The sequence below is a fragment of the Drosophila arizonae genome, chromosome 5 (assembly GCF_054131065.1).
Source record: "Drosophila arizonae isolate 15081-1271.41 chromosome 5, UAZ_ARI_1.0, whole genome shotgun sequence".
NCBI classification, from domain to species: Eukaryota; Metazoa; Arthropoda; class Insecta; order Diptera; family Drosophilidae; genus Drosophila; species Drosophila arizonae.
The window spans coordinates 26,505,680-26,577,768 of record NC_142925.1 but is presented as its reverse complement, the minus strand read 5'-3'; the positions used below and the strand labels follow the sequence as shown (position 1 = coordinate 26,577,768).

At 43.5% G+C, this 72,089-nt stretch overlaps 2 protein-coding genes and 1 long non-coding RNA gene across 4 annotated transcripts; 1 reads left to right on the top strand and 2 right to left on the bottom strand.

Moving 5' to 3' along the window:
* Positions 1–36,380: 36,380 nt before the first annotated feature.
* nvy (CBFA2/RUNX1 partner transcriptional co-repressor nervy) lies at positions 36,381–60,371 on the bottom strand. Of its 2 annotated transcripts, none has more exons than XM_018012383.2 (6): positions 59,093–60,371; positions 45,119–45,332; positions 37,423–38,879; positions 37,177–37,356; positions 36,964–37,089; positions 36,381–36,890 (listed from the first exon to the last, which is right to left on the bottom strand). In XM_018012383.2, exons 1-6 carry the CDS (start codon positions 59,093–59,095, stop codon positions 36,585–36,587), a joined length of 2,286 nt encoding a protein of 761 aa, XP_017867872.2. In that variant the 5' UTR covers positions 59,096–60,371; the 3' UTR covers positions 36,381–36,584. The 2 variants fall into 2 exon arrangements, with proteins under 2 accessions (XP_017867872.2, XP_089325680.1); XM_089469554.1 differs by lacking the exon at positions 59,093–60,371 and adding an exon at positions 45,575–45,640.
* Positions 46,845–47,913, top strand: LOC149268890 (uncharacterized). Its single transcript, XR_016270207.1, has 3 exons — positions 46,845–47,127; positions 47,290–47,356; positions 47,410–47,913. It is a non-coding gene; the product is annotated as an uncharacterized LOC149268890 (long non-coding RNA).
* Positions 60,372–64,184: 3,813 nt separating the features above from the next.
* On the bottom strand, positions 64,185–65,117 carry LOC108615061 (uncharacterized). Its single transcript, XM_018009296.2, has 2 exons — positions 64,858–65,117; positions 64,185–64,799 (listed from the first exon to the last, which is right to left on the bottom strand). The coding sequence occupies exons 1-2, from the start codon at positions 65,044–65,046 to the stop codon at positions 64,278–64,280; spliced, it is 711 nt and encodes a 236-aa protein (XP_017864785.1). The 5' UTR covers positions 65,047–65,117; the 3' UTR covers positions 64,185–64,277.
* Positions 65,118–72,089: the final 6,972 nt, after the last annotated feature.

The following is a 72,089-nucleotide window of genomic DNA, read 5'->3' as shown; positions in this document are numbered from 1 at the left end:
AGCGACAAAGTGAATGAGGGACAGAATGGCAGAATGATAAATTGACAGACTCACTGAAGATCAATACAACTGACTGACAGAGCGACGAAATGACAGAATGACAGAGCCACCGAACATCAATACAACTGACTGACATAGTGACGAAATGACAGAGTGAAAGAGCCAATGAACAACAGTACAACTTAATGATAGAGAGACGAAATGACAGAGTGACAGAGCCACTGAACAACAAGACGACTGACTGACAGAGTGACGAAATGACAGAGTGACCGAGCCACTGAACAACAGTATAGCTGACTCAAAGAGCGACGAAATGACAGAGTGAGCCACTGAACAAAAGGACGACTGACTGACAGAGCGACGAAATGACAGAATGACAGAGCCAATGAATAACAGTACAATTGACTGACAGAGCGACGAAATGACAGAGTGACAGAGCCAATGAATAACAGTACAACTGACTGACAGAGTGACGAAATGACAGAGTGACAAAGAGACAGAGTCACTGACGAGCAGTACAACTGACTGACATAGTGACGAAATGACAGAGTGACAGAGCCACTTAACAACAGTACAACTGACTGACAGAGCGACAAAGTGAATGAGGGACAGAATGGCAGAATGATAAATTGACAGACTCACTGAAGATCAATACAACTGACTGACAGAGCGACGAAATGACAGAATGACAGAGCCACCGAACATCAATACAACTGACTGACATAGTGACGAAATGACAGAGTGAAAGAGCCAATGAACAACAGTACAACTTAATGATAGAGCGACGAAATGACAGAGTGAGCCACTGAACAAAAGGACGACTGACTGACAGAGCGACGAAATGACAGAATGACAGAGCCACCGAACATCAATACAACTGGCTGACATAGTGGCGATATGACAGAATGACAGAGCCACTGAACATCAATACAACTGACTGACATAGTGACGAAATGACAGAGCGACGGAGCCACTGAACAATAGTACAACTGACTGACAGAGCGACGAAATGACAGAGTGACAGAGCCATTGAACAACAGTATAGCTGACTCAAAGAGCGACGAAATGACAGAGTGAGCCACTGAACAAAAGGACGACTGACTGACAGAGCGACGAAATGACAGAATGACAGAGCCAATGAATAACAGTACAATTGACTGACAGAGCGACGAAATGACAGAGTGACAGAGCCAATGAATAACAGTACAACTGACTGACAGAGTGACGAAATGACAGAGTGACAAAGAGACAGAGTCACTGACGAGCAGTACAACTGACTGACATAGTGACGAAATGACAGAGTGACAGAGCCACTTAACAACAGTACAACTGACTGACAGAGCGACAAAGTGAATGAGGGACAGAATGGCAGAATGATAAATTGACAGACTCACTGAAGATCAATACAACTGACTGACAGAGCGACGAAATGACAGAGTGACAGAGCCACCGAACATCAATACAACTGACTGACATAGTGACGAAATGACAGAGTGAAAGAGCCAATGAACAACAGTACAACTTAATGATAGAGAGACGAAATGACAGAGTGACAGAGCCACTGAACAACAAGACGACTGACTGACAGAGTGACGAAATGACAGAGTGACCGAGCCACTGAACAACAGGTCGACTGACTGACAGAGTGACGAAATGACAGAGTGACAAAGTGACAGAGTCACTGACGAGCAGTACAACTGACTGACATAGTGACGAAATGACAGAGTGACAGAGCCACTTAACAACAGTACAACTGACTGACAGAGCGACAAAGTGAATGAGGGACAAAATGGCAGAATGATAAAATGACAGACTCACTGAAGATCAATACAACTGACTGACAGAGCGACGAAATGACAGAGTGACAGAGCCACTGCACAACAGTAGAACTGACTGACATAGTGACGAAATGACAGAGTGACAAAGTGACAGAGTCACTGACGAACAGTACAACTGACTGACATAGTGACTAAATGACAGAGTGACGGAGCCACTGAACAACAGTACAACTGACTGACATAGTGACGAAATGACAGAGCGACGGAGCCACTGAACAATAGTACAACTGACTGACAGAGCGACGAAATGACAGAGTGACAGAGCCATTGAACAACAGTATAGCTGACTCAAAGAGCGACGAAATGACAGAGTGAGCCACTGAACAAAAGGACGACTGACTGACAGAGCGACGAAATGACAGAATGACAGAGCCAATGAATAACAGTACAATTGACTGACAGAGCGACGAAATGACAGAGTGACAGAGCCACTGAAGATCAATACAACTGACTGACAGAGCGACGAAATGACAGAGTGACAGAGCCACTGAACAACAGTAGAACTGACTGACATAGTGACGAAATGACAGAGTGACAAAGTGACCGAGTCACTGACGAACAGTACAACTGACTGACATAGTGACGAAATGACAGAGTGACAGAGCCATTGAACAACAGTATAGCTGACTCAAAGAGCGACGAAATGACAGAGTGAGCCACTGAACAAAAGGTCGACTGACTGACAGAGCGACGAAATGACAGAGTGACAGAGCCAATGAATAACAGTACAACTGACTGACAGAGCGACGAAATGACAGAGTGACAGAGCCACTGAACATCAATACAACTGACTGACAGAGTGACGAAATGACAGAGTGACAAAGCGACAGAGTCACTGACGAGCAGTACAACTGACTGACATAGTGACGAAATGACAGAGTGACAGAGCCACTGAACAACAGTACAACTGACTGACAGAGCGGCGAAATGAGAGACTGACAGTGCGACGAAATGACAGAATGACAGAGCCAATGAAAAACAGTACAACTGACTGACAGAGCGACGAAATGACAGAGTGACAGAGCCATTGAACAACAGTATAGCTGACTCAAAGAGCGACGAAATGACAGAGTGACAGAGCCACTGAACATCAATACAACTGACTGACATAGTGGCGAAATGACAGAATGACAGAGCCACTGAACATCAATACAACTGACTGACAGAGTGACGAAATGACAGAGTGACAAAGTGACAGAGTCACTGACGAACAGTACAACTGACTGACATAGTGACGAAATGACAGAGTGACGGAGCCACTGAACAACAATACAACTGACTGACAGAGCGACGAAATGACAGAGTGACAGAGCCATTGAACAACAGTATAGCTGACTCAAAGAGCGACGAAATGACAGAGTGACAGAGCTACTGAACATCAATACAACTGACTGACATAGTGGCGAAATGACAGAATGACAGAGCCACTGAACATCAATACAACTGACTGACATAGTGACGAAATGACAGAGTGACAGAGCCAATGAATAACAGTACAACTGACTGACAGAGCGACGAAATGACAGAGTGACAGAGCCATTGAACAACAGTATAGCTGACTGACAGAGCGACGAAATGACAGAGTGACAGAGCCACTGGACATCAATACAACTGACTGACATAGTGACGAAATGACAGAGTGACAAAGTGACAGAGCCACTGAACAAAAGGTCGACTGACTGACAGAGCGACGAAATGACAGAGTGACAGAGCCAATGAATAACAGTACAACTGACTGACAAAGCGACGAAATGACAGAGTGACAGAGCCACTGAACATCAATACAACTGACTGACAGAGTGACGAAATGACAGAGTGACAAAGTGACAGAGTCACTGACGAGCAGTACAACTGACTGACATAGTGACGAAATGACAGAGTGACAGAGCCACTTAACAACAGTACAACTGACTGACAGAGCGACAAAGTGAATGAGGGACAAAATGGCAGAATGATAAAATGACAGACTCACTGAAGATCAATACAACTGACTGACAGAGCGACGAAATGACAGAGTGACAGAGCCACTGCACAACAGTAGAACTGACTGACATAGTGACGAAATGACAGAGTGACAAAGTGACAGAGTCACTGACGAACAGTACAACTGACTGACATAGTGACTAAATGACAGAGTGACGGAGCCACTGAACAACAGTACAACTGACTGACATAGTGACGAAATGACAGAGCGACGGAGCCACTGAACAATAGTACAACTGACTGACAGAGCGACGAAATGACAGAGTGACAGAGCCATTGAACAACAGTATAGCTGACTCAAAGAGCGACGAAATGACAGAGTGAGCCACTGAACAAAAGGACGACTGACTGACAGAGCGACGAAATGACAGAATGACAGAGCCAATGAATAACAGTACAATTGACTGACAGAGCGACGAAATGACAGAGTGACAGAGCCACTGAAGATCAATACAACTGACTGACAGAGCGACGAAATGACAGAGTGACAGAGCCACTGAACAACAGTAGAACTGACTGACATAGTGACGAAATGACAGAGTGACAAAGTGACCGAGTCACTGACGAACAGTACAACTGACTGACATAGTGACGAAATGACAGAGTGACAGAGCCATTGAACAACAGTATAGCTGACTCAAAGAGCGACGAAATGACAGAGTGAGCCACTGAACAAAAGGTCGACTGACTGACAGAGCGACGAAATGACAGAGTGACAGAGCCAATGAATAACAGTACAACTGACTGACAGAGCGACGAAATGACAGAGTGACAGAGCCACTGAACATCAATACAACTGACTGACAGAGTGACGAAATGACAGAGTGACAGAGCCAATGAATAACAGTACAACTGACTGACAGAGTGACGAAATGACAGAGTGACAAAGAGACAGAGTCACTGACGAGCAGTACAACTGACTGACAGATCGATGAAATGACAGAGTGACAGAGCCATTGAACAACAGGACGACTGACTGACAGTGCGACGAAATGACAGAATGACAGAGCCAATGAATAACAGTACAACTGACTGACAGAGCGACGAAATGACAGAGTGACAGAGCCACTGAACATCAATACAACTGACTGACAGAGCGACGAAATGACAGAGTGACAGAGCCAATGAATAACAGTACAACTGACTGACAGAGTGACGAAATGACAGAGTGACAAAGAGACAGAGTCACTGACGAGCAGTACAACTGACTGACATAGTGACGAAATGGCAGAGTGACAGAGCCACTTAACAACAGTACAACTGACTGACAGAGCGACAAAGTGAATGAGGGACAGAATGGCAGAATGATAAATTGACAGACTCACTGAAGATCAATACAACTGACTGACAGAGCGACGAAATGACAGAATGACAGAGCCACCGAACATCAATACAACTGACTGACATAGTGACGAAATGACAGAGTGAAAGAGCCAATGAACAACAGTACAACTTAATGATAGAGAGACGAAATGACAGAGTGACAGAGCCACTGAACAACAAGACGACTGACTGACAGAGTGACGAAATGACAGAGTGACCGAGCCACTGAACAACAGTATAGCTGACTCAAAGAGCGACGAAATGACAGAGTGAGCCACTGAACAAAAGGACGACTGACTGACAGAGCGACGAAATGACAGAATGACAGAGCCACCGAACATCAATACAACTGGCTGACATAGTGGCGATATGACAGAATGACAGAGCCACTGAACATCAATACAACTGACTGACATAGTGACGAAATGACAGAGCGACGGAGCCACTGAACAATAGTACAACTGACTGACAGAGCGACGAAATGACAGAGTGACAGAGCCATTGAACAACAGTATAGCTGACTCAAAGAGCGACGAAATGACAGAGTGAGCCACTGAACAAAAGGACGACTGACTGACAGAGCGACGAAATGACAGAATGACAGAGCCAATGAATAACAGTACAATTGACTGACAGAGCGACGAAATGACAGAGTGACAGAGCCAATGAATAACAGTACAACTGACTGACAGAGTGACGAAATGACAGAGTGACAAAGAGACAGAGTCACTGACGAGCAGTACAACTGACTGACATAGTGACGAAATGACAGAGTGACAGAGCCACTTAACAACAGTACAACTGACTGACAGAGCGACAAAGTGAATGAGGGACAGAATGGCAGAATGATAAATTGACAGACTCACTGAAGATCAATACAACTGACTGACAGAGCGACGAAATGACAGAGTGACAGAGCCACCGAACATCAATACAACTGACTGACATAGTGACGAAATGACAGAGTGAAAGAGCCAATGAACAACAGTACAACTTAATGATAGAGAGACGAAATGACAGAGTGACAGAGCCACTGAACAACAAGACGACTGACTGACAGAGTGACGAAATGACAGAGTGACCGAGCCACTGAACAACAGGTCGACTGACTGACAGAGTGACGAAATGACAGAGTGACAAAGTGACAGAGTCACTGACGAGCAGTACAACTGACTGACATAGTGACGAAATGACAGAGTGACAGAGCCACTTAACAACAGTACAACTGACTGACAGAGCGACAAAGTGAATGAGGGACAAAATGGCAGAATGATAAAATGACAGACTCACTGAAGATCAATACAACTGACTGACAGAGCGACGAAATGACAGAGTGACAGAGCCACTGCACAACAGTAGAACTGACTGACATAGTGACGAAATGACAGAGTGACAAAGTGACAGAGTCACTGACGAACAGTACAACTGACTGACATAGTGACTAAATGACAGAGTGACGGAGCCACTGAACAACAGTACAACTGACTGACATAGTGACGAAATGACAGAGCGACGGAGCCACTGAACAATAGTACAACTGACTGACAGAGCGACGAAATGACAGAGTGACAGAGCCATTGAACAACAGTATAGCTGACTCAAAGAGCGACGAAATGACAGAGTGAGCCACTGAACAAAAGGACGACTGACTGACAGAGCGACGAAATGACAGAATGACAGAGCCAATGAATAACAGTACAATTGACTGACAGAGCGACGAAATGACAGAGTGACAGAGCCACTGAAGATCAATACAACTGACTGACAGAGCGACGAAATGACAGAGTGACAGAGCCACTGAACAACAGTAGAACTGACTGACATAGTGACGAAATGACAGAGTGACAAAGTGACCGAGTCACTGACGAACAGTACAACTGACTGACATAGTGACGAAATGACAGAGTGACAGAGCCATTGAACAACAGTATAGCTGACTCAAAGAGCGACGAAATGACAGAGTGAGCCACTGAACAAAAGGTCGACTGACTGACAGAGCGACGAAATGACAGAGTGACAGAGCCAATGAATAACAGTACAACTGACTGACAGAGCGACGAAATGACAGAGTGACAGAGCCACTGAACATCAATACAACTGACTGACAGAGTGACGAAATGACAGAGTGACAAAGCGACAGAGTCACTGACGAGCAGTACAACTGACTGACATAGTGACGAAATGACAGAGTGACAGAGCCACTGAACAACAGTACAACTGACTGACAGAGCGGCGAAATGAGAGACTGACAGTGCGACGAAATGACAGAATGACAGAGCCAATGAAAAACAGTACAACTGACTGACAGAGCGACGAAATGACAGAGTGACAGAGCCATTGAACAACAGTATAGCTGACTCAAAGAGCGACGAAATGACAGAGTGACAGAGCCACTGAACATCAATACAACTGACTGACATAGTGGCGAAATGACAGAATGACAGAGCCACTGAACATCAATACAACTGACTGACAGAGTGACGAAATGACAGAGTGACAAAGTGACAGAGTCACTGACGAACAGTACAACTGACTGACATAGTGACGAAATGACAGAGTGACGGAGCCACTGAACAACAATACAACTGACTGACAGAGCGACGAAATGACAGAGTGACAGAGCCATTGAACAACAGTATAGCTGACTCAAAGAGCGACGAAATGACAGAGTGACAGAGCTACTGAACATCAATACAACTGACTGACATAGTGGCGAAATGACAGAATGACAGAGCCACTGAACATCAATACAACTGACTGACATAGTGACGAAATGACAGAGTGACAGAGCCAATGAATAACAGTACAACTGACTGACAGAGCGACGAAATGACAGAGTGACAGAGCCATTGAACAACAGTATAGCTGACTGACAGAGCGACGAAATGACAGAGTGACAGAGCCACTGGACATCAATACAACTGACTGACATAGTGACGAAATGACAGAGTGACAAAGTGACAGAGCCACTGAACAAAAGGTCGACTGACTGACAGAGCGACGAAATGACAGAGTGACAGAGCCAATGAATAACAGTACAACTGACTGACAAAGCGACGAAATGACAGAGTGACAGAGCCACTGAACATCAATACAACTGACTGACAGAGTGACGAAATGACAGAGTGACAATGTGACAGAGTCACTGACGAGAAGTACAACTGACTGACATAGTGACGAAATGACAGAGTGACAGAGCCACTGAACAACAATACAACAGACTGACATAGTGACGAAATGACAAAGTGACAGAGCCAATGAAGAACAGTACAACTGACTGACAGAGCGACGAAATGACAGAGTGACAGAGCCAATGAAGAACAGTACAACTGACTGACAGAGCGACGAAATGACAGAGTGACAGAGCCACTGAACAACAATACAACAGACTGACATAGTGACGAAATGACAAAGTGACAGAGCCAATGAAGAACAGTACAACTGACTGACAGAGCGACGAAATGACAGAGTGACAGAGCCACTGAACCAAAAGTAGAACTGACTGAGAGAGTGACGAAATGACAGAGTGACAGAGCCACTGAACAACAATACAACAGACTGACATAGTGACGAAATGACAGAGTGACAGAGCCACTTAACAACAATACAACTGACTGACAGAGCGACGAAATGAGAGAGTGACAGACCCACTGAACATCTATAAAACTGACTGACATAGTGACGAAATGACAGAGTGACAGAGCCACTGAACCAAAAGTAGAACTGACTGACACAGCGACGAAATGACAGAGTGACAGAGCCACTGAACAACAGTAGAACTGACTGACAGAGCGACAAATTGACAGAGTGACAGAGCCACTGAACCAAAAGTAGAACTGACTGAGAGAGCGACGAAATGACAGAGTGACAGAGCCACTGAACATCAATACAACTGACTGACATAGTGACGAAATGACACAGTGACAGAGCCACTGAACAACAGTACAACTGACTGACAGAGCGACGAAATGACAGAGTGACAGAGCCACTGAACAACTGACTGATAGAGCGACGAAATGACAGAGTGACAGAGCCACTGAACAACAATACAACTGACTGACAGAGCGACGAAATGAGAGACTGGCAGTGCGACGAAATGACAGAGTGACAGAGCCAATGAAAACAAGTAAGAAAGCTCTAGTCGAGACTGCTCGACTACGAGATACCCTGAACCCTCTAATCTAATATTCATACATACAGATGCATCCACACGCACGCATAAGCCTGCGCTCTGCTAACTGCGCAGTAAGCAGCGACTGCGCTTGGGCTGCGCTGCAGTGTGGGCAATATTATGAGAATTTATTTGTTGAATAATTTCTTTTGTAAACATATGATCTTAATGAAACTTTCAGAGCGTAATCATATGGTAAATATGTGTGTACATTCCAAAGCACAAGTCTCTAGTACTTGAAATGCGTTTTTTACAAATTGGGGGAGAAGGGGGCGTGGTATCCAAAATCTGTAAATTACAAAATCGATTAACTTCAAATACAACACAAATTTGAAGACTCCAGGTCTAAAAATGTTCAAATTAGGCTAAAAAAACAAAATAAATTTTTCGATTATTCTCGATAAAAAAGTTATCGGACGATTTATCGAAAAAATAAAGCAAACTTGTACTGCGTATGGTACACACGAGTATGCATGACAAATTTCAGCTCTCTAGCTCTTATAACTTCGGAGATCGACGCACTCATACGGACGGACGGACGGACGGACGGGCGGACAGACGGACAGGGCTATATCGACTCAGCTCGTCGCGCTGATCAAGAATATATATACTTTGTGGGGTCTGCCACGCCTCCTTCTGCCCGTTTTCAATGGGTTCAGGGTATAAACAGTACAACTGACTGACAGAGCGACGAAATGACAGAGTGACAGAGCCACTAAACAACAATACAACTGACTGACAGTGCGACGAAATGACAGAGTGACAGAGCCACTGAACATCAATAAAACTGACTGACAGAGCGACGAAATGACAGAATGACAGAGCCAATGAAAAACAGTACAACTGACTGACAGAGCGACGAAATGAAGGAGTGACAGAGCCACTGAACAACAATACAACAGACTGACATAGTGACGAAATGAGAGACTGACAGTGCGACGAAATGACAGAGGGACAGAGCCACTGAACATCAATAAAACTGACTGACAGAGCGACGAAATGACAGAGTGACAGAGCCAATGAAGAACAGTACAACTGACTGACAGAGCGACGAAATGACAGAGTGACAGAGCCACTGAACAACAATACAACTGACTGACAAAGCGACGAAATGAGAGACTGACAGTGCGACGAAATGACAGAGTGACAGAGCCACTGAACAACAATAAAACTGATTGACAGAGCGACGAAATGACAGAGTGACAGAGCCAATGAAGAACAGTACAACTGACTGACAGAGCGACGAAATGACAGAGTGACAGAGCCAATGAAGAACAGTACAACAGACTGACAGAGCGACGAAATGACAGAGTGACAGAGCCACTGAACAACAATACAACAGACTGACATAGTGACGAAATGACAGAGTGACAGAGCCACTTAACAACAGTACAACTGACTGACAGAGCGACGAAATGAGAGAGTGACAGACCCACTGAACATCTATAAAACTGACTGATATAGTGACGAAATGACAGAGTGGCAGAGCCACTGAACCAAAAGTAGAACTGACTGACACAGCGACGAAATGACAGAGCGACGAATTGACAGAGTGACAGAGCCACTGAACAACAGTAGAACTGACTGACATAGTGACGAAATGACAGAGTGACAAAGTGACAGAGTCAGTGACGAACAGTACAACTGACTGACATAGTGACGAAATGACAGAGTGACGGAGCCACTGAACAACAGTACAACTGACTGACAGAGCGACGAAATGACAGAGTGACAGAGCCATTGAACAACAGTATAGCTGACTCAAAGAGCGACGAAATGACAGAGTGAGCCACTGAACAAAAGGTCGACGGACTGACAGAGCGACGAAATGACAGAGTGACAGAGCCAATGAATAACAGTACAACTGACTGACAGAGCGACGAAATGACAGAGTGACAGAGCCACTGAACATCAATACAACTGACTGACAGAGTGACGAAATGACAGAGTGACAAAGCGACAGAGTCACTGACGAGCAGTACAGCTGACTGACATAGTGACGAAATGACAGAGTGACAGAGCCACTGAACAACAGTACAACTGACTGACAGAGCGACGAAATGACAGAGCCACTGAACATCAATACAACTGACTGACAGAGTGACGAAATGACAGAGTGACAAAGCGACAGAGTCACTGACGAGCAGTACAACTGACTGACATAGTGAAGAAATGACAGAGGGACAGAGCCACTGAACATCAATAAAACTGACTGACAGAGCGACGAAATGACAGAGTGACAGAGCCAATGAAGAACAGTACAACTGACTGACAGAGCGACGAAATGACAGAGTGACAGAGCCACTGAACAACAATACAACAGACTGACATAGTGACGAAATGACAGAGTGACAGAGCCACTGAACAACAGGACGACTGACTGACAGAGTGACGAAATGACAGAGTGACAAAGTGACAGAGTCACTGACAAACAGTACAACTGCCTGACAGAGCGACGAAATGACAGAATGACAGAGCCAATGAAGAACAGGACTGATAGAGTGAGCGAGTGACAGAGCCACTGAACAACAATACAACTGACTGACATAGTGACGAAATGACCGAGTGACGGAATGGCAGAATGACCGAGTGACAGTGTCACTGACGAACAGTACAACTGACTGACAAAGCGACGATATGACAGAGCGACGAATTGACAGAGTGACCCACTCAATCATTATCAGTTATATATCAGTAAAACGAAGCTAGAATGCTAGCAGCAGCTGAGAAGAGTCCCAGGGGTCAACTAAAGCTCAAATGCAACGGGCTCAAAATTTGAGTGCGATCTTGGATTTGAGTGATAGTCGCCCTATATAAAGGGCAGCAGCTGAAGCATTTCTTCAGTCGTCCAGGCCCGTTGGGGATCAGCAGATCATGCAGTCCAGTAAAGTGAAGTGAAGTGAAGTGTATAACGGATCGATGGACCGACGGACCGACGGACCGACGGACCGACGGACCGACGGACCGACGGACCGACGGACCGACGGACCGACGGACCGACAGACCGACAGACCGACAGACCGACAGACCGACAGACCGACAGACAGACAGACAGAAGTGACTGAGCAGACTGACAGAGCCACGAAATGACAGAGTGAATGAGCCACTGAACAACAATACAACTGACAAAGCGACGAAATGACAGAGTGACAGAGCCACTGAACAACAGGACGACTGACTGACAGAGTGACGAAATGACAGAGTGACAGAGCCCCTGAACAACAGGACTGATAGAGTTAGCGAGTGACAGAGCCACTGAACAACAATACAACTGACTGACATAGTGACGAAATGACCGAGTGACGGAATGGCAGAATGACCGAGTGACAGAGTCACTGACGAACAGTACAACTGACTGACAAAGCGACGATATGACAGAGCGACGAATTGACAGAGTGACCCACTCAATCATTATCAGTTATATATCAGTAAAACGAAGCTAGAATGCTAGCAGCAGCTGAGAAGAGTCCCAGGGGTCAACTAAAGCTCAAATGCAGCGGGCTCAAAATTTGAGTGCGATCTTGGATTTGAGTGACAGTCGCCCTATATAAAGGGCAGCAGCTGAAGCATTTCTTCAGTCGTCCAGGCACGGTGGGGATCAGCAGATCATGCAGTCCAGTAAAGTGAAGTGAAGTGAAGTGTATAAGGGATCGACGGACCGACAGACCGACAGACCGAAAGACCGACAGACCGACAGAGGTGACTGAGCAACAAAACGACAGTGCCACTGAACTGACTGACAGAACGACGAAATGACAGAGTGAAAGAGCCACTGAACAACAGGACGACTGACAGAACGATGAAATGACAGAGTGACAGAGCCATTGAACAACAGTACAACTGACTGACATAGTGGCGAAATGACAGAGTGACAGGGCCACTGAACAACAGTACAACTGACTGACAGAGCGACGAAATGACAGAGTGACGGAGCCACTGAACAACAGGTCGACTGACTGACAGAGCGACAAAGTGACAGAGTGACAGAGCCACTGAACATCAATACAACTGACTGACATAGTGACGAAATGACAGAGTGACAGAGCCACTTAACAACAGTACAACTGACTGACAGAGCGACAAAGTGAATGAGGGACAGAATGGCAGAATGATAGAATGACAGACTCACTGAAGATCAATACAACTGACTGACAGAGCGACGAAATGACAGAGTGACAGAGCCACTGAACAACAGTAGAACTGACTGACATAGTGACGAAATGACAGAGTGACAGAGCCACTTAACAACAGTACAACTGACTGACAGAGCGACAAAGTGAATGAGGGACAGAATGGCAGAATGATAGAATGACAGACTCACTGAAGATCAATACAACTGACTGACAGAGCGACGAAATGACAGAGTGACAGAGCCACTGAACAACAGTAGAACTGACTGACATAGTGACGAAATGACAGAGTGACAAAGTGACAGAGTCAGTGACGAACAGTACAACTGACTGACATAGTGACGAAATGACAGAGTGACAGAGCCACTGAACAACAGTACAACTGACTGACAGAGCGACAAAGTGACAGAGTGACAGAGCCACTGAACATCAATACAACTGACTGACATAGTGGCGAAATGACAGAGTGACAGAGCCACTTAACAACAGTACAACTGACTGACAGAGCGACGAAATGACAGAGTGACAGAGCCATTGAACAACAGTATAGCTGACTCAAAGAGCGACGAAATGACAGAGTGAGCCACTGAACAAAAGGTCGACGGACTGACAGAGCGACGAAATGACAGAGTGACAGAGCCAATGAATAACAGTACAACTGACTGACAGAGCGACAAAGTGACAGAGTGACAGAGCCACTGAACATCAATACAACTGACTGACATAGTGGCGAAATGACAGAGTGACAGAGCCACTGAACAACAGTACAACTGACTGACAGAGCGACGAAATGACAGAGTGACGGAGCCACTGAACAACAGGTCGACTGACTGACAGAGCGACAAAGTGACAGAGTGACAGAGCCACTGAACATCAATACAACTGACTGACATAGTGACGAAATGACAGAGTGACAGAGCCACTTAACAACAGTACAACTGACTGACAGAGCGACAAAGTGAATGAGGGACAGAATGGCAGAATGATAGAATGACAGACTCACTGAAGATCAATACAACTGACTGACAGAGCGACGAAATGACAGAGTGACAGAGCCACTGAACAACAGTAGAACTGACTGACATAGTGACGAAATGACAGAGTGACAAAGTGACAGAGTCAGTGACGAACAGTACAACTGACTGACATAGTGACGAAATGACAGAGTGACGGAGCCACTGAACAACAGTACAACTGACTGACAGAGCGACGAAATGACAGAGTGACAGAGCCATTGAACAACAGTATAGCTGACTCAAAGAGCGACGAAATGACAGAGTGAGCCACTGAACAAAAGGTCGACGGACTGACAGAGCGACGAAATGACAGAGTGACAGAGCCAATGAATAACAGTACAACTGACTGACAGGGCGACGAAATGACAGAGTGACAGAGCCACTGAACATCAATACAACTGACTGACAGAGTGACGAAATGACAGAGTGACAAAGCGACAGAGTCACTGACGAGCAGTACAACTGACTGACATAGTGACGAAATGACAGAGTGACAGAGCCACTGAACATCAATACAACTGACTGACAGAGTGACGAAATGACAGAGTGACAAAGCGACAGAGTCACTGACGAGCAGTACAACTGACTGACATAGTGACGAAATGACAGAGTGACAAAGTGACAGAGTCACTGACGAACAGTACAACTGACTGACATAGTGACGAAATTACAGAGTGACGGAGCCACTGAACAACAGTACAACTGACTGACAGAGCGACGAAATGACAGAGTGACAGAGCCACTGAACATCAATACAACTGACTGACATAGTGGCGAAATGACAGAATGACAGAGCCACTGAACATCAATACAACTGACTGACAGAGTGACGAAATGACAGAGTGACAAAGTGACAGAGTCACTGACGAACAGTACAACTGACTGACATAGTGACGAAATGACAGAGCGACGGAGCCACTGAACAACAGTACAACTGACTGACAGAGCGACGAAATGACAGAGTGACAGAGCCATTGAACAACAGTATAGCTGACTCAAAGAGCGACGAAATGACAGAGTGAGCCACTGAACAAAAGGTCGACTAACTGACACAGTGACGAAATGACAGAGTGACAAAGTGACAGAGTCACTGACGAGCAGTACAACTGACTGACATAGTGACGAAATTACAGAGTGACAGAGCCACTTAACAACAAAACAACTGACTGACAGAGCGACAAAGTGAATGAGGGACAGAATGGCAGAATGATAGAATGACAGACTTACTGAAGATCAATACAACTGACTGACAGAGCGACGAAATGACAGAGTGATAGAGTCACTGACGAACAGTACAACTGACTGACAGAGCGGCGAAATGAGAGACTGACAGTGCGACGAAATGACAGAATGACAGAGCCAATGAAAAACAGTACAACTGACTGACAGAGCGACAAAGTGACAGAGTGACAGAGCCACTGAACATCAATACAACTGACTGACATAGTGGCGAAATGACAGAGTGACAGGGCCACTGAACAACAGTACAACTGACTGACAGAGCGACGAAATGACAGAGTGACGGAGCCACTGAACAACAGGTCGACTGACTGACAGAGCGACAAAGTGACAGAGTGACAGAGCCACTGAACATCAATACAACTGACTGACATAGTGGCGAAATGACAGAGTGACAGGGCCACTGAACAACAGTACAACTGACTGACAGAGCGACGAAATGACAGAGTGACGGAGCCACTGAACAACAGGTCGACTGACTGACAGAGCGACAAAGTGACAGAGTGACAGAGCCACTGAACATCAATACAACTGACTGACATAGTGGCGAAATGACAGAATGACAGAGCCACTGAACATCAATACAACTGACTGACAGAGTGACGAAATGACAGAGTGACAAAGTGACAGAGTCACTGACGAGCAGTACAACTGACTGACATAGTGACGAAATGACAGAGTGACAGAGCCACTTAACAACAGTACAACTGACTGACAGAGCGACAAAGTGAATGAGGGACAGAATGGCAGAATGATAGAATGACAGACTCACTGAAGATCAATACAACTGACTGACAGAGCGACGAAATGACAGAGTGACAGAGCCACTGAACAACAGTAGAACTGACTGACATAGTGACGAAATGACAGAGTGACAAAGTGACAGAGTCACTGACGAACAGTACAACTGACTGACATAGTGACGAAATGACAAAGTGACAGAGTCACTGACGAACAGTACAACTGACTGACAGAGCGACGAAATGACAGAGTGACAGAGCCATTGAACAACAGTATAGCTGACTCAAAGAGCGACGAAATGACAGAGTGAGCCACTGAACAAAAGGTCGACGGACTGACAGAGCGACGAAATGACAGAGTGACAGAGCCAATGAATAACAGTACAACTGACTGACAGAGCGACAAAGTGACAGAGTGACAGAGCCACTGAACATCAATACAACTGACTGACATAGTGGCGAAATGACAGAGTGACAGAGCCACTGAACAACAGTACAACTGACTGACATAGTGACGAAATGACAGAGTGACAGAGCCACTTAACAACAGTACAACTGACTGACAGAGCGACAAAGTGAATGAGGGACAGAATGGCAGAATGATAGAATGACAGACTCACTGAAGATCAATACAACTGACTGACAGAGCGACGAAATGACAGAGTGACAGAGCCACTGAACAACAGTAGAACTGACTGACATAGTGACGAAATGACAGAGTGACAGAGCCACTTAACAACAGTACAACTGACTGACAGAGCGACAAAGTGAATGAGGGACAGAATGGCAGAATGATAGAATGACAGACTCACTGAAGATCAATACAACTGACTGACAGAGCGACGAAATGACAGAGTGACAGAGCCACTGAACAACAGTAGAACTGACTGACATAGTGACGAAATGACAGAGTGACAAAGTGACAGAGTCAGTGACGAACAGTACAACTGACTGACATAGTGACGAAATGACAGAGTGACAGAGCCACTGAACAACAGTACAACTGACTGACAGAGCGACAAAGTGACAGAGTGACAGAGCCACTGAACATCAATACAACTGACTGACATAGTGGCGAAATGACAGAGTGACAGAGCCACTTAACAACAGTACAACTGACTGACAGAGCGACGAAATGACAGAGTGACAGAGCCATTGAACAACAGTATAGCTGACTCAAAGAGCGACGAAATGACAGAGTGAGCCACTGAACAAAAGGTCGACTGACTGACAGAGCGACGAAATGACAGAGTCACTGACGAACAGTACAACTGACTGACAGAGCGACGAAATGACAGAGTGACAAAGTGACAAAGCCACTGAACAAAAGGACGACTGACTGACAGAGCGACGAAATGACTGAGTGACAAAGCCACTGAAGAACAGTACAACTTACTGACAGAGTGACAAAATGTCAGAGTGACAAAGCCACTGAAGGACGGCACAACTGACTGACAGAGCGACGAAATGAAAGATTGAAAGCTCTTGCTTTAAAGGTGTAGGAGATATAATTAAATAACTAGCTTTCGATAAGGTTTTTGATCGATAATAAAATATCGGGATATCGATTTAAAAAGAAAAAAAATTTAGGTCTCTAACTCTTATATCTTCTGAGATCGACGCGTTCATACATACAGACGGACGGACGGACGGACAGACAGACGGACAGGGCTATATCGACTCAGCTCGTCGCGCTGATCAAGAATATATATACTTTGTGGGGTCTGCCACGCCTCCTTCTGCCTGTTACATACCTTTAACAAAACCATTATACCCTGATTTCCCATTGAAAATGGGTTCAGGGTATAATTATCAGTCTACGCCCTTAGGGGCGTGTCAAATCTCCTAGTCGAGCAGTGAAGTGAAATAGCCACTGAAGAACAGTACAACTTACTGACGGAGCGACGAACTGACAGAGTGACAAAGCCCCTGAATAACGGTACAACTGACTGACAGAACGACAAATTGTCAGAGTGACCAAATGACAGAGTGACAAAGCCCTTCAGAGTGATAGTACATCTGACTGACAGAGCGACGAGATGATAGAGTGAAATCGCCACTGAAGAACAGTACAACTGACTGACAGAGCGACGAAATGATGGAGTGAAATAGCCAGTGAAGAACAGTACAACTGACTGACAGAGCGACGAAATGACAGAGTGAAATCGCCACTGAAGAACAGTACAACTAACTGACAGAGCGACGAAATGACAGAGTGACAAAGCCACTGAAGAACAGTAAATCTGTCTGACAGAGCGACAAATTGACTGAGTGACAAAGCCACTGAAGAATAGTAAAACTGACTGACAGAGCGACAAGTTGACTGAGTGACAAAGCCACTGAAGAACAGTACAACTGACTGACAGAGCGACAAATTGTCAGAGTGAAATAGCCACTGAAAAACAGAACAACTGACTGACAGAGCGACAAATTGTCAGAGTGAAATAGCCACCGACGAACAGTAAATCTGACTGACAGAGCGACAAATTGACAGAGTGACAAAGCCACAGAAGAACAGTGCAACTGACTGACAGAGCGACAAATTGACAGAGTAACAAAATGTCAGAGTGACAAAGCCCTTCAGAGTGATAGTACAACTGACTGACAGAGCGACGAAATGACAGAGTGAAATCGCCACTGAAGAACAGTACAACTGACTGACAGAGCGACAAATTGTCAGAGTGAAATAGCCACTGAAAAACAGAACAACTGACTGACAGAGCGACAAATTGTCAGAGTGACCAAATGACAGAGTGACAAAGCCCCTGAAGAACAGTACAACTGACTGGCAGAGCGACAAATTGACAGAGTGAAATAGCCACTGAAGAACAGTACAACTGACTGACAGAGCGACAAATTGTCAGAGTGAAATAGCCACTGAAGAACAGAACAACTGACTGACAGAGCGACAAATTGTCAGAGTGAAATAGCCACCGACGAACAGTAAATCTGACTGACAGAGCGACAAATTGACAGAGTGACAAAGCCACAGAAGAACAGTGCAACTGACTGACAGAGCGACAAATTGACAGAGTAACAAAATGTCAGAGTGACAAAGCCCTTCAGAGTGATAGTACAACTGACTGACAGAGCGACGAAATGACAGAGTGAAATCGCCACTGAAGAACAGTACAACTGACTGATAGAGCGACGAAATGACAGAGTGACAAAGCCACTGAAGAACAGAACAACTTACTGACAGAGCGACGAAATGACAGAGTGAAATAGCCACTGAATATTAGGACGACTGACTGAGCGACGAAATGACAGAGTGACAAAGTGACAGAGTCACTGACGAACAGTAGAACTGACTGACATATTGACGAAATGACAGAGTGAAGTAGCCACTGAAGAACAGTACAACTGACTGACAGAGCGACAAATTGTCAGAGTGAAATAGCCACTGAAGAACAGAACAACTTACTGACAGAGCGACAAATTGTCAGAGTGACCAACTGAAAGAGTGACAAAGCCCCTGAAGAACAGTACAACTGACTGACAGAGCGACAAATTGTCAGAGTGAAATAGCCACTGAAGAACAGAACAACTTACTGACAGAGCGACAAATTGTCAGAGTGACCAACTGAAAGAGTGACAAAGCCCCTGAAGAACAGTACAACTGACTGACAGAGCGACAAATTGTCAGAGTGAAATAGCCACTGAAGAACAGAACAACTGACTGACAGAGCGACAAATTGTCAGAGTGACCAACTGAAAGAGTGACAAAGCCCCTGAAGAACAGTACAACTGACTGACAGAGCGACAAATTGTCAGAGTGAAATAGCCCCTGAAGAACAGTACAACTGACTGACAGAGCGACAAATTGTCAGAGTGAAATAGCCACTGAAGAACAGAACAACTGACTGACAGAGCGACAAATTGGCAGAGTGACAAAATGTCAGAGTGACAAAGCCCCTGAAGAACAGTACAACTGATTGACAGAGCGACAAATTGTCAGAGTGAAATAGCCACTGAAAAACAGAACAACTGACTGACAGAGCGACAAATTGTCAGAGTGACCAAATGACAGAGTGACAAAGCCCCTGAAGAACAGTACAACTGACTGACAGAGCGACGAAATGAGAGAGTGACAAAGCCACTGAAGAACAGTACAACTGACTGACAGAGCGACGAAATGACAGAGTGAAATAGCCACTGAATATTAGGACGACTGACTGAGCGACGAAATGACAGAGTGACAAAGTGACAGAGTCACTGACGAACAGTAGAACTGACTGACATATTGACGAAATGACAGAGTGAAGTAGCCACTGAAGAACAGTACAACTGACTGACAGAGCGGCGAAATGATGGAGTGAAATAGCCACTGAAGAACAGTACAACTGACTGACAGAGCGACAAATTGACTGAGTGACAAAGCCACTGAAGAATAGTAAAACTGACTGACAGAGCGACAAATTGACTGAGTGACAAAGCCACTGAAGAACAGTAAATCTGACTGACAGAGCGACAAATTGACTGAGTGACAAATCCCCTGAAGAACAGTACAACTGACTGACAGAGCGACAAATTGACAGAGTGAAATAGCCACTGAAGAACAGTAAATCTGACTGACAGAGCGACAAATTGACAGAGTGACAAAGCCACTGAAGAACAGTGCAACTGACTGACAGAGCGACAAATTGACAGAGTGAAATAGCCAGTGAAGAACAGTACAACTGACTGACAGACCGACGAAATGACAGAGTGAAATCGCCACTGAAGAACAGTACAACTAACTGAGAGAGCGACGAAATGACAGAGTGACAAAGCCACTGACGAACAGTAAATCTGACTGACAGAGCGACAAATTGACTGAGTGACAAAGCCACTGAAGAATAGTAAAACTGACTGACAGAGCGACAAATTGACAGAGTGACAAAATGTCAGAGTGACAAAGCCCTTCAGAGTGATAGTACAACTGACTGACAGAGCGACGAAATGACAGAGTGAAATCGCCACTGAAGAACAGTACAACTGACTGACAGAGCGACGAAATGACAGAGTGACAAAGCCACTGAAGAACAGTACAACTGACTGACAGAGCGACAAATTGACAGAGTGACAAAGCCACTGAAAAACAATACAACTGACTGACAGAGCGACGAAATGACAGAGTGAAATAGCCACTGAAGAACAGTAAATCTGACTGACAGAGCGACAAATTGACAGAGTGACAAAATGTCAGAGTGACAAAGCCCCTGAAGAACAGTACAACTGACTGACAGAGCGACAAATTGTCAGAGTGAAATAGCCACTGAAGAACAGTACATCTGACTGACAGAGCGACAAATTGTCAGAGTGAAATAGCCACTGAAGAACAGAACAACTTACTGACAGAGCGACAAATTGTCAGAGTGACCAACTGAAAGAGTGACAAAGCCCCTGAAGAACAGTACAACTGACTGACAGAGCGACAAATTGTCAGAGTGAAATAGCCACTGAAGAACAGAACAACTGACTGACAGAGCGACAAATTGGCAGAGTGACCAACTGACAGAGTGACAAAGCTTCTGAAGAACAGTACAGCTGACTGACAGAGCGACGAAATGACAGAGTGACAAAGCCACTGAAGAACAGTACAACTGACTGACAGAGCGACGAAATGACAGAGTGAAATAGCCACTGAATATTCGGACGACTGACTGAGCGACGAAATGACAGAGTGACAAAGTGACAGAGTCACTGACGAACAGTAGAACTGACTGACATATTGACGAAATGACAGAGTGAAATAGCCACTGAAGAACAGTACAACTTACTGACAGAGCGACGAAATAACAAAGTGACAAAGCCACTGAAGAACAGTACAACTGACTGACAGAGCGACGAAATGACAGAGTGAAATAGCCACTGAATATTCGGACGACTGACTGAGCGACGAAATGACAGAGTGACAAAGTGACAGAGTCACTGACGAACAGTAGAACTGACTGACATATTGACGAAATGACAGAGTGAAATAGCCACTGAAGAACAGTAAAAGTTACTGACAGAGCGACAAATTGACAGAGTGACAAAATGTCAGAGTGACGAAGCCCCTGAAGAACAGTACAACTGACTGACAGAGCGACAAATTGACAGAGTGAAATAGCCACTGAAGAACAGTACAACTGACTGACAGAGCGACAAATTGTCAGAGTGAAATAGCCACTGAAGAACAGAACAACTGACTGACAGACCGACAAATTGTCAGAGTGATGGAGTGAAATAGCCACTGAAGAACAGTACAACTGACTGACAGAGCGATGAAATGACAGAGTGAAATAGCCACTGAAGAACAGTAAAACTTACTGACAGAGCGACAAATTGACAGAGTGACAAAGCCACTGAAGAACAGTACAACTGACTGACAGAGCGACAAATTGACAGAGTGACAAAGCCACTGAAAAACAATACAACTGACTGACAGAGCGACGAAATGACAGAGTGAAATAGCCACTGAAGAACAGTAAATCTGACTGACAGAGCGACAAATTGACAGAGTGACAAAATGTCATAGTGACAAAGCCACTGAAGAACAGTACATCTGACTGACAGAACGACAAATTGACAGAGTGACCAAATGACAGAGTGACAAAGCCCCTGAAGAACAGTACAACTGATTGACAGAGCGACAAATTGTCAGAGTGAAATAGCCACTGAAAAACAGAACAACTGACTGACAGAGCGACAAATTGTCAGAGTGACCAACTGACAGAGTGACAAAGCTTCTGAAGAACAGTACAACTGACTGACAGAGCGACGAAATGAGAGAGTGACAAAGCCACTGAAGAACAGTACAACTGACTGACAGAGCGACAAATTGACACAGTGACAACGCCACTGAAGAACAGTACAGCTGATAACAGTGGCAAATTGGATAGAACTGTATCTCCAAGAGTTTTACAGCTAGAGCGCTAAAATTGTACATGTCAGCTAGTTTTATGATTCTATAAAGTCTCCAAAGCACACGTCTCTAGTGTTTGAAATGTGCCTTTTACGAAAGTGATGGTGAGGGGGTTGATATAATGGTTGGGGGTAAATTTTGATTAAAACCGAAAATATATAGAATACATATAAGTCTACTTTTAAAATTTGGAAAGGTGTAGGGGATATAATTAAATAACTAGCTTTCGATAAGGTTTCTGGTTTTTCCGTCCGTACCTGAAATTTCTTTTGCTTTTTATATCGATATCCCGATATTTTATTATCATATCGGGATATCGATATAAAAAGCAAAAGAAATTTCAGGTCTCTAACTCTTATATCTTCTGAGATCGACGCGTTCATACATACGGACGGACGGACGGACAGGGCCAAATCGACGCAGCTCGTCGTCCTGATCAAGAACATATATACTTTGTAGGGTCTGCCACGCCTCCTTCTGCCTGTTACATACCTTTAACAAAACCATTATACCCTGCTTTCCCATTGAAAATGGGTTCAGGGTATAATTATCAGTCTACGCCCTTAGGGGCATGGCAAATCTCCTAGTCGAGCAGTCTCGACTAGAGTCTTCTTACTTGTTTAATCTTGATCCGTTGTCCATCCAGGTGATTGATATTCTTATGGTCTGCTTTGTTGCAGCCTGGCGCAATACCTATGAAAAGCATATCATTGGGATTTTCCGGTCTCTTTGTGTTGTCCCATTTTCGATGGGAAATCAGGGTATAATGGTTTTGTTAAAAGTATGTAAGTCGATATAGCCCTGTCCGTCCGTCCGTCCATATGAGTGCGTCGATCTCAGAAGTCATAAGAGCTAGAAAGCTGAAATTTGTCATGCATACTCGTGTATACCATACGCAGTACGAGTTTCCTTTATTTCTTTGATACATCGACCGATAACTTTTTTATCGAGAATAATCGAAAAATTGATTTTGTTTTTTAGCCTAATTTGAACACTTTCAGACCTGGAGTCTTTAAATTTGCGTTGTATATAAAGTTAATCGATACAAAGATTTTGTAACTTACAGATTTTGGATACCACGCCCCCTTCTCCCCCAATTTGTAAAAAACGCATTTCAAGTACTAGAGACTTGTGCTTTGAAATGTACACACATATTCACCATATTCACCATATGATTACGCTCTGAAAGTTTCATTAAGATCGTATGTCTACAAAAAAATTATTCAACAAATAAATTCTCATATTGCCCACACTGCAGCGCAACCCAAGCGCAGTCGCGGCTAGCTGCGTTGTCAGCAGAGCGCGTGCTATACGTGCGTGTGGCTGCGTGTGTATGCATGTGTGCATAAAAGAAGTGCAGAATGAGTAAAATATCAGTTTGGAGGGTTCAGGGTATCTCCCAGACGAGCAGTCTCGACTGGAGCCTTCTTACTTGTTTATTGATATTGATAAACAAGTAAGAAGACTCTAGTCGAGACTTCTCGACTAGGAGATACCCTGAACCCTCTAAGCTGATATTCTAATCATTCTGCACTTCTTTTATGCACACATACATACAGATGCATCCACACGCACGCATAAGGCTGCGCTCTGCTAACTGCGCAGTAAGCAGCGACTGCGCTTGGGCTGCGCTGCAGTGTGGGCAATATTATGAGAATTTATTTGTCGAATAATTTCTTTTGTAAACATATGATCTTAATGAAACTTTCAGAGTGTAATCATATGGTTAAAATGTGTGTACATTCCAAAGCACAAGTCTCTAGTACTTGAAATGCGTTTTTTACAAATTGGGGGAGAAGGGGGCGTGGTATCCAAAATCTGTAAATTACAAAATCTTTGTATCTATTAACTTTATATACAACACAAATTTGAACACTCCAGGTCTAAAAATGTTCAAATTAGGCTGCAAAAACAAAATCCATTTTTCGATTATTCTCGATAAAAAAGTTATCGGACAATTTATCGAAAAAATAAAACAAACTCGTACTGCGTATGGTACACACGAGTATGCATGCCAAATTTCAGCTCTCTAGCTCTTATAACTTCTGAGATCGACGCACTCATACGGACGGACGGACGGACGGACGGACGGACGGACGGACGGACAGACGGACAGGGCTATATCGACTCAGCTCGTCGCGCTGATCAAGAATATATATACTTTGTGGGGTCTGCCACGCCTCCTTCTGGCCGTTACATACTTTTTCACAAAACCATTATACCCTGATTTCCCATTTTCAATGGGTTCAGGGTATAAAAACCGTACCGAAAATCAGTTATAAATGTGTATCTTCTAAATCTTTAAGGCTAGAGTCTCCAAATTATATATATATACTTATATGCATTTTATACAGTTTCGGTTTTTGTTAATTTTACCCTACACCCCTATATTCACCCCCTCACCATCACCTTTGTAAAAGGCGTATTTCAAATACTAGAGACTTGTGCTTTGGCAAATGCTTGCATATCCATTAGTATCATGAACTTGTCGCAGGCTGGTCATATTAAATGGCTGAAATGTGTACAGCGAACACCTCTGCCAAATTTGGGGTGAAGAGAAAAATCATGAGATTGCTGACTGGCTGTTATACAAGAAACACCACATTGGACCGGCAACTGAAACTGGCCACGGTCTTTAATGAAAGTATACAGTACTCGAGTTGGTACGATGACAGTTTGAAGCGGCACAGAAATCGTCTATCAAACCTGCTCACTAGGAACCAAACTCCTAGTAGGCTGAACCGAACGCAACCAAGGGACCTAATTCATCGATCTTCTTTTATGATGATCAACATAAGTTGACCGCTAACGAAAGTTAGCCGGCGCGGCTAAATGGGCAACATTATTAGACAATACGCTCACAAGGGAATTACTGGAGTACCTCGTATGGCTTCAAGAAACACTTAAGACTCTAGTCGAGACTGCTCGACTAGGAGATATCCTGAACTCTCCAATCTGATATTCTAATCACTGTGCACTTCTTTTCGGCACTCATACACACGCGCGCACATGCAGTGTGGACAACATTATAAGAATTTATTTGTTGAATAATTTAATTTCTAGACGTACTATTTTAATAAAACTTTCAGAACATAATCATTATGTTCAAATGTATATTTATTTCAAAGCACAAGTCTCTAGTATTTGAAATACGCCTTTTAGAAATGTGATGGTGAGGGGGTGAATTAGTGGTTGGGGGAGAATTTCGACAAAAACCGAAATTGTATAAATTGCATATAAGTATACATTTAAAATTTGGAGACTCTAGCTTTAAAGATGTATGAGATATAAATTTGCTACTGGTTTTAGATAATGTTTTTAATCGATAACAAAATAACGTGGCAGTTTATCGATATTTAATGCAAAACTCGACATGCGCGTGCTATACACGGACCTAGGAAAAAAATTTCAAGTCTCTAGCTCTTAGATCCCCTTGTATATGTCCCCAGAATGCCTACGTCTGTAGCGAAACAAATGTACTATGAGAGGTAACTAGCTTCTAATGTCCTATAGTTAAGAATTGAAATGAATATTTTTACACCCTGAACACATTGAAAATGGAAAATCAGGGTACAATGGTTTTGTGAAAAAGTATGTAACGGGCAGAAGGAGGCGTGGCAGACCCCACAATGTATATATATTCTTGATCAGCGTGACGAGCTCAGTCGATATAGCCCTGTCCGTCCATCCGTCCGTCCGTCCGTCCGTCCGTATGAGTGCGTCGATCTCAGAAGTTATAGGAGCTAGAGAGCTGAAATTTGTCATGCATACTCGTGTATACCATACGCAGTACGAGTTTGCTTTATTTTTTCGATAACTCATCCGATAACTTTTTTATCGAGAATAATCGAAAATTTGAATTTGTTTTTTCATTTTAATTTGAACATTTTTAGACCTGGAGTCTTCAAATTTGCGTTGTGTATAAAACTAATCGATACAAAGATTTTGCAATTTACAGATTTCGGATACCACGCCCCCTTCTCCCCCAATTTGTAAAAAACGCATTTCAGGTACTAGAGACTTGTGCTTTGAAATGTACACACATATTCATTATATGATTACACTTTGAAAGTTTCATTAAGATCGTGTGTCTACAAAAGAAATTATTCAACAAATAAATTCTCATAATATTGCCCACACTGCAGCGCAGCCCAAGTGCAGTCGCTGCTTACTGCGCAGTTAGCAGAGCGCGGGCTTATGCGTGCGCGTGGATGCATGAGTCTGTATGTGTGCATAAAAGAAGTCCAGAATGATTAGAATATCAGCTTGGAGGGTTCAGGGTATCTCCTAGTCGAGCAGTCTCGACTGGAGCCTTCTTACTTGTTTTTAGGTGTATTATGTTGTCATGCGTGAAGTGGCTATAAAAAAAAGTAAATAAATGCTTATCAGTTAAGCGATGAAAAGGTAAATATATTTCGTATTTATTCCGATTTTGTTACCAGCGTGGGCCAGTTGTCGAACGAACCTGGAATAGATTAGTGCTTGTCTCAGTTGAAATGAAAAGGCATACTGATCCTTTTAAGTTGTACGCTGAGTTCTGCTCGGGCGCAAACAACGGATATCCCAGAAACCACAGAGAGTCCCAGAGAGTACAACTTTTAAGATCCCATTCTATTACTGCCCTAGGTTTGAGGGCACTGCAGTAGATCTGAAAGGCGTAAGTTAAAGTACCGTATTCGTAGGACAGACTATTTAATACTCTATCCCTTGCCCAGCTTTCCGGCTTGTGGTTGAGACGGCAGTACTGAATTTTTGAATAATTTCTTTTGTAGACATACGATCTTAATGAAATTAAGATTTAATTTCAGAGCGTAATTAAATGGTGAATATGTGAGTACATTCCAATGCCCAAGTCTCTAGTACTTGAAATGCGTTTTTTATACCCTGAACCCATTGAAAATGGGAAATCAGGGTATAATGGTTTTGTGAAAAAGTATGTAACGGGCAGAAGGAGGCGTGGCAGACCCCACAAAGTATATATATTCTTGATCAGCGCGACGAGCTGAGTCGATATAGCCCTGTCCGTCTGTCCGTCCGTCCGTCCGTCCGTCCGTCCGTCCGTCCGTATGAGTGCGTCGATCTCAGAAGTTATAAGAGCTAGAGAGCTGAAATTTGGCATGCATACTCGTGAGTACCATACGCAGTACGAGTTTGCTTTATTTTTTCGATAATTCGTCCGATAACTTTTTTATCGAGAATAATCGAAAAATTGATTTTGTTTTTTTTAGCCTAATTTGAACATTTTTAGAGATGGAGTCTTCAAATTTGCGTTGTATATAAAGGTAATCGATACAAAGATTTTGTAATTTACAGATTTTGGATACCACGCCCCCTTCTCCCCCAATTTGTAAAAAACGCATTTCAAGTACTAGAGACTTGGGCTTTGGAATGTGCATACATATTTACCATATGATTACGCTCTGAAAGTTTCATTAAGATCGTATGTCTACAAAAGAAGTTATTCAACAAATAAATTCTCATAATATTGCCCACACTGCAGCGCAGCCCAAGCGCAGTCGCTGCTTACTGCGCAGTTAGCAGAGCGCAGGCTTATGCGTGCGTGTGGATGCATGTGTATGTATGTGTGCATAAAAGAAGTGCAGAATGAATGAATGAATATCAGCTTGGAGGGTTTAGGGTATCTCCTATTCGAGCAGTCTCGACTGGAGCTTTCTTACTTGTTTTAAATTGGTGGAGAAGGGGGCGTGGTATCCAAAATCTCTAAATTACAAAATCCTTGTATCGATTAACTTTATATACTTCATATTTGAAGACTCCAGGTCTAAAAATGTTCAAATTAGGCTAAAAAAACAAAATCCATTTTTCGATTATTCTCGATAAAAAAGTTATCGGTCGATGTATCAAAGAAATTAAGGAAACTCGTACTGCGTATGGTATACACGAGTATGCATGCCAAATTTCAGCTTTCTAGCTCTTATAACTTCTGAGATCGACGCACTCATACGGACGGACAGGGCTATATCAACTCAGCTCGACACCCTGATCAAGAATATATATACTTTGTGGGGTCTGCCACGCCTCCTTCTCCCTGTTACATACATTTCAACAAAACCATTATACCCTGATTTCCCATTGAAGAAGGCTCTAGTCGAGACTGCTCGACTAGGAGATACCCTGAACCCTCTAATCTGATATTCTAATTACTCTGCACTTCTTTTCGGCACACATACATACAAACGAACGTATTAGAACGCGATCTGCTAACTGCGCAATAAGCAGCGAATGCGCTTGGGCTGCGCTGCAGTGTGGGCAGCATTAAAAGAATTTATTAAATGAATAATTTAATTTCTAGACGTACAATCTTAATGAAACTTTCAGAACAGAATCATAATGTTGAAATGTATGTACCATCCTCTATTACTTGAAATACGCCTTTTAAAAAGGTGATGGTGAGGGGGTGGATATAAGGGTAAATTGTAAGGGGGGTAAATTACAACAAAAATCGAAATTATATAAAATACATATAAGTCTACATTTAGAATTTGGAAGCTCTAGCTCTAAAGGTGTAAGAGATTTAATTAAACAAGTAAGAAAGCTCCAGTCGAGACTGCTCGACTAGGAGATACCCTGAACCCTCCAAGCTGATATTCTAATCATTCTGCACTTCTTTTATGCACACATACATACATAGGTATCCACACGCACGCATAAGCCTGCGCTCTGCTAACTGCGCAGTAAGCAGCGACTGCGCTTGGGCTGCGCTGCAGTGTGGGCAATATTATGAGAATTTATTTGTTGAATAATTTCTTTTGTAGACATACGATCTTAATGAAACTTTCAGAGCGTAATCATATGGTAAATATGTGTGTACATTCCAAAGCACAAGTCTCTAGTATTTGAAATGCGTTTTTTACAAATTGGGGGGAAAGGGGGCGTGGTATCCAAAATTTGTAAATTACAAAATCTTTGTATCGATTAACTTTATATACAACGCAAATTTGAAGACTCCAGGTCTAAAAATGTTCAAATTAGGCTGAAAAAAAAAATCAATTTTTCGATTATTCTCGATAAAAAAGTTATCGGACAATTTATCGAAAAAATAAAACAAACTCGTACTGCGTATGGTACTCACGAGTATGCATGCCAAATTTCAGCTCTCTAGCTCTTGTAACTTCTGAGATCGACGCACTCATACGGACGGACGGACGGACGGACGGACGGACGGACGGACGGACGGACGGACGGACGGACGGACGGACGGACAGACGGACAGGGCTATATCGACTCAGCTGGTCGCGCTGATCAAGAATATATATACTTTGTGGGGTCTGCCACGCCTCCTTCTGCCCGTTACATACTTTTTCACAAAACCATTATACCCTGATTTCCCATTTTCAATGGGTTCAGGGTATAAAAACAAGTAAGAAAGCTCTAGTCGAGACTGCTCGAACACGAGATCCTGAACCCTTGGAGTAATAACTACTTCAATAAGACACACGCACGCACGCACACACAGGCATACATACACACACACACACACAAACACATACACGCACATACACAAACACATACACACACAAGCATAAACACGCATAAGCACGCATGGGCTGCAGTGTGCGCTTACTATGAAAACTTAATTGTTTAATAACTTTGTGGACGTACGATCTTAGATCTTAAAAATGTTTTTTTTTTTTTTTTGTTTGTATATATATTTTAAGCGCTGAATCTGTACAATGCAAGTTTAGTACCTTAACAACACAATTAGATTATTTATACAGAACCTAACCTTCTGATGTATTCAGGAGGACTTACAAATAAACTAAACTTATCTAATATTTTTGGCAAAACCCAAGCGTTTTAATCGCCTTAGTGGTCTCGCAGGAAGCAATCTTCTCGCTAGTCTGCTCCGGTGTCTAGCCAGTCTGTCACTATATCGGCTAGTGTGTCTCCCAATCTGTTCCTCCACAGTAAACAGTTTCAGATCTCGATGTAGAGTTGAGCCGCGCACATACCATGGGCAGTTTGTAATTTGCCGCAATACACGATTTTGCAGGACCTGTATGCGTTTATAGTTTGATTTTGCGCATATTCCCCAAATCTGCACACCGTAGAGCCAAATTGGGGCTACACCGTGGACATAAACCGCTCTCTTAGCTCTGAGTGACATGGTGCTGCGTCTGTTGAGCAGCCACCGCAGTTGTTGCATGCGTTGTCCACATCTCCTAGCCACTGCCTTAAGATGAGGACCAAATGTTAGACGCTTGTCAAGGGTGATGCCAAGGTACTTTGCCTGCGAAGGTTGATCAAGTGTTTCGCCATCTAAACGTATAGGCGGGGTGTGACTGATGAAGGTTTTTAGGGTGAAGCAAGTGTTGGTGGTCTTGCGTGGGTTGATCTTCATGTTCCATCTTTTGTACCATGCTACTAGTGTGTTTAGGTAGCTCTCCACTCCATTCGCAGCCTCAGTGGGACATTTTGAGCTGTAGAGCACCGCTATATCGTCTGCGTAAGTAGCGAGAAGGGCTTTGCCAGGATTCTCCATGTGGCGCACGCTAGGGGAGGGTAGGTCGGCCGTGTAAATGGAGTAAAGCAGCGGCCCTATTACGCTGCCCTGAGGAACTCCAGCTCTCATTTGGCAAGGAGTCGAGTATGTGTTCCGTACTCTGACAATAAATTGCCGACCCTCCAGATACGATCGTAGAATCCCGAAGTAAGGTGCTGGGAAGAGGTTTTTGATTTTGCTGAGAAGCCCTGTATGCCAGACCCTATCAAATGCTTGCTGCATATCGACAAAAACTGCGTTGCAGTATTCCATGTCATCAAATGCCTGAAGGATGTGCCTCGTCAACCGGTGAACCTGCTCCACAGTTCCGTGTCCTTCTCTAAAGCCAAACTGATGGTCCGGTAAGATATGACGTTCACTGATGATATCTTAAAAATGTAGAAGATATAATTTTATAACTGGTTTTCGATAAGGTTTTTTATCGATCAAAAAAGATCGGGATGAGTTATCGATTTTTAATGTAATTACGGATATTAAAAAAAAATTTTAATTTTCTAGGACGGACGGACAGACAGACAGACAGACGGACAGGGCCAAATCGACTCAGCTCGTCGCCCTGATCAAGAACATATATACTTTGTGGGGTCTGCCACGCCTCCTTCTGCCTGTTACATACATTTCAACAAAACCATTATACCCTGATTTCCCATTGAAGATGGGTTCAGGGTATAAAAAGTGTTTGGGCTGTGAATGAGTATTCTGCAATTGGTATCGCCCGACTGCAACGTTCTTACTTGTTTTTTAATTAAACGTGGCCAAAACACAAAGGTGAATGGGAATAATTTGGCGCACAGAAAATTCCAATGTCAAAATAAATTAACATAAAGCCGGTCGCCAGCAGATGCCGCGGTGCAGTCGTTTCATGCGCAGCAGCTGCTGCGCAGTCGGCGTCGGGGCGTAGCTGTCAGAAGCCGGCAGCAAACATATAAAAATATATGTGCATACTTTCAGGCGGCGCGTATAAAAAATGTGCGCACACTTTTTGGCAGCTTTTTGAGTTATAGAAGGTGAGCGAGAGCAGTCTTTGTATGTGTGAACAGTTAGTTTGATTATGTATGTGTGTGCCTGTAATTGACACATGTTACGTGCTCAAAGGCTGGTTAGGGCAACAGGAACGGGAACGGGAAGGGGAACTAGAATGGGAACGGCAACAGGAATTGCGCCCATATATGAGCCTCGCTTCCGCCACCGCCTCCGGCTCCGCCTCCTTGCGCCCAGTCAAATCGTTATTATCGACAATGCCACCGCCAAAAACCCACACATTCTCTCGCAGCCATACGGGGCACGCACATGTTATTCACTGCTGCTGCTGCTGCACAGCCTTCAAATGCAGGCAACCTCAGTCAACTTTGTTTCTTGCCGGCAAAAACAAAAACACGCACACAATGGAGAGCCCGAAAGGGACAGTGAGAGAGAAAGGGAGAGAGAGATGGAGACCAAGCCACTTGCTGGCTGATAACGTTAGCGTCAGCTGTGCGGCACTTTTGTGGGCCATGGTGGGCCGTAAAGGGGCCCGGGACACGTGAGGCCCGAAGTTGGCGCTGCTGCTGGAGTCGTGCGCAGGCAAGCGTCAAACGTTTGTACCTAGTCCCATTGGCCCCAGGCGACAACATACTGTCTCTCCCTCTCGCTCTCTATCTCTCTCTCTCTCTCTCTCTCTCTCTCTCTCTCTCTCTCTCTCTCTCTCTCTCTCTAACTCAGCTGCTTCTGTGTTTGGCATTTGTTTGTGTTGTCAACAAAAGTTTCTTTGAAATCAGTAACAGATGTCGATTGAAATGGCAGAATTGCTGCCCGCGTCGCTGCCAGCTTCGACAGCGACAGCGACTCAGTGAGCAGCTGGCGGCTGTTGTTAGTGCTGCTCCTCCTGCCGCTCCTGCTCCTTCTGCTGCTGCTGCTGGTGGCTGGCTGCTACTTATGATGAATATTTTTATGTCAGACACAGTCGAGGTGCCGCCAAATGCCGTTTCTTTGCCAGACATCGCATATTGTGCGCTAGTTGCTGGCATTTTAATTAAAATTCTCGTTAAACTTCCAGGTTTTTAATGTTAATGCAATTTGCGCAATCAGCCCCAAAGCAAGACATAGGCCCAAGGCCGACGCTGCTGCTACCTAGCACTAACTTGGTACTGTCTGGAATCTGGACGCAGCCAAATTGGAATTCAGAATATATAAAAATATATAATATACGAATAAAACAAATTGTTGCTTATCTCGAAATTTTGAATGTCTAATTTATATAACCAATATATAATTTTCCTCGATTGCATTCAATCTCAAGAGGAGTCAGCGCAGCCGGGCTGAACAACTCAAGAACTTTGGAGTTTCCTGTTTTTCCATATTTGCATATATCATTGTTGGTAATTAACAACGTCATAGACTTCAGATTGTCGCTGTCGGAGATTATAAATCGAAATATCGAAATACTAATAATAATATAATATAATATGATGCTGCCAAGTTTCTGCTTCTAAAATTATTGTGTTTTCAAATTGAGTGCCATGGTTGGGTGATCAGCTTACTTTTCCTGTGATTTGACACAGGTGAGTTGCTTTGGAAAACAGCACTAGGAGTTCTTTCAACTCGTGAATGAATATAAAAATAAGTTAGAATAAAACTAAATATTTGTATGGCGTTGAATAAATTAAAATTCTAGAAACAATAATAATGCATATACCCACTTACTTTTGGCAGAGGGTATTCGAACCCACTGCCTCCTTTGAGCTGCGCTTCGTTTCCTTCAGAGCAGAAGCTGCTGTTATTGCCGTTGACAACATGTGCATGTCATCTGGCTGGCTGAGCTGTGGCTGCTGGCGATAACAAACGATAACTGCATGTTAAATAGAAGCTAACGAATGGGCAGTAAGTAGATGTGCAGGGGCAGCCGAGAATGGGGAGTGGGCCAGAGCGGGGCTTTACAGTCAGAAACAAACAAAGCGTCAGCACATGCTGGCCAGATGGAGCACCAGGAAGCTGCTGCCAGTTGCCAGTTGCCAGTTGCCTGTTGACTGGTTGGCTGCTTGGCTGTTGGCTGTTGGCTGTTGGCTAGACGTGCATCTATTTGAATATGCGGCCGCCTGTCGCTCAGTGGCTGTAGCTGGCTTTAGAAAATCACTCAGGTAGCAAAACGCCACCACCAACACCACCACCACCACCACCACCATCATCATCATCATCATCATCATGATAATGGGCTTGCCACGTACTCAAACTAAATTCCCACTCGGCGTCCAGTGAAGGGTTGCAGAAAAGCGCACAGCAGTTGCAGACAAAAGTAAAGTTAAGGCAAGCTGATCTAGAAGTATCTTCTCTCTCTATCTCTCCCTCTATGTGTGTGCGGGTGTTTATGTGTGGTAGCCACAAGCCATGCACATCTGTGTGAGTATGTCTGTGTGCAACAAATGCTGTGCATGCCCCTAGGCGAAGCGAGGCACTAACGAGCTTTTGCTTGCTTGCAATGCGACAGCAGCAGGTGTGCCAAACACACTCATACACACACACGTGCACGCACACACACACACGCACATGCACATGCACACATACAAACACACACCCGCACATGGCGCAACTGAGTGACGATAATTGAAATTTCATCACAGCAGTTTGTGGTTTTGTATCTCACACACCGAAACCCCGTTCCTCCCCAAACATCCAATCCTCACTCTCTCGCACTCACACACATTCACTAATGCGCAATTCATGGCTGATGCAGTTTTGTGTTGCCTGCTTTTAGGCTGCTCGCGAAATCGCATCGAATTGAAATCGATTCGATTGGAACGAAATCGTTTCGAAACGAGTTTTTGGTTTAAAACACTTTATTTCTTGGGTTTCTTTTTAGCCTTTCTTTGTGTGGATTGTAACATTTAGATTAGGTATTTTCTTGCATTTGCTTTTGGTTTTCTCTTGCTTGTCTATATTTAAAGTACAGTTAAATACGTGTTTAGAAATACAATAAATACTAATTAATAATTTAAATACATACAGATAGATATATATAATCAGTAAATTATCCATAATTATAGCAGTAATGGCAATAATAATAATAATATTAATCATTATATTTATCATATTTTATTATTTAATAAAAATTACTATGTTCACTTTAAGTATTCGCGTCTTCTTCAACCTCCCTCCCCTCGCTGCACGGGCTGGCTCCTAATTACTACTTGCAGCTTTGACCTCTTAAATAAATCTGAGTTGCATTTAAGAGTTTGCATTAATATAATTTTGCATATTTTTAAGTTGATTAATTGTGGTGCAAATATTTGAATTATTTTCTATTTATTTCTTATGCCTTGCTGTCTTTTAAGTGCTCATACAATTTAATTTAAGTCAATAAAGTTCAGAGAGGCTTTGAGGCTTTTCAGCGTGATTTCAAACATTTTCGTTTCTCTCGTAATTTCCACAAAAACTAGAGTTGAATTAAATTATTTTGACGCGCACTTAACTCGTTTTCCTTTTTAATATATTTTTGTTTATATTTTTAATATACTGCAAAATGTGTTAGGTTCAAATTACATATCTATCTCGTTTACTTGAAGTATATTAAGTATGTAATTAAAGACTATTTGGATAATGCTGACAATGTCCGATTTTTCTTTTGGTTAAGGTTTACGTTAGTTAAACTCCATATCTATTTGTATATGTAGATTATAATTTTATCGTCGTATTCGAGCCCGATCGGTAATTTGACTAGCACAAGTATTTCTTCTTGGGTTTCATCATGCGAATGCGTCATTTGGAGCCCAGTCCGTTGGGCACCAGCGCACTGGCTGTGCCAGCGGCGACCCCAGCCCCGCCCCCAGCGACGCCAACGGCCGCAGTGCCGCCAGCCGTGCCACCGGCCACTGCCGACTCCCGCACGCCGGCAGCAGCCGCCTGCAGATGCACCGCTGCCGCTGCGGCTGCCGCTGCTGCGGCTGTAGGCGTGGGAGGGGAGCGGGCAGCCATGGCGCTGCGCATGCCGCTGGCGCTGGTGTTAGCACTGGCGGAGTGCAAATGCTTGGCGCTCAGCTCGCTAGCCCGTGAGTTGCCGCACACCTATAAGCCGATCCGAAGAGCACTGGGATTAGTGATGTGTTCAGCAGGGTTCCTTCAGCTGCTGGCAACTCACCTGGTGATGGCTGTCCCAGTCCCTGTACTGGCATGAGGCGCTGCAGTAGCGTGCCATGTTGCAGCCGGAGCAAGTCTCCGTGGCCTTGCGGCCGCAGTTCCAGCATTGCTGCTGCAGGCTGCTGCCCTGTAATGGAAGGGCCAAGGAATAATATTATGTTATGTTAATGAAATAATATGTAATCCCAAGGTTCAGTATTTAGAAAGCACTTACATTTTGCGCGCTGGTTATGGATGGCGACTTATTATCCAGATCGCGATCTCCGCTGGAGTGGCGACTCATCTCCATGAAGAACTTTTCCATGCGCAGTCGCTCTTGAGTCATGATCTCGGCTGCACGCGTTTCAGCTGCCACCACGGCTCTCTGTATCTCGATGACCGCCTGCCGCTTGACCTGCCAGGGCGGGAGGAGAGCACAGTAAACACAAAGCTAAGTCTGGGGACTCTGTGGGAGACTCACCTGGGTGACTGCATCCTCGGCGTTACGCTTGAACTCGGCCACCTTCTCCTCGGTCTGGCGACGCAGCTCGGCCATGGCGGCGGGCGTCAGGTCCTGGCTGCCGTTGCTGCCGTGCTGTGGCTCGATGCCGCGCTGCTGCAGGATGGTGATGGCCCGCTTGGTTTTGTCGACCATGGCCGAGATACAGTTAAGCATGGTGTGGATGTTCTTCCACTCCTCCTCGCCGCCAGGAGCAGGGGCAGGAGCAGCTGCTGCTGGCGCATTGCCCCCGCGCGCCACCTGGGGCAGCGAAAGCCTGCTAGCGCCCTGCCCCGACTCGGGCAGGCGCAGGTCCCGCTCGTCACGCTGCATGAAGCCCGCGGCAGCAGCCGCTTCGCCGGCAGCAGTCGCAGTGCTATAGTCGAAGGCGAGCACCGAGTGGGCGGCAGCCGGATGCATGGCCAGTCGCTTGCTGGGCGGCGCGTAGGCTGCGCCGGCGTTGGGCATGTACTCTGCCCACTCCTGCAGGCCGTTGTGCGCGCTGTGCTCCATGATGGAGTCCGAGGAGCGGCGCTTGAAAAGTACCCCGCCATTGCCGTTGGCTGCAACCGGCGCCGGCGCCTCCAGCTGCACGAATATGTCCGCGAACTCGGCGCTGCCCACGCCATGGGGCGTCAGCTCCATCACAGCCTGCTCGTTGCTGGTCACGTACTGCATGGCCGACTGGTTAGTGGCTCGCGCCAGGGCCAGGATCTCGCGCTGCATCAGGGCCACGCTGTTCTTGAGCAGCGGCATCACATACGGTCGCAGCGGTAGGTTGATGGCCTCCTGCAGGGCCAGTCGGAACTCTTCCAGTGATATGTTGCTGCTAGCCAAGGACAGCACTAGGGCGCGCACCCGCTCGCTCACCTCCGGCTGGCCGAGCTCCTGCGAGAACTGCAGCAGGGCGCCCAGGAACTTCCGCAGCTTGGACAGCAGTCGCGCCTGCTCCACGTGAGCAGCCGCTGCAGCCGCGGCCGCAGCCGCGGCTAGAGAGGCTGCGTGCTGTGATCCTGGCGTGGGCGACGTGGCGGAGCTAGCGCCGCCGTTTACCACGGGGGAGGCGCTCGTATTGCGCTGTGGTCGCTGGTGGTGGTGCATCTGCTGGGGCGGTGAGTGGGGAGAGCGCGGAGCAGCTGCCATATTGCGCGCCAGCGCAGGAGGCGACTCTGGTGGCGTGCGACAGAGCCGATCCCTTTCACGTTCACGATCACGTTCTCGTTCTCGTTCCCGTTCCCGTTCCCTTTCACGCTCCCGCTCTCGGCTGCCGTTGGGCGTGAGCTGCTGACTGCTGACTGTGTTGGTGCCGGTGATGGACATGTCCTTGCTGCTGCTACTGCTGCTGCTGCTGCTGCCGCCTGCCGAAGAGGAGTTGGTGGCGGTGGTGCTGGAGCTCTTGTCGCCGTTGCTGCTGTTGCTGCTGCTGTTGCTGCTGTTAGCTGTTTGTCGGATTAAAAGGGAAAAGGAAGCAGTCAGCTCGTTAGTTAGTTCGCAATAAACAATGAAGAGAAACAAGACACCCACACCCACACACACAGAGGAACGCACAGGATGTGCAGACGAAGCGCATTACAAATGCATTAGGAGCTGCTGTAGACGTTACTGCAGCTCGGAAGCTCCGATTCTGGCCAACTCGGAAGCTAGGCAGAGGCAAGCAACATCAGCCGTGCAGCAAAATATGTATATATTTCTGCCGACCGCAAACATGCTACAGCACTTGTCTGTCCCATCGCCGGGGGACGCCGCACTAGCATTAACAAATTTGTTTGAACATGGGAAATAAATTAGCAAACATTTTTGGGTACCATTTGCCAGGCAACAAGCGCCCAGCCCAGCTCAGCCCCGTGCAGGCCAGCCGAGTCGAGCAAGCAAATCAAGCAACACGCACTAATTGGTGGCCCAAGGAGGAGAGAAGAGTAGTTGCACTACGAGGGAAACGGGGGAATCGAGTTGCTCCGCCGGGTGCAACGTGCCTGGACCTGATCCTGCTGCCAAAACGCCGCATTCAGCAGCAGCTCAACGTCAAAGCCACAGCACAGTGTGGCTCGGGACTGGTCCGGAACTGAAAGTGGGGGATTTGGGCTTGGCACACGAAGCTCAACGGTTGCAGGCGACAAATAAAAACGAATAAGTTTTCGTTAATAGCAAAACAAAAATATAACAAAATATAACGAGATCCCCTGAACCCTTCCAGCAACTGATATTTCAAAATTTATTAATTAATTTCAAGTCTCTAGCGCTTAGATCTTAGATCTGAGATCGAGGCGTCCAAACATACGGACAGACGGACAGGGCTAAATCGACTCAGCTCGTCGTGCTTTGGAAAATACAGGCATATCTATGTTATCTTTGAAATCTAAAAGCTATTAAGCAGTTAAGTTCCCATAGTAAGCTACCACTGCAGCCAATGCGTGTTTATGCGTGCGTACGTAGGGCTGTGTGTGTGCGTGTGTGTCCATGTGCGAATAATTATTGAAATATCAGTTGCTCGAAGACTTCAGGGGATCTCGTAGTCGGGCAGTCTCGACTATAGCTTTCATACTTGTTATTTTTGGGACTTATGTTAGACGCGTTCGCAATCTCTATCCCTAAACCTCGCTCTCTTGTTCTCTCTTTTTCTCTCTCTCTTCCTCTCTTTGTCTGTCTATCTAACTCTCAATATATTGCTATTGCGATACATCTCATTGTAAATTTTCAAACAATTCATTTCGCAAATATATTGTCGCCTGTGTCGCACTGGAGACCAAACACACACCAACTTTGTTTGTACAAGCTAATGGAAATTGTTTATGTGTGTGTGATTGGGCGGCTAGCGGGAGTGGAAAGGTTGCCACTGCTGCTGTTACTGCCGCTGCTGCTGCTGCTGCTGCTGCTGTTGACGATGACGACGTTCATGGCAGCCAGTCGATGCTGCTGCTGCTGTGGCTGCTGCTGTAGTTTGCTTTTGTGATAATGATTGTGGATACAGCTGCAACTGGCTGTGTTTTCACAGCCATTCAGGCACGCCAATCGAAGGGACACAAACACACAGACACACACACACACAGATAGAGAGGGAGGGGGCACGAGGCGGTGGGGACTGGGAGGCATCACTCAGCTAAGTTGGCGGCGGCTTATCAAACGCCAAACATAGACAATGATGGATCACATGATGCCGCCGCCGGCCCTGTAATTGTCTGCTATGCAAAAAGCAAAAAAGTGTGTATAATATAATCAAACAAATAAAAGGAACCAAGTGTCGCTCTGGCTATGTATCTGTCTCACTGAGTCCGAGTATCCCACAGCTATCTAACAGCGTGCTGCTGGGGTACAATTGTAAAATATTGCAGTTGGCTGAGGCTTAAAAGTTTGCTAGAGCCGCAAACCGCAAGTGACCCAAAGTTGTGCCCCAAGGGCCGAACGGATGGGGGCATGGCTGATGGGGCGGTTAGCTGACCAGCTGTGACTGGGCACGAAAAATGTTTCGGCCACGAAAAACTATTTACGAAAATTTTGTGTTGACAATTCACATATTTTCTAAAACATAATGTTGGCAATTTTCCGTTTGTGTGTGTGTTAGTTAGTGTGTGTGCTGGGTTGGGGCATGGCAATGCGGCCATGTGGGAGCCTCGACGGCTGGTGCAACATCAGCTTCATGAGTGAGTTTCAAGAGCAGCAGCAGCCATCGATTTAGGGTTACGTATACGCAGCGTGGGCTAATGGCAGTCTATGCATGTGTGTGTGTGTGTGTATGTGGGTGTGTGTGTGTGTGTATGCTGGAATGTATGAGTGTATGGGCAACAGAATTTGCACAGCTGCGTCCCATAGATTGCAGTCGAGCGCACAGAACGAAATGTTGGCAACTTTAGTTAGTGTTGTTGCTATTGTTGTTGCTGTTGCTGTTGCTGGCATAGTCATTTGGGAAAACAATCATTTTGGCAAATATTCATCATGCGCTGTTTGTGATTATCATCATCAGCAGGCGGCAGAAGACCATAATGAAGTTGCTGCTCCTGCTGCTGCTGCTGATGCTGCTGATGCTGCTGTTGATGTTGTGGGCGTCTCTGCAACACAGCAAACATTTGTTGAACAAAACTTTTTTTTGAAGAGCTTCAGTTTTGAATGCTAATTAGAAAGCTGGGTTTCATACAATTTAAGCGCCTTAAATTCAGAGCATACACACACGCGCACGCACGCTTTATTGGCCTGGGAACAGGCGCAGCTTGTGACACAGGTACGCACAGCCAGAGCAACTAGAGCGTCGACAACGACAACAACAAAAGCACCAGCAATCAAAGGAGCGCATACAATTCAGCAGTCCCCAAAAGCTGGCCACACTTTTTGCCATATGAAGCCTGTTGTTGCACTTCCTCCTCTTCCTGCTGTTGCTGCTGGGAACGCCAGCAGCCGTTGCTATTCCATGGAGTATTGTTCAAACAGCAAAAAATATATATAGAATGGTAAAATTCTGCTGGCTATCCAGCATCCCTCGCAATCAACATAACATTTGAAGGCAGTTGCTAAGGGCTCAAAATATCTGTGAACAGCTTATCTAAATATATGTTGATTGATTAAATAAATTCTTGTATATTTAAAAATATATGTTGATTGATTAAATAAATTCTTGTATATTTAAAAATTCAATGAAGTATTTTATTATTTTTCAGATCTGGTTATCAATATCTTTAGTAAATAATCTTTTAAAAAGTTGCCTAACAAATTTAAATGTGTTTAATTAATTTCACATTTGATATTAGGTAGTTCACATAAATATCTCGAAGTGTTGGAAATATATTTAATAAATTCATGTATACTGATGCGCTGATAAAAACATTAGTGCGACCGAGCACTAAATGTCGCAAAAAATATTTGGAGAATTAGTAACTCAATAATTAATAATTAATTAATTGTATGTTAATTTTAAAATTCGTTTCAAGTTTGTGTCGAAATCTTCAGTTTATCAGTTAGTTTTTATGACGAACCGTATTAATACTACTACTATTTTTGACCACAGGCGTACATACATATATATTTATATATGTTAATGCAAATAATTTTGTTGTCATTCAAGCATTTGTTGGTATTTTCGCTTTCTAATTCTTTTTAAGTTTTCTGATACGCGGTATTATCTACAGTGCTTATCATATCCAGCAACTTCAATTTTGAACCAATTTTAACAACATTTTTAAGGGTTTTTTAAAATAAATTTGACAATACTTTGTTGACAGGATTTAGTAGAATTTATCGAAATTTGTGATCAATTTATAGAAAACTAAGAAAGAACTGTTAACTTTTGCTGTGTGCTAGCATTTTTGCTTGCATTTTTGTGTATCATAATTACAGCCCACATTAACAAATTTTAGTTTATTAAGTGCGGAGCAGACTTTTGGCTTTCCAGACCTTGTAATTAAATAAATTTAGATAATTTTTAAGAGATGCCGCTTGGAAAACAATTATCTGATCATGAAAAGGGCCGTATTTTCTCACTTTTTGAGTCAGGAGAGTCTATTTTAATCCCGAAGAATATGGATAAAGAAAACGAATGGCGGGAAAACCGTTACTAAATGCGGTCGATAAACGCAAAACCATCAACAGGTCAACCGCTTGTACAGTTTAAGATCCTAAAACGTAGATTCTAAATGAATGACAAAGTTTCGAAAATGAAAAAGATAAATTTAGTGGCTTCAATGACGAAGCGAGTTTTTAAGTTCACTTAGGCAAATGGAGGCCGGAACAAAATATTAACATTCGTTTTCCCAATCCGCAACGATTTCGGATTTTTTTTGACCAAAGCATGAATTTGGGCTATAATTTTGATACAGCAAATGGGAGCTGTTTGTTTTTTGTTTTTTATACCCTGAACCCATTGAAAATGTGAAATCAGGGTATAATGGTTTTGTTGAAATGTATGTAACAGGCAGAAGGAGGCGTGGCAGACCCCACAAAGTATATATATACTTGATCAGGGCGACGAGCTGAGTTGATTTGGCCCTGTCCGTCTGTCTGTCCGTCTGTCCGTCCGTCCGTCTGTCCGTCTGTCCGTATGTATGAACGCGTCGATTTCAGAAGATATAAGAGCTAGAGACTTCAAATTTTTTTTAAATGTCCGTAATTACAGCGCGCATATCAAGTTTATCATTAAAAATCGATAACTCATCCCGATATTTTTTTATCGATAAAAAACCTTATCGAAACCCAGTTATAAAATTATATCTTCTACACCTTTATTGCTAGTGTCTCCAAATTTTTAATGTATGCTTATATGCAATTTATACAATTTCGGTTTTTGTTAAAATTTACCCCCCACCTCTAAATTCACCCCCTCACCCACACTTTTGTAAAAAGCGTATTTCAAATACTAGAGACTTGTGCTTTGGCAATTATATGTATATTCATGTTATAATCATAATCTGAAAGTTTCATGAAGATCGTACGTCCATAAAAAAAGTTATTAAGCAATTAAGTTCTCATAGTAAGCGCACACTGCAGCCCATGCGTGTTTATGCGTGGGTGCTTGTGTGTGTATGTGTTTGTGTATGTGTGTGTGTATGTGTGTGTGTATGTGTGTCTGTATGCGTGTGTGTGTATGTGTGCCTGTGTGTGCGTTTGTGTGTGTATGCATGTGTGAGTGTATGTGTGTCGCAGTTCGCAGTTCGCAGTTCGTGTCGTGTTTCTTATGTAAGCTGAAAGACGCGAAAAATTATTGAAATATCTATTGCTCCAAGGGTTCAGGGGATCTCGTAGTCGAGCAGTCTCGACTAGAGCTTTTTTACTTGTTTTTTTTTGCTTCTTTTTAAGAAATCGTTATAAAGTCGTTAATTTTAATTGAAAAAGTTTGTTGCTATTCATAATTGAAATATCGAACTACTCATTTTTGAAGATTTTAAGGAAATATGTCATTTGGGAAAAATTTTCAGCCGATTCGTTTAAGTGGATTAAAAGTGGGTTTTAAATATGATAAGCACTGTAAGCTCAAGCCAAACCGCCAACCAAAAATACATATATAAATAAATAAATCTCCATAGACGTCCATAAGAAAAATCTATAGTTATGCAGTTTATAGTTTAATCTAAAAATGTTCATATTTGTCTTTTCTCTATTTATTAAAAATAACTTTTCTTGGGCCTTTAAGAACCTGAGCATTCAGACACTCCTAGAAAATTGGACAATTACGAATTGTTAAAACTTTCATGTGACTAAACAAATTTTATAATTTTGGAATTTATTTATGCTAAATGTATTGTGCATTAATTCATTTATAATATTTAACTCTGGCTTAAAATTTCTATCCCTCTCTCTCTCTCTCGCCCTCTCTCCGCTTCTCTCTCTCTCTTTCTTTCTCTCGCTGGCAAGACATGTTGATTTTCATATCGCTAATTGTTTAGCCTAGCCTTAACATAAACAGCCAAACACCCTTAGTGTACACTCACACTCGAACTCAGACTCACATTCATATTCACTCACACTCACACTCACACGCACTCACACAGCTGCTACGATTCACACCATCAATCGTTGGGGCTGTCGCTTGGCTGCACTTGTGCTCCCAATCCCAACTCTGGAGTCCAAATTAAACGCCTTAACGTCTGTCATTGCCACACTCACTCACACACACATAGATACTTCCTCTTCCCCTACCCGAACATCCCGCTTTCAGGCCACCCACTGCTCACACGTGTGTTGTCCGCATGCCACTCACCTTTAAACCGTCGACTAATTGCAGCCGCAGTAGCCGCTGTGTTGGCTGCTGCTGCTGCTGCTGATGAGGACGCTGAGGATGACGCGGATGAGGCAGCTGTTGATGTTGCGACTGAGACCGCTGCCGCTGCTACTGCTGCTGCTGCTGCCGCCGCATCGTAGGCGTCCTTGTCGGTAATCTCCTCCTTAATTATCGCTTTGCCGTCGAGCGCCATCTGGAAATAGTCGCAAATTAGTTAAGAAACTTACGCACTCTGATGTTGTCGTTGCCCCCAACAAGCAACAACAACAACAGCAACAATAAAATGCCCCACAGTTTGTAATTATAAACAACGAAACCTGTTCAGGTTCCCATGCGTCTACGAAAACATCAAGTGACAAAGTTCTCACATTATGATTTCAAATTATTTGATTTCAATTTGATTAAATTGTTCTCTGACATGCAAATTGGGCTCACCAATCCCAAGGTCCTAGCTGGCCATGCCCGTTGCCGGAGCATTGTAAACATGTGTGTGCGTTGGCCCTGGGAGCGATTCTCATTAGGGGCAGCTGCAGCTAAGGTATTTCCAGCGCATACCAAATTATTTGGCAAGCCCCAATCAGCAATTTTCAGCCAACTATTGGAATTGGTAATGTTCGGGGCGGGAAATGTCAAAACATCAGTTGAGCGACAATTACATAAGCAGACAGTGTACAAGTTGGGGCTGAAACTTCACCCATTTTCAATGGGAAATCAGGGTATAATGGTTTTGTTGAAATGTATGTAACAGGCAGAAGGAGGCGTGGCAGACCCCACAAAGTATATATATTCTTGATCGGGACGACGAGCTGAGTTGACTTGCCCCTGTCCGTCTGTCTGTCCGTCTGTCCGTCTGTCTGTCCGTCCGTCTGTCCGTATGTATGAACTCGTCGATTTCAGAAGATAAAAGAGCTAGAGACTTCAAATTATTTTTTTAAATGTCCGTAATTACAGCGCGAATATCGAGCTTATCACTAAAAATCGATAACTCATCCCGTTATTTTATTATCGATAAAAAACCTTATCGAAAACCAGTTATAAAATTATATCTTCTACACCTTTATTGCTAGAGTTTCCAATTTTTTTATGTATGCTTATATGCAATTTATATAATTTTTCAAATACTAGAGACTTGTGCTTTGGCAAACACATGCATATCCATGTTTTAATTATAATCTAAAAGTTTCATGAAGATCGTATGTCCACAAAAAAAGTTATTAAACAATAAAATTCTCATAGTAAGCGCACACTGCAGCCCATGCGTGTTTAAGCGTGGGTGCTTGGGTGTGTATGTGTGTGTTCATGTATGTGTGTGTGTGTATGCGTTTGTGTGTGTATGTGTGTGTGTATGCGTGTGTGTGCGTGTTTGTGGTGTAAGCTGAAAGACGCGAAAAATTATTGAAATAGCTATTGCTCCAAGGGTTCAGGGGATCTCGTAGTCGAACAGTCTCGACTAGAGCTTTCTTACTTGTTACAAAAATCAAGTAAGAAGGCTCTAGTCAACTGCTCGACTAGGAGATACCCTGAATGTGTGTACATTCCAAAGCACAAGTCCCTACTTGAAATTGTTGGCGTGGGGGCGTGGTATGCAAAATCTGTAAATTACGTATTCAGTAAATGTATATACACAGTAAGTCTGAAATCTCCAAGTAGGGTTGTCGAAAATACATATATCGAAATATCAATATATCGATTTTTCTTGCTAAAAAAATATATGTATAGGGATTTTTTTTTTTTTTTTTGCCAAATATCTAGTATATATTTTTTGTGAATTTTTGATATATTTGAGTTGGTCACTATTGTGATAAGTGAGCCAAGCATAAAAGTAAAGAAATTGAATATGGTGAAAACGAATTATTCGGACTTTAAAAATGGAACAGCCAAATGTAATCTGTGCCTTAAAATAATAAAAACAAGTGGTAACACATCAAATTTAGCGTCGCATATGAAAAACAAACACTATGATGCTTTTATAAAGTGCAACCAAAAAGGTAAGTACTTACACATCATTTAAAGTGGCGCAATTTTAGTGTTTGTGCGTATGTGTGTAATTTTAAAGCCCGTGCTCTCTCGGAATACACACGATTGATTTTCATTTGGATTGTTTCGCGAATTATGATTCTAAATTCTTATTCGTTTGTCTAAATAATTAGGTTTCGATGAACTCTGGTGAAAACCAAACAATTCAACAATCTTTCAGAAATGCTGAATATTTTAAAGGTATGTAAAAAAAACGTGTAATCTGGATTTTTTAAACTTTTTCTTCATTTTAGAAAATGGACAAAAGACAAGTGATATACTAGAAGCTTTATGATTTGCAGAGACAACATTCCTGTCCGGTGCGTGGAGAAAGAAGGTCGAACACACCTTCTCAACACATGTGTGCCGCAATTGAAAGTGTCTGGCCGGGCCAAGGCAAGTATAGCATTCATTTTGGCTGCTTTGCTATGTAGTATAATCATGAAGTCAATACGCGTTCCCAAATATTTTTTTCCAGATAACAACATTAATTGAAGAAAAATACATGAAGTCAGTGGTAGTCGAAGATCGCATTACGATGCTTAACCACCCGTGATAGCTTAGTGCTGGAGTGCCGAAGTGACTTGCGTCGGCAATAAAATGTGTTGTCAGCGCCTCACAAAGTCGTATGACGGATACTCATATCACGGAACGCGTTTTTTCTTAAATCATTGAATACCGAATACTTGAGTTAGACGGTCATCGTCATTTTAATAAAAAATACATATTCCTATAATCCTTGTTTTTTGGGACGGATTGTGGGGAAAAAATAAAAAAAAAATAAAATAAATAAAATCGGAAAATATTGGTATATCGATTTTGTTTTGTTAAATATCAAATATCATTTTGAAATTTTTTAAAACTTTGAATATCATTGATATTATATTTAAACATTTTTTAACAACCCTATCTCCAAGTCTAATATTGTTAAATGTTAAATAAGCCTGAAAAAAAAGACAAAATCCATTTATCGATAAAAAAATCGGAGGAGCTATCGAAAAAATATGATAATCTTGTACTGCGTATAGAATACACGAGAATGCAGCATCTAGCTCTTATAGCTTCTCTTACATAACACACGACTGTCTGCTGTTGGCAAGTATAAACAGCACATGTATACACCCGGAACTGACTGCCCATTTAAGCAACCACAACCCAGACATTCCCACCCAACCACCCATCCCGGTGTCGAGCGCTGTCTATGGGGAGCAGCACATTGGCGAGGAACCCCTTTTTGGCACGCACTTGCTCATTTCCATGTCCGGTGGCCCGTTGATCGACCCATGTCGGCTGAGCATGAAAGAATGTGTTGATTTTTATCACTAAAATATGTAAATACCTGGGCGAGCTGTGGGAGTTTGTGCAGCTTGTCGGCTGCATAAACAAAAGTGTAAGAGAAATTGAGGAAAAAGCACAGAAACATCAACATTTTAGAGTCAGAAAAAAATGTGCTCATTCTCATTCATGTTTTCGATCAATCTATGAGAGGTGTAAAAATACATTTGAGGTGTAAAACACATTTGCCTTCTTATTCTTCTTATTTTGTTGGGCAATGTTTAATGTCAATCGTCGCACTTGGGATCTTCAGGGGCTCGTACAGATCTCTCAGAGCGGCAGAGACACACAGAGAGTGAGAGAGAGCAAGAGAAAGAGAGAGAGTGAGAGAGAGAGAGAGGGAGAGAGGGGGAGAGAGAGAGGGAGAGAAAAGAGTGCAAGCTGGCGGGCAGCTGTTTCGCATCAGGCAAATTATCAAAAATGCTGCAAATGAAATTCTATTAAAAACAAACACTTGACACGCAGCTGCCGTTTGCCGAAGTGCCGACAAAAGAGGAGCAACAGCGGCGGAGACGGGGGCAGAGGGACGGGAATTGAGGACTAATGACAGATCCAACCGACATATGGCGTCTATAACACTTGTCAACTGTTTGGCTAGGTGGCTTGCTGGTCAGTGGGCAGGGCGGAAACTAACCAAATGAAACATGCGTGACAGACGGCAACAACAAGTGTTTCGAGTGTGCGCCAGGTGAGTGGGAGTTGCGAGGGGCCGGCTGGTTATGGAATGGGCTGACTCACTTAATAGCTTGGCTGGCTCACTGCCTCACTGGCTCACTGGCTGGCTGGCTGGCTGGCTGGCTGGCTGGCAGCAGCTGTTAGCGAGGCATAGGACCCGGCTATGACGAATGAATCAAATGTCAGCAGCAGCCGTGTCGTCGTCGTCGTCTCTCAAGCAGCTGTCGCCTGTCGGCGCCATCAGGCGAACAGAGCTTCAACTTGTGTCGTTGCCACCCCTCTGCGCACACACACACAGATATACAGCATGCTCACTACACCTACGCTAGGGTCTCAGCCACTTCAAAGCGCCTGGGCTTGAGCTTCAGTTTGAGCAAAATGGAAAATGTCGCCCGCAGAACTTTTGCCACAAAACTTGAACAGAGCGGGGCATGGGGCATGAGGCAGGATGCTGGGGGTGTGCCATGGGGTTGGGGCCGGCAGGCAGCTGTTGGCGCTGACGCTGGCGCTGGCAACCGGCTGCTGGCTAAATTGCTAAAAGAAAAAGTAATTATTTAAACGGCTGCGAGGCGAAGCCGTTTTCTGGCAACTGGACGTGCAAGGGGCGTGGGAACTATTAGGCAAGCAATTCGCCAAAGCAATGACAAATGAAAAGCAACAGCCGACGAGGAGGAGAAGCAGGAGTAGAGCCAGCAACTCGCACATAATTTTCAATTAGGCGCAACACAAATCATAAAAAATTCAACGACATTCATTTAATTCATATAAAAAAGGCCAGCTTAGCCATGTGGCTGGTCAGCACAGCAAGTATATACTTTTATCCCTTTTACTAAGAACAAAAACAACAACAGCAGCAGCAGTAGCAGGAGCAGGAGCAGGAGTAGCAACAGCAGTGAAAAGGCCCAACAACTGTAATAATAACAGCAACAACAATAAGTTGAACAGCTCTGAAGGGTTGTAAGTGCTGGAGGAGTGAGGAAGAGGGGGAAGGGGGAGGGGGGCGTCTGAGTCTGGGACTCGTTGGCTGGAAATCACAGCACAGCTGCATGAGCTTTAACTGTAAGCTGGCAGTCCACGTACAGGCGCTGCGTGTGTGTGCCAATGACAGCCACGTGGACGAGTCCAGTTCTCTCTGTCTCTCTCTCTCCCCCTCTCTCTCTCTCCCCCTCTCTCTCTCTCCCCCTCTCTCTCTCGACCACACACACAGTCCGGCTTTGTATGTGGCTCTGCGGACAGCGTCATTATGCACAAGTGGCGCCCGCCGCCAACGCCGCCTGAAAGAGATTACTGGCGACGACACCTGTGCAACAGCAGCAGCAGGAGTAGCAACAACAACAAATATATCAGACATTCAGACAAAGGACGTGCACACACTCGCACGTATTTCGATCTGTGTGTTAGTGTGTTTCACAGTGAAAAGGTTTTTTTTACAACTTGCAGCGTCAGCTGCTTCATTACACATGAAGCTACAAACATAATTGCATCCAAGCATAGCATCGAATTGCTCACAAGAATTGAAAAGTATTTCAGAAGAATATGAATGCTCCGAGCTTCAGTTTCCATCAGGAGTCGTTGAACAAGATATGTCTCAGAGATGATGTAAGGCTCCTCTAATCAAATAATTGACGAATGATTGACGAATAGTTTGTAATTGTAGAAAGAAGATATCTGAAATTGTCTATTGACTGTTGATTGAGTGAAAAATCATTGATGTGTTTGAAGTAGTTGAGAGGCAAGGTACGCGTAAGGATTCTAAAACGTTGCTCAATAAAAACTAAAAAATGGAAAATAAAGCCAAAAATAAATTGGAACTGATAATCCAGTATGAGTATATTAGGAATTATTGAAAATATAATAAAGAATTACAATATTATTGTGTCTTATATACCACATTCTGTCTGTATGTCTTAAGTCTTTTTTATTCATTTCAGTTTTGATATGCTTTCCCAAATATGTATATGGTACAAGCTTATTGAACTACCCTCGCGCATAGCTACTTCTGTGTGTGTGTGTGTGTGTGTGTGCAAGTGACAGGCTGCAACGAGCCGCAGCTTCGCTGTTATTTTAAATTACACATCAGACAAACAGACAGTCAGCAACAACAGCAGCAACAACAGCATCAGCAGCACCAGCAGCAGCAACAGCAGCACCATCAACAGCAACAATTCTGCACTAGTCACCGCACGTGTGTGTCCCTGCTGTTTACGTCGCCTCCCTTTGGCATTTTCTGTGTGTGTGTCGGGCATAATAAGATAATAGCGTGTCAGAGCGACGAGCATCAGCCACAAAAAAGGCGGCGGCAGCACCGGCAGCAGCAGCAGCAGCAGCAGCAGGAAAAACAGTTGAGCGAGTGTCGCGCTTAATCGGCTTTATGGTCTGTTTTATTTCCGATATGAACTGTTTTATGTCTCGCCTGGCCATTAACTAGCCAGCCAGAGAATCGGCGAGTCGGCGAATGTGTTGCAGCTGCAGCTAGAACATTTGGCAACCGCGGCATGCGACTTTTGCCACATGTTGCCAGCAATTCAATTATGCAGCTGCAGCTGTTGCTCATGCTGTATGTTGTTAATGTTGCAGTTGCTGATGCAGCTGCTGTTTCAGTCGCTGTTGCATTTGCTGCTGCTACAAATGCAATTTTCAAACGAATCGAATTCCGTCGCTGGCAATTGAAGATTTTTCCAACTGTTCCTCTTGTTCTGCTTGTCTGATTGGAAAAGCGTTTTCAGTTAGCGCGCTGCACGCCAGCACGTGCCACCACTTGCCGCCGTTGTTGTTGCTCCTGCTCCTGTTGTTGATGGCCTGTGCAGCCAAGTTGTCTGCAACAGTCGTGCGAGGCCTCGAGGGTGGGCCAAAGAGCGGGGCACACCACATGTTGGCACGTGCCTCTGCCTTGCCTCTGCTGCTGCCGCTGCTAAAGTTGATGTCGTGGCTAGGACTGCGGCCGACAATTGTTGTGGTGCTATTGCTGCTGCCGTTTTCAATTAAAAATTGCGACTGACAGCTGTGCCGGAGCACCTGTGAAATGCTGTGCCACCTTGTGTGTGTGTGTGTGTGTGTGTGTGGCGTCAAAGCCCAATTTTGTTTCTTTATGCGTGGCACATGCAAAAGTCGATGAATGTTGCTGCTGCGATGCCTGCAACACATGCCAGCAACAGTCAACTGCTTGAGGCAGTAGCAGCAAAAATCTGTTGCCGGCACTTGAGCTGCAGTTCAAGCAACTGCGCCATGACAAGTAACAAGACGCAAGGGGGGCCAAGGGGACAAACAGAAAGTAAGAGGGGGAGAGAGAATCGGAAAGAAAGAGAGAGGTAGATATACTTAAACTGACAGCTGTTGCCACTTGGCGGGCGCAGTTTTTCAGTTGCCGCTGCTGCGGCTGCCGTTGCTGTTGCTCTTGCTCCCTTGTATATTGTCCATTGGCTCGTCGCTTCGTTGCCTGGCATCAGGCGTTTCATCTGGCGCAAGAAATATTGCGGCAGCTGCGACGTTGTCGTCGTCGACGTTGTTGGCCGACGCCCCTTTAGCCCGTTGTATATGTATATACATATATATATATATTTATATGTGTGTGTGTATATGTGACAAGGTCAGCGCTGTGTCTGGAAATTGAGGCAGTTGCTGCTGCAAATTCAATTCAAATGTTTTTGGCCCAAAGCAACCAGCAGCAGCAGCAAGAGCAAGCCCAAGCAGACAATTTGGGAGCTTGCCAGTGAAAGGCAAAGGCAAACGCGAAGGCAAAGGCCATGGGAAAAGCAGAGCGGGGGTGGGAAAAGCAAAGGGACTTAATGCCAACGATGCTGTATCTGCGCTGGACATGCCGTTAGTCCCGGCATTTTCTTTTTGAAGCTTTCCTTTTCTCTCTTTTTTTCTGCACATACAATTTAGAGAATGTTTAAAACATAAGAGGCGACAGTTGAGGCTAAAGGATTGCCAGTTAGTCGAGGGGCGTGGCTAGCTGGTCGGCGGGAGGAGGCGGCCCAATGAAGTGTATGTTGGAAATGGCAGCAACACCATGAAGAAGATGAATGAATGAAATGTGCACTTAGTATGACACTCTTGCATCTGTTGAAGCAACGACAGCAAATGGACAACATGACGCACTCCACAGCTGCAACATCTCTGGCAGCTCCATGGCCTCTCTGGCTCGAGCTATGGCCAGCAAGTGTTTCGAGCAGCTGCAAGAGAATGGATATCAGCAGGATATACCACTCCAGTCTATTCTATATATATATTTTTATACCCTGAACCCATTGAAAATGGGAAATCAGGGTATAATGGTTTTGTGAAAAGTATGTAACAGGCAGAAGAAATCATCGCAAGCCCCATAAAGTATATACATTTTTGATCAGGACGACGAGCTGACTCGATATAGCCCTGTCCGTCCGTGCGTCCGTATGAGCAAAAGGATCCCAGAAGATATAAGACCTAGAGAGCCGAAATTTGGCATGCATACTCCTGTATACCATAGACAGTACAAGTTTATCTTATATTTTTGATAACTCGTCCGATAACTTATTTATCGAGAATAATCGAAAAATCGACATTTTTTCTGCCTTTGTTTTTTAGACCTCGAGACTTCAAATTTGCGTTGTATATAAAGTTAATGGATACAAAAATTTTGTAATTTACAGATTTTTGATAACACGCCCCTTAGCCACCGATTTGTAAAAAACTTATTTCAAGTACTAGAGACTTGTGCTTTGGAATGTATATACTTTCTTTCTTACTTTTTGTGGTTTCTTTTGCTGTTGCTGCCACTTGCAGCAGCCACTAAAGGAAAGCACCACTCGAGCTGGGCGACTAGAGGATACCCTGGACCTGATTGATAATATAATAATAAGAATGTGAATCTGTACTTGACCTGCAAACCTCTAGCTAACGGTCTGGGGGATAAGAGACAGATAGACAAGCATGGCTGCATGTCTACGACACAACTCAGTGCCCTGATCATCACATTGCATGTCTTTTGAGGATATCGGTATACCCTGAGGTTGCCTTATCTTTGTGCTCAGCGCAAGAGCAGCAAACTTCAATCGACAAGAGAATGCTTTGGTCAAGAAATACCAAAGGTACTTTTTCGATTACGCGAAGGATGTGTGCATTTCACACACACTCACACGCTCACAACCACACACATTCATTGCGCTGGGCGTTTGTTTGGCTTTGGGTTTTGAGCCGCTGCTCGCAGCTCGCAAAGATGAAATGCTGTGGTTACGGCTAATGTGGCCAATATGGCTAATAAGGCCATTATGGCCAATATGGCTAATATGGCTGTTATCGCTGCGCTAATAAGTAAATTGACTTATTTCCGGTCGCCATTGTCATTTGTCGTGTTGTCTCAGCTGTTTAGCCGGCGAACAAAATGGCGCCTCATTAGTCAATGTCGCCTAGGCAGCCACATGGGCGGCCCTCAGCCGGGGCGTGTCGCCTAATTGCCAAGGTGTGAAAATGATGCCGGCACCACCGCCGCCCACAACTTTGCTTCCCTTTTTGGCAGGGTGGTTGAATAAGGTTGCTAATGATTGATTGAGGGCTTGATGGATGGCTGGGCAGGGATTTTGGTGTTGGTTTTGTTTTTCGTCTGTTCTGCCTGTTGTGCAGAGCCAATGCCACATGTGGCGCCACGACTAAGCAGCAGCAGCAGCAGCGGTAACAGCTGCGCCTGTCAGGTGCATTTCACTCGGCTTGCCTATTATCTTAATCGCTTTGGCCTTTTCGGCGCACTGTCAATGGGCAGTGCATTCGCTGCGCTTGCCTTCGGGCCCTAATCAGCTCGTCAATAGGCCAATTTAGCAGTCCAGCCAGCCAACCAGCCAACGAACTGCCCATCAACTACGTAATTCATTATGAAAATTGCGCAGGTAACGACTCGCCACCCGATTAGGACCTCCACTTCTTGGCTGGCTCTGTTGGCCCAACAAATTCTGCGCCCCTTCAGCCAAAGCAAGGTTTGAGCCTTTTGTCGAGGCCTCATGTATTTGCATATTCTGCAAGCTGAATAAATAAGCAGACGTCTCTGGTGAGACAATCAGCGATACTCTAACACCCTGAAATATTGAATGGAAGCATTACGAAAAAGTAAACATCTCAACAAGTTGTTCGAACTGAAACTGTATACAGGGTTGTCCATACTCAAGGCGACCATTTGAGAGATATAATATTAAACAAGTAAGAAGGATCCAGTCGAGACTGCTCGACTAGGAGATACCCTGAACCCTCTAAACTGATATTCTAATCATTCTGCAATTCTTTTACACACATACATACATATGCATCCACACGCACGCATAAGCTTGCGCTCTGCTAACTGCGCAGTAAGCAGCGACTGCGCTGCAGTGTGGGCAATATTATGAGAATTTATTTGTCGAATAATTTCTTTTGTAGACATACGATCTCAATGAAACTTTCAGAGTGTAATCATATGGTAAATACGTGTGTACATTGCAAAGCACAAGTCTCTAGTAATTGAAATGCGTTTTTTACAAATTGGGGGAGAAGGGGGCGTGGTATCCAAAATTTGTTAATTACAAAATCTTTATATCGATTAACTTTATATACAACGCAGATTTGAAGACTCCAGGTCTAAAAATGTTCAAATTAGGCTAAACAAAAAACAAAATCCATTTTTCGATTATTCTCGATAAAAAAGTTATCGGACGATTCATCGAAAAAATAAAGCAAACTCGTACTGTGTATGGTACACACGAGTATGCATGACAAATTTCAGCTCTCTAGCTCTTATAACTTCTGAGATCGACGCACTCATACGGACGGACGGACGGACGGACGGACAGACGGACAGGGCTATATCGACTCAGGGCTATATCGTCACGCTGATCAAGAATATATATACTTTGTGGGGTCTGCCACGCCTCCTTCTGCCCGTTACATACTTTTTCACAAAAACATTATACCCTGATTTCCCATTTTCAATGGGTTCAGGGTATAAAAAGTGATTTCAATAACTCTACTTGAGTCAAATAAAATGGTTATTATCGACAGCAGTAAATTTCATTTTCTTTGATTAAAAAAAACTTGTGTTCGTCGATTAGGGTTGCCAGATGGGTCGGTCAAATATGGACAGACCGATGAGTTGTTTCCTTGACTTAGCTTTTAGTTATACAGATATATTATATTATATAATATACTTAAACATATATATATATATATATATATATATATATATATATATATATATATATATATATATATATATATATATATATATATATATATATATATATATGTATGTATATATGTATAAACATATATCTATTAAATTTTAATCCTAGTCTCTGATTTAGCTATGTTCTCATATATATTGGCTTAGTTAGGATATACAGTTATGTAGATATATTCGTAAATATATTGTTATATAGTTGTATAGAGAATATCTAAAATATGATATATATTAATTAATAAAGATCTAGTCCGGGCTGGTCGACTACGAAATCCCCTGAAACCTTCGAAGAAGTGATATTTCAATAATTCATCTCGTTTTTCTGGTACCGCAAGAAACACTCACACACTGACACGCATAGGCATGCACGTATTGGCTGCAGTGTATGCTAACTATGGGAACTGTGAGTGTGTGTGTATCTTTCGTGTAAGCAGAAAGACGCAAAGAATTATTAAAATATCAGCAGTCTCGACTACAGTTTTCTTAATTGTTTTGTCGATGGACTATCTTCATGAAACTTTTAGATCGTGATTACAACATTAAAATGCGTACATGTGTCAAAGCAAAAGTCTAGTATTTGAAATACGCCTTTTTCATATGTAGGGATAGGGAATGGTTAGAGGGATGGAAGTCAATTACAAAAAAAAATCGAAATCCTATAAAATACATATGAGTCTACAGATGGTGCTCCAAATGTGTAAGTAACTCCTTTTTGTATAAAAATACAAATTCCGTACATGATTTACATGTACTTCTTTGGCTTATCTAGCCTCTATAGCTTCATAGATTTATGATAAAAATACATATGTATATAAATATATACATATATATTCCTTCGTTATATAGTTGTATAGCAAGTACTTCGAGTCGGATAAATTATTTCGCACTTCTCAGTATGCAACACCGTCATAAGCCTTTTGCAATTGCCAGTTTACCCAACCGCAGAGTACTTGTGGCAGAGCTCAAGCTTCTAAAATGTTTATACAGGTGTCTTGGTCTCAATGACAGCCATCAGCCAGGTAGGCCAGACTATTCAGGCAAAAAGATGAAGAGGCAGCTGCCTCGACTGGACGTGCTCTCCCTCTCTCTCGCATACACACTTCCGCACAAGTGCAGATCATTTGGCAGGACCGCTGCAGCAGCTGCCGTCTAGTCAAGGCCAGGCGGGACGCGGCGAGGCAACAAGGTGGGCTGCCAGTGACTCATGCAGGCAGCAGCAGCAGCAGCTGTTCATGCAGCAGTTCAGTCCCAGCTGTGAGCTGAATGGGAAAATTGGTTAGAAGCTGCTCTGAAATTGAACATAAATATTCGGCCAGCTGCAGGGTGTCGCCTTTTCTGTCAGATCTTTGGCACGTGCGAGCTCAGCGTAAGTTTAACAACTTAACGGATGCATAAAGTAAATTGTGAAAACAACCGCGTCGTTAATAATAATAATAATAATAATAATAAATTGAAGTACTCTATTATTTACTGCGAAGTGCACTTTTTATTGACTTTTTAATATACGCTTCGATTTCGAATCTATTTGTGCCTGAAGTTGAAAGTAATCTTTGCATAAAAATAAATAGCTCCACATAAAACAAATATTTAAAAATAGACTGTGCAAGGAATTCTTTGAAGGAATCATAATTGTATTAGTGTATCAACTAAGATATATAGTTCTTAAATTTCCGGTTTTCATTAAACATATAATATTTATATAATATTTATGCTGTTTGCAATCTTAACGAATATATGATAAATCGCACGACTTTAGTAATTTCGGAAAAATTATAATATAAAGAGAACTTCCAAGTGCCAATCTTAGGATTAACATAGCCAATCGACCAAATCGTAATGTGTTTTCCAAAAATTACGAATATCCGAAATTATTCTTAATATTTATATTTACAAAATATGTAATGAAGCTCTCATGGCAATAATGAAACTAACGAAATAAGGGTTTTATGCTGATGAACAGGATGTGATAGATTTATTATATAATACAATTATATATTGACCTCATGCTGTCATGTCTTATTTAGAAGTTTTTGGCTTCGGAAGAGTTCTTTAGTGCTCGAATTGATATGGAGACGTTGGAGCGGAATCTGCAATTATTTGCAGTTAAGATTCCCCAATGCCCATTCCATGGCCATCAGAAACAGACGGCGACTAGTCAGTGGCAGATACATTCGCATAATTCGCCTATGCCACTATTGTCTCGCACACATACGCACACACACGCACACACATGCACACACACACCACGTGACAACAGGCAAAATAAAAGGAAAAAAACATTTGGGAAATACTCGTAATTTATAATTTCGCACGTGAAACTGACAAAACCAATACGCTGCTGAGCATTTTCTTCTTGTGGCAATGCGAAAATGTGGCGCACTCACACACACACACACACACACACATGCACATTTAGACAAACAGATAGATAGACGCTGGAAAATTAGTATTGCGAACTTTGTAGCTTTGTCTTTGGGCCAAACAATTGCGCAAATAAAAAACAGATGCGTCGCATTTGAGATATATTTAAAGAGCGAACCGCACAGCTGCCCAGATTCCAGATATACAATATATACATATATTTATACACAAGTATAAGCATATCGAGGGAGTACTGCCAGGGACAGCTGGCCCTATCGTGGCATAGACAATCAACATGTGTTGCGCCCGAGTAGGTAGAGGGGGACAAGCACACAGAAAACAGATGCGCATCTTTCAGATACTTTACATGTGGCTCATTGACTTACCATTTTGGCTGCCTGTTGTTGTTGTTGGCCGTTCTTGTGAATATGATTCGGTGCTTTGGTTAATTATGCTCACTTCTTACTGCACTCAAGCGTTTTGTTGCATTGTTTGCGTATCTTTGAGATACTTTCGCCGTTAACACCCACTAAAAATCACGCGCACGCCTTGCCTATGACGGGGCGTAATTGACTATCAACCAATGTGAAACAAATCGTGTGCCGCTTCAATAAATTCAATTGCACATATTTCTATTATTTATTTATTTTCCATTTTCATATTGTTGTTATTGGTTCTGTTGCTGTTGCTGCTGCTGTTCATGACGCGGCGCGAGCAACAACAATTGTTGGCGAGAGCGAAAACGTAGATGCGACTCTTGTACCGGCATGTCGGGCCACTGCCAAACGACTGAAACTGGGAATGGCGGCTATGGAATGCCGAGTCCCGAAAACTGAGAGAAACGCTGCGACGCTGACTCTGCTCTGCTGTGCTGCTACTGCTACTGCTGCTGTTGCTGTTGCTGTTGCTTCTACTGCGTGACGTCCACTCAGTTGAAAGTTGAATTGGTTTGTGAGTGCCGTTTCAGTCCCGACTTGCTCAGGTAGTCCAGCACATGTTTCGGTTGCGTCGTTCGTTTCTTTCTTCGTGACGTTGGCTCGGCTCGCTTGCTCGGCTACTCGTCGGCTTGTCGGCTCGTCGTTCGCCGTGCGCTTGCAGTTTGCAAGGCGCCGGCGCAGTTGGTGCTCGCGTCAGAAACAGCTGTTCAGCTGCTCACATCAACCCCAACCTTATGCCGTTTGGCTTATCACAGGGCCATGCGCGGGAACAACACCAACAGCAACAGCAACAGCAACAGCAACAGCAACAGCAATAGCAACAACAACAGCAGCAACTGCCTGCCCAGACATCGTCGCAGTCTGCACTTCTTCTCTTTCGCTTCGCCTGGCAGCAGCCGGCGTTTGGCCCCGCTGGGCTATTAACATCAGCTGCTGTCGCTGTCGCAGTCGCAGCCTCCCTTCTTCGCCGTTGTCGTGCTGCCTCTGACGGCGGCAGCTGAAAAATTCCTTTTTGGCAGCTTGCTCATCATCCCAAATTTCTCTTCTCTTGTTGTTGTTGCTTCTTCTGCTGCTGCTGGTGCTGCTGTTGTTTCGTTTTATTTTCACTGAAATGTGTTTCACTTGCCATGAAATTCCAGTTGGCATTGCGTTTCCAACTGCGTGCCGATATTTAAATAAATTGCCAACCAATTGTGCACACACATCCACACCCACACCCACACACATGTATTCACACGAAAGTCAGATGAAACAATCCGCTAACCCCACGCCAGTTGTTGTGCATTTGAGAGCATTGAAATGGCCCCTTGTGCGCGTGTTCACACCATGTCAAATGCTCAGATTCACACACTCACAAACACATAGCACATAGCCAAACCACCCCCACCACTCCCTCCGTGTACACCACCTCCCGTCTGTGGTAAGCCCGCAGCGCAGCACACAACTGAGCCTCGAAATGAGCGAGCAAATTAAAGGCGATTTCGCCTTGGTATAGGGGATTTGGGTTCGTCTTCTTTCACAGCTGCGTTGGATTATGTGCGACATGGGAATGCGCTTACAATCAGGAATAGGCCAGCCAGAAGAGGGTGTCAGCAGTGGGCAATGTAGTGTAGCTCAAAATAAGCGATTGAGTCTGGTGCGTATGCTTCAGTTCCCTAAGGACAACTTCCAGCCAAGAATTGAAATCAAAATTGTTTACTTAGCTGTTTTTAAGTCCTTAGATAAACAAAATTGTAAAATATAAATATAATTACCATATTAAATAGACGTATGGCAGCTTATTTGGTATTTCCCACAAGCTATATTATTTCGCATATTATTTCTTCAGTTTGTAGTTGTAGTTGGAGGAATTCACATCCAAATTATCCAACTGTGCTTTGCTACCCCACAGGGACTCATCTCAACTTTATAAACCATCTAGTTATCCATCGATCAATCTAAATTTGCCTTCATTTGCCGTTACATTTCAATACCACAGCAATGGCTATCAAAGTTGACCGTCAGAGCTTGTGCAAAACCAGCCAATGCAATAAGTGGCCATTCATCTTCTGGCTGCCCACACCCGGAGCTTCCACGGGCCCGTCCAGTTGCACAGAGCTTGCCACAAGCGGAACCCGAAGAGACCCAACCACAAGGCTTGGCGGCTCAAATCGCCGTACTACGTAACTTCCAACGGCTGCTGCAGCTGCTACATCTGGCAGTGGCTATAAGGCTCTGCGTTTCCGTCTGCGTCTACATCGACTACGTGCCCGTCTCCATCCCCAGCCCCGTCTCCGTCTATGTCTATCTCTCTAGATACATCTAGAGCTCCAACATTGCCCCTTGGTAGCAGTTGGCCGTGGCAGCGTTGTCGACGTCGTCGTCGTCGTCGGCATCAGGCGGCAAATAATGTAAAACGCCATTAGGCGAGATTTTCTCATACAAACAACAATTGGGCATTGGCACACAGTGCGCCAGCTGACGCTGCCGATGTGGCTGGGCTGGGCGTGTGGACGGGGCAGGGGATGTGGCACAGTGGGTGTTGGACAGAATACTTTTCTGCTTCTGCTGTTTTTTGTTTTTGTTTCTGTTCTCTTTCTTTTATTTGCGCATTTTGCACAAGCTACGAGGGGGTTGGGCCTCGTCTCACCCAAACGAAAACAATTTGGGCAGCAAGTGGCAACATTTGTTGCTGCCGCTGCTCCGCTGCTCCTGCTGCTGCGACAAATTGAATGAAATCACGGCAATTTGGCTGGCACACAAACAAACCTACAGATGTGACCAGACCGAGCATTCTCTAAAGAGGAGAAGAGGGAGGAAGGGAGAAAGCGAGAGAGAGAGAGAGAGAGGGAGAGAGAGTGAGAGGGAGAGAGCTAGTCGGCATGGTCAGTGCCGCAAATGTTGATGCATAATTGAATTATTAATTTTTATTTTAAATAACAATGTATGACAGATACACAGCAATTGCTGCCGCCCATCCTCCTCCTTCTCATCCTCCTGTGCATGAACGACCTCGGGCTGGGCACATTTATCTGACTGCGGCGTGTATCGTGGCGATAAAGAAGTTGTTTACTCAGCGCCAATTCAGCAGCAGCAACTTATACCATACCAAGCCCAGGCAACCCGAAAGCCACCCCTTAAGCTCAGCCACCCACACCCACTCCTGTGTGCGACCCCCATTAGGGCAGCAGGTCAAAATGAAGCTGTTTGCCCTGACTCTCTGTGTGTGGGTTTCTGCGACGCGGTATTGACTGAATTTGATAATAAGCTGGCGGAGTGGGTAACAGCCAACAGTCAACTGCCAACTGCCAACTGAGTGCGAGCAGATAACACATCCTATTTGGCACTCCCACTCCCAGCGGCATTAAAAGTGCTAAGGATGTCGAGCGGCCCAGAGCTCGGGCGGCAATTTGTTTATAGCCACAAGTCTCACACTCACCAGCGCACGCACACATAGACACACAGGCAGACAAACTATGCTGTCATGTGGGGGGCCACCACCTGTGGCATCCCAAAATAGTTGCTCCGCGTCATAGTAGTCGTCATCGTCTTATTGCGTCAGTCCCGATTGCTCCAACCAAACAATGACAAGTCGAGATTGCTCGACTAGGAGATACCCTGAACCCTCTAAGCTAATATTCTAATCAGTGTGTATTTCTTTTATCAACACATACATACATACACATACGTCCACACGCACTAATATTTCTTGTTATTTGTTGAATAATTTCTTTTGTAGTAGGACTATCTTCTTGAAACTTTTACAAATACGTTTTTTTTATACCCTGAACCCATTTTCAATGCAAAATCAGGGTATAACGGTTTTGTTGAAATGTATGTAACAGGCAGAAGGAGGCGTGGCAGACCCCACAAAGTATATATATTCGTGATCAGGGCGACGAGCTGACTCGATATAGCCCTGTCCGTCCGTATGAGCAACAGGATCTCAGAAGATATAAGAGCTAGAGAGCTGAAATTTGGCATGCATACTCGTGTATACCACAGTACAAATTTATCACAGTTTTTTGATAACTCATAACTTTTTATCGAGAATAATCGAAAAATCGACTTTGTTTTTTCAGCCTAATTTGAACACTTTTAGACCTAGAGACTTCAAATTTGCGTTGTAAAGTTGATGGAGAATTTGTAATTTACAGATTTGGATACCACGCCCCCTTCACCATCAATTTGTAAAAAACTTATTTCAAGTATTGGAGACTTGTGCTTTGAAATGTACACACATTTTCATCATGAGATTACGCTCTGAGAGTTTCATTTAGATTGTGAGTCTACAAAAGAAATTATTCAACAAATAAATTCTCATCCATTTTCAATGGGTTCAGGGTATAACAAGTAAGAAAGCTCTAGTCGAGACTGTTCGACTACGAGATCCCCTGAACCCTTTGAGCAATAGCTATTTCAATCATTTTTCGCGTCTTTCTGCTTACACACACACACACACACACACACACACACACACACACAAATAAATGTGATGGTGAGGGGGTATATAGGCGTGGGGGTAAATTTTAACAAAAACCAAAATTGTATAAATTGCATATAAATCTACATTAAAAATTGAGAGACTTTAGTTTTAAGGTTGTAGGAGATATAATTATATAACTGATTTTCGATTAGGTTTTTTATCGATAAAAAAGATCTGGATGAGTTATCGATATTTAATGATAAGCTCGATATTCGCGCTGAAAATACGGACATTTTATTTTATCTTTTGAAATCGACGCGTTCATTCATACGGACAGACGGATAGACGGACGGACGAACAGACAGACAGACGCACAGGGCTAAATCAACTCAGCTCGTCGCCCTGATCAAGAATATATATACTTTATTTACAAACCCATTATACCGTGATTTCCCATTGGGTTCAGGGTATAAAAATAAAGCATACTTCGGTTGCTTACAACGTTTTCGACTATAACGGCATCCTCACACACTTATAGTAAATTAGCTATTTTATATTTAAGTACAAAATATCCATTACTTAGGATTCCTAAGTTAGGAATAATGGATAGAGCAAAGCAACGTTTGCCTGGTCAGCTAGTTTCAAATATTTTAATGCTGTTTAATTATTTTAAATTAGGTTACTTTCCGTGCTATGGAGAAGCTACTTCAGTAGGTAGTTATTCACATCTTAAATATTTCTAGCACCTGCGATGAGCGCAAGTATCAGTACAAGAAAAGCTCCTCCGGCGGCTCTCATGGCGGAGTTGTTGCACTTTTCCTCTGATTGCTCCACATAGTTGAGGTACTGGAGATTTAGCATTTCCTTGAACTTGTCTTGGATGAAGATCTTCTGCTCGTCAGTCAGGTGGCGATTACGTGTCCAGACTTTGAAGAGCGGAAGGCTCGTGCTATCTGAGTTGCCACAGAACAAGGCGTAGGAAGTAAGGTCCGTTTCAAGCAACTTATAGGTGACGGTCTTACTGCTAGACTCCTCGATATTCCATGTGAAGATGCCATTCTTGGCATTATCATCCCAGAGCAACGACGTGGATTTCTTGACGCTATCCCATTTGCTGTTGGCGGCATCCACATACTCAAGCTGCAGCTCCACCATGTTCTTATCGTTGGGGCTGTCGGGCACTGTGTAGTTCAGGCATTCCATTTTATCCAGGTTATAGCCGCGAGCCGTCTCAAACCAGAAGCCGGAAAGCTGGGCAAGGAATAGAGTATTAAATAGTCTCTCCTACGAATACGGTGCTTTAACTTACGCCTTTCAGATCTACTGCAGTGCCCTCAAACCTAGGGCAGTAATAGAATGGGATCTTAAAAGTAGTACTCTCTGGGACATCCGTGGTTACCGTATTCTCTGTGGTTTCTGGGATATCCGTTGTTTGCGCCCGAGCAGAACTCAGCGTACAACTTAAGAGGATCAGTACTATGCAAATATACCTTTTCATTTCAACTGAGACGAGCACTAATCTATTCCAGGTTCGTTCGACAACTGGCCCACGCTGGTAACAAAATCGGAATAAATACGAAATATATTTACCTTTTCATCGCTTAACTGATAAGCATTTATTTACTTTTTTTTATAGCCACTTCACGCATGACAAAATAATACACCTAAAAAAAATCCACTTATAAAACATTGGAATCAGTTGATTTATTAATTTACAAAAACTGTATAAGCTACAATTTTATGAATAAATATTATATGTGAAATTATCTAAATCGAATATATTAATTATTAATAAATATATTGTTTTGATAAATTGGAAATTTTTAAAGTAATAAAATAACAAGTAAGAAAGCTCGCGATTGCCCGACTACGAGATCCCCTGAACCCTTCTAAGAATTGATATTTCAATAATTATTCGATAACAAAATAACGGGGGTTATCGATATTTAAAACAAAACTCGATATACGCGTGCTATACACGGCACTAGGACAAACATTTGTAACTCTTATCTCTAACTCTTATATCTTCTGAGATCGACGCGTTCAAACATAAGGACAGACGGACAATAAAATTTCCCGATCCGTCCACTAGGGGCGTGGAAAATGCATTTTCCGATATACCATAAATCATATTAGTTGAAGAGCTAGAAAGCTGAAATTTGGAATATACATAGATCCGCGTCGACCACTTCAGATCACGAACTATGGCGGATATATCTACGCCCATTGGGTGCGTGGTAAATCGATAAAACAGTATTTCCAAGAGTTTTACAGCTAGAACGCTGAAATTTGCACGTAAGCTAATGTTATGATTATATAAAGTCTAATGACAACAATATATTTATACGCTCATTAAGGGCGTGGCAAATCGGAACTGAAGATATAGTGATTATTTAAATTCTGCTATATTTTTGACACTATTGATGCTACAGACCTGAAATTTTATATATATACTCGGGCTAACCACCCAAGATCAAAGAGATATATTTCCGCCCACAGGGGCGTGGCAAACCGCAAACGTTTATATCTCCAAAGTACAATAGCCAGAAGCTTCAAATATGGATAGTTGAGTTACTGGTAGCCTCCTCTATCGATGCCCCAAAAATAATTTTTACGCCTGTCTATGGGCGTGATAATAATTTTTACGCCTGTCTATGGGCGTGATAATAATTTTTACGCCTGTCTATGGGCGTGATATATAAATAAATCCCTGTAATTTTCACATTTTTGGAGCGTAAGAATTTAAATTTTGTAGTTAGGGTACCGTTAGCTCGTTCTAAGAACTGACCGAAAATGTTTACGCCCTGTAGGTCCGTAGCAAATAGGGAAAAACTGAATTCTCTACAGTAACTGAACCTAGCTACTAAATTGCTGATGGGGTGTGAGTGAGTATTCCGCAGTCGGTAACGCCCGACTGCAACGTTATTACTTGTTTATCTTGTCTATAAATAACAATATTATACGTCATTGGGCGTCAAAACAATTAAGTACGCTCTAATAGGGGGTGCCCAATCAGGAAATACATTAGACCACGACCGATCTGAGATTATACTATATAATACAATAAATATATGCATACCTTAATAGAAATACAAAACCCAGGGAGTTGCACTTGTTACTCTTGGCATACTGCTTCCCCTCGCATAAACGAAGTCGCAGGGCTGTATCAAAGCACCGCCTCACTTTGAAAAAGCAATTTCGTCGCAGTCGTTAATCGAAAGGTCGAAATATGCCCCAGTTTTGCGTCGATCCTCACTAAAATATGATTAAGCACTGCGGAAGATAGCCAGAGAACACTATTCCCGATCTGAAACAATGGATAAATAGAAAACACGGAAAGAGACGAAAGCTAAGATGGGAAAAGTGTCTTATTCCAAGCTGACAAGGCTGACCTGGCTCGCATAGTTAACTTATCTGAGCAGACCTATAATGTTATCTAATTTCATGGGAAACGAAAATTAATAAATAATTATTACCTTTATCAATATAAATGATATTTGCTCGGTTCTTGAAATTTGATAGAACAATAATAGTAGATTTGTTGATATTGCGGTATTTGAATTAGTCACGCCGAAGCCAGAGCAGTTTTTGACTAAATTTTTATACCCTGAACCCATTGAAAATGGGAAATCAGGGTATGATAGTTCTGTGAAAAAGTATTTAACAGGCAGAAGGAATCATCGCAGACCCTATAAAGTATATATATTCTTGATCAGGTCGACGAGCTGAGTTTCAATTGTTATTTTCAATTGTATACTTATTCTAATCTCTAATCAATAAATAAAATTATACGTTACAAAACAAGTATTTCCTGATATCTATTATGGGACTTGAAGTGAAACAACTCAGTTATTTTTACTGTGCTTTGTATTTAAGTGAATAATAAAGCTATAGCAAAAGAACGCTACTGCCGATTAGCATTGCAATGACAGCGATCAACTCAACGTAACAAGTGGCCAAGGTACAGTGATTCCTCGTTGCAGGACTCAGCGGTGGGCCTGCCCGAGGAGACGCGCAAAAATTGTCACCGTCAGAGACAGAGGCAGCAGGCGGCCAGAATTGGACACGCTGCTAGCTGTGCTCCTTTAAGTCACGAGGGAGCTGTAGGTGGGGGAGACATTGAAGGCCCCAGCCGTGTCTGCTGCTGTCACTGACGGAAACTGAAGTGCGGACAAAGCAAAGTCTTTGACGCGGCCAAGACCGGGCGCATGTCCTCAGCACTTCATGGGATGCGCTTAAAAGCGGACAGCATTCATATTTCCTCACTTAATGGGAGCCGTCAGATACATTTTCTGTTGTTCGCTGCTGCTTCAGTCAGCTGCATATTGAATACAAAATTGTAAGGTTCGATGATTAGATTAAAAACGGAAAGCCCCGATAGTGAATGACTCATTAAAAACAGCCAAAGGCTAATTTACTAGGTAATCATACCAGTCGAGTGTTCTCTGTTCTGCGACACATAGTGATGTACACTAGATATACACATACAAGACGCTGCCAAGTAAACATAAATGCGCTTAAATTATGATCGGCCACACATTTGGATCGCTTACATACAAGAAGCGTGGGAATATCCGACTCAGCATTTGACCGCTTGGCAAGCCAACGGCTGTCGCTTGTATACTTTTATATACATTCCCACCTCTGCCCTCCACAGCAGCGGATCATATAGTTAGCTGATGTATATGCCCTTTGCATATACTTATATATTATATATATATATATATATATATATATATATATATATATATATATAATATGTATATATGTATTAAGAACTATATGTACTTTACCTTAAGGCTTCATTTGTTTTTCAATATATATTCATTCAATAAAAACTGCTAAACTGAGCTCCTGAGCTTTATTTATATTCAACAACTAATGCAAATAGCAACATCTACATCTCTATCTCTTCTTTGCTGTCTCTTTCCCAGATCTATCTGTGTATATCTTTTTCTCTCTATTTATTTTATATATTTTCCCTTCTCTTGCTTTATGAGACCGTTTTTCCATACTTAGGATGATGAATATCTCCGGAGAATGTAAATTTCTAATAGAGGCTACCCTACTTTATAAAGATTTGCATATTTTAATATTCTGATATATATTGATTCATTGTCATATTGAAATACCCTGTATTGCCAGCTTCAGCATTTTGTTTTGTTCTTTGAGCTCGATCCTATATAGTATAATATAGATATTTGAAATGAAGAGAGTTTTGAATTAATCGTCTAAGTGGATGTCAATTTTAGAAAACTTTGTACAGTCCACCTGCTTCGCTGCAATATCGAAGCTGTCATGTGCTCTGCAATATACAAAGGATATTCACAATCGGCTCGCTGTGCCGGGCGAAATCAACTGCCAGTTGCGATAGACAGACGTTTGGGTTAACCTACAGACAGCGGCCAACGCAAGTTGTCCAAAGAGCAAACAGGCAGCAAATGTTCTTATCGTTGTTGTTGTTGTTGTTGCTTTGGTTGCTGTTCGTGTTGTTGTTGTCGCTGTTACGTTGCGGCGAGTTGAGCCGCACCGAAACAAAAACTTGTGGCAGCATCAACAACAACAAAGAGCCAAAACTAAAATGCAAGGACAACAAAAAACGTTTAAGAAGGATGCGAGCGTGTGTGAGGGCTCAGCAACAGCTTGAGGTACAACAACAGCAGCAGCGACAGCAGCAATGGCAACTGGCAGCAACAGCAAGAGTAACCGTTATTAAAGATTTTGAATACCTAATTATGAAAATGTCAGACGCAAATGTTTTTTGGGGGGAAAAGCACATAAGCAAAGCATGAGTAGAGTGAACGAAAGGCAGCAGAGAGAAATGAGTGGGCAGGAGAAAGAGTAAGAGAGAAAGAGAGAGAGAAAGACAGGGAGAGGGAGCTGCTGCTGTTGCTGCTGCTGTGGGTCGTCGGCTGCTGCTGCTTGCGCATTGTTGTTGTTTTAACTATTATTGCGGCTAACAGCAGCAACAACAGCGAATTGTGTTTGTGATGTGCCTGGCAGCCAAAACGTTTCACTTCTCTCTGCTTCTGCTTCTGCATCAGCAGCAACAGCACCAGCACCAGCACCAGCAGCAGCAGTTGTTGCTGTGCTGCAGCAGCACCAGCAAAATATGAAAAATTTCATTTTCATGTCACTCAATTGAATTTCCATTCAAGTTTTTCTTTTATTTTCCGCCTCTGCTACTGCTGCTGCTTTTTTCTTTTGCCACTGACTGACGACGAAGGCAGCCACAGCGCTGCTCTTGCGCCATTTCACATTTTCGCCACGTATGTGTGTGTGTGTGTGTCTGTATGTGTGCGTGTGTGCATGTGCTTTGTATTTTTGGCTTTTTCAACTAAATTAATTGCCTACGGAATCGTAGTTAGTTTCCAGCGACCATTGTTGTTGGTGTTGAAAGCTCAAATACAAATACGAATACAAAATGTCAGCAACACACACACACGAGCTCGAGTTATACACACAGTCACTCACACCTACACACTTACACACACACTCACACATGTGACTAGCCGACAATGGCAAGCCAAAAGTCCTTTTGCGAGTTTATGGCAAAAATAAATAAATTTGGGTTTATCTCAATGGCATACAAGTCATTTGCAGCAGAGTTTTTCTGCTTTACATATGCTAGGACTCGCTTGCTCCTCCTCTGGCACCCACCTCTCGCTGTTCCAGTTTCTCTCCTGGCGCGTTCTCCCAAGGTGACACTCAATTGGCAGCCAAGAGGTGGCCAAAGAGGGGCGGGACGGAACAACATGGGCACAATTGAAGCACGTCGAATGGATCTGTGTAACTGGACAGGGACACGAGCATTACGTCAGAGCCTCAGGTTAGCATTGAACTCCAAAGCTGCTTCCATTGATGAATCGACCAAAATGCCAAAGCATATCTCAGATAATGTGCGAGTGTATGCGAGTGTGCAAATGTATATATATGCAGATCTCATGAGTCCACAATCAGCTGATCTACCTGGACATTCTTGCATCTGTCAACAGTCATTATATATTATTAGGTATTGATATATACATATATCTATATGGGATTTTTCTTGACATTCGTGTCAATAGACTCACCAATTAAATTATTTATGCATTTAGATAAACTAATATGGTTTGATATACATATCTACCTTTCTTATCATTCTTCACACTAATCTCAGCTCCACCCATTTTTGTATGTGACAGCAGAACATAAGACAAGTAAGAGTGTTGTAGTCGAGACTACTCGACTAGGAGATACCCTGAACCCTCTAAGCTGATATTCTTTCTACTCATTCTGCACTTCTTTTATGCACACATGTTTAAACACGCATCCACACCACACCTATAATCACGCGCTCTGCTGACTGCGCAGTTAGCAGCCACTGAGCTTGGGCTGCGCTGCAGTGTGGGCGATATTATAAGAATTTACTTGTTGAGTAATGTCTTTTGTAGTAGGACTATCTTCATGAAACTTCTGAACGTGATCATAAGGTTAAAATGTGTTTACATTCAACAGCACAAGTCTTTAGTACTTGAAATACGGTGTTTACAAATGGAGAGCGAAGGGGGAGTGGTATACAAAATCTTTGTATCCATTAACTTTGTATACAACGCAAATTTGAATTCTTCAGATCTCATAATGTTCAAATTAGGCTGAAAAAAAAAAAAAAAAACGAAATCAGTTATTCGATAATTCTCGATAAAAGCTTATCGGATGATTTATCGAAAAAATATGATAAGCATGTACTGCATATGGTATACACGAGAATGCAGCACATAGCTCTCAATACTTCTGAGACCTAGGTGGACGGACAGACAGGACTATATGGACTCAGCTCGTCGTCCTGATCAAGAATATATATACTTTATGTGGTCTGCGATGATTCCTCCCGCCTGTTACATACTTTTCACAAAACCATTAGACCCTGACTTCCCATTTCAATGGGTTCAGGGTATAAAAACACGAAGATAAGATACTAAATCAATATCTAGCCAAAATATATTCTCCAATATGTTTACTCATCGGGCTTATATTGACAATTGCTTTGTGTTTCAGATAAGATTAAAACGCTTTGCTCGTGCCGAAATTTCTGCTAGCTGACATAGCTCGAACGCAATTAAAGACTTTAAAGGCCATACCCAGAATACACACACACATACAGAGTTGTTGTGCTTTGGTGTGGCTTTTGTTTAGCTGCTGCCAACTGCAGCGACTGCTTGCAATGCTGCTGGAATCCAGCTGAAGGCGGCTTTCGGCTCGATTTTCACTTTTAAGCACATTTATTCAGAACAATTTAAATATAAATAAAAAAAAAAAAAATAAAAAAAACTGACCAGCCGCTCCGCATTGGCGCCTGCTGCTGACAAGCTGACAGTCCTTGCCCCAGGCATGGGCGGCCCCACTCCGTTCCTCCACTCTGCTGACTGTCGACATTTGCAGTTGTCATGCTCTTGCTTGAGTAATTAAATATAATTTTCTTTTGCGTTTTACACGGTCAACAACAATGACAGTTGCTGCTGCTCAGTCAGCTATCAAATGCAGCGCCTGATGTCCGACAGT

Coding starts and splice junctions, on each gene's coding strand:
- LOC108615061 (XM_018009296.2), bottom strand. CDS start 65,046: ATGAAAAGGTATATTTGCATAGTACTGATCCTCTTAAGTTGTACGCTG. Junction 64,800..64,857: donor CTGCAGTAGATCTGAAAGGC/GTAAGTTAAAGC, acceptor TTCCTTGCCCAG/CTTTCCGGCTTCTGGTTTGA.
- nvy (XM_089469554.1), bottom strand. CDS start 45,625: ATGTTTACAATGCTCCGGCAACGGGCATGGCCAGCTAGGACCTTGGGA. Junction 45,333..45,574: donor CAGCTAGGACCTTGGGATTG/GTGAGCCCAATT, acceptor GACTATTTCCAG/ATGGCGCTCGACGGCAAAGC. Junction 36,891..36,963: donor ACTGGGACAGCCATCACCAG/GTGAGTTGCCAG, acceptor ATCGGCTTATAG/GTGTGCGGCAACTCACGGGC.